Raw genomic sequence first — 72089 nt, forward strand, 5'->3', positions numbered from 1 at the left:
ATGGCCAACAACTTACATTTGAAAATGGGACACTCCACAATCATCAGGTCCAGGGATATAGATTAGCAGTGGCAGCAAGGAAATTACTCCTGTGGGAAGAACCAGAATGGTATGTGGTCCGAGTGTCAGACTGGGGACTTAGCAGATCCAGATTCTAGTCCCCACTCAGCCAGGAAGCTCCCTGGGCCAGTCTCAGCCTGACCTGCCTCAACAAGTTTGTTGTTCTGAGGATAAACATAGGATGGAGGAGAACTCTGTAAGCCCCCTTTGGTTCCTTGCAAAAGGAAAAGAAAGAAAGGATATTAACGCAATGTAATGATAATCTATGCATGCAAGCTATATTTACCTGTGTTATCTCACAGTGGAGCTAATATAGGTATTACCACATGGCATTCTTAATACAATAAACAGATTTTTTCCCCAAGCAACCTATCAAGGGGTTTCACTTGACATTTTGGTTTCAGGTGCATTTTGAACCAGGTTGTTCTAGCAGAACCAAGATCCAGAGTTGAGGCAGGAGTGGGGCAAGAAAGTGTGGGTCTTACTGAGCAGAGGTCTGTGGTAGTAAAATGAACTACACCACTTTAGGTAGTCAGTAGATGTGCATTAAAAAGTCTTTACAAATACGGGGAAAAAACCCCTCATTGTCTGGCAAAAGGCTGAATGAGCACATTTTCACTGGTTGCTTATTTTCTCTTTTCAGGAAATTTATTTGGTGGGAGAACATTCAAAAGTGCAACCTGAAGTGGTACGATACCTTCTGTCACCTGAGACACTTCCACCTTCTTCCACTGCATTTGTAGATCAGGTCTAGTCGTTCTGTCAAGCTAGGTTGAAACCATGAACACAGGAACCTTCCTGGCAAACTGTGGAATGAATCAGAGTTGACAGTTTGCCATTGTTGGCCATCGCCACTAAAATTACAGTATATTGCTTAAAAGAACATGTCTAATTTTTGTTTGCTTCTTCCCCCCACCCCTTTCCCCTTTCTGGAAGAACAGAAACATTTTCCTTCAATGTGTAATGTAAGAATGCAGAAAACAGTCAAAGTATAATTGCTGTAAAGTCATACTTCATCCTTGCAATCAATTAACCCAATTCTCTCCAAATGTCACATGATTATTTGGGATCAGGAGTTTGCACTGGGCTCAGATGCATCAGTTTCACAGGTCCATGAAAGTTGTTGCTATACCAGAGAAAGTTTCATAGCTGACGGAATGCAAAGGTGTAAATCATAAGCAGAGAGAAACCTGGAAGCACTAGACTTAAGGGTCCATAGGCATTTGGGGTTAAGAATTTTCCATGAATGTATCACATTCACCATCCTTCTTAACAATGGCAGCTAAAGAAAGGGGGGAAGTGACATACACAGTGGAGCTAGTGGTTACATTTCATTATCGTCTAGCAGGTTTACATTATGTGAGGACATGTGGAATTCTTCCAAACTAAATTTACATTATATTACCAAGTTTATGTAGACTTGGTAACCCCATCATTAAAATAGTACTTTGTTACTAGTGTCTGGAGTGCCTTTTACAAACCAAAAGACATGCCAGAGACTTTCATAAAAGCAAAGGAATTTTGAATGGGTAAATTAATGTTACCATGAAGGGCTCTCTGAGTTTGTTTATTGAAAGCATTCAAAACATATTTCTATGAACCTAACGTCATTATTGCTTCTTTTCTCCCCCTCCCCACATTGAGCTTCCCCACCTCCTAGCAATTTACCTTCTGTAGACTAAAAGTATGATGTCTGATGTAATGTTTCCCCATAAACCATTTATGCAGAACTTATGCAGAGTGATGGTTATAGTTAACATTTAAAAGAAAATATTCACTTTGGATAGAGCAGCTGAACTGGAAGTGAAGTTCACATGAGGAGTCAACTCAGCTGAAGTTTTTAAATACAATCCTTAGAGTGTAGTTCTAGAGCCTGTCAATGGTATGGCTGAGGGGCCACTGGATGTTTTTATGGTCCCAAAGAAGATAGAAGCCCTCTGGTGGGACAGCCTACCAGAGTTTACCACTCCACCCGAGGACACTTATAGAGAACCTCAAGGCTGCAGATGCCTTGTTGGCAGTGTTCTAGCACTGGTGATGGGGAAATACAGCATTTCAGGAATGTTTTGGGTGTACGTCTGGCACAGTTGAAGATCTGCAACGAGATGTTTTGTTTCCCTAATAACCCCCATAAGGACCCTCCAGTATGCCAGCCCAACATGACTACAATGGAAGAAGAAACACCCCCCCAAAAAAAATCCATACCCTCATCCCATTCTGCCCACAGTGGGGCCTAGAAGCTGTGGAAGTTCCATCACAAAATCTCTCTACCACTGTCAATGTTTGCTTTGTCTATTCCCCCACCCCAAACACACACACGGTTTAGGTTATCTATTATAAGTATATGCAGAATTCATTGAGAAATTGCATTTGTCTTATTGAAATTCGATTCCCCCCTTATTTAGTCATTTATCTGGATGTTTTACCCATGAAGTACCTTCTGAAAAAGTCTGGGCAAAACTGAATGGCAACTTACAAATGTGGATCACTGTGGGCAAGTATGAAGGAGAATGATTCATTTATACAACATTCTGAAGAAAAAAATATCACTCTGATGCAATCTGCACAATTGTAGCTTTGCATTTATTTACTTATTTGTATTTTCAAATTCCTATCCCATCTTCATTTCTTTTCAGAGGTTGCAGGAAAATCAAACTCTTAGAAACAGTGTTTCAATCCTCACAGTAAATACAAGTGAGATTTCCCAGGAGCAAAAGTTTCAAAGTCACCACCATATACTGTCAAATTAGTATATAACATTGATTTTTCACACGGTGGGTTTTTTTTTTTTTCATTGCTTTGAAGCAAAATACTATTGGGTTCTAACAAGATTTTAGGAAGTTTTTCCAAAGAATGTTATATTAAAAAGGACCCAACCTGTGTAACAAATATATAATTGGTTTGCATAAGAGATACATGAGGTTGCTGAGAGCTATCTTCTAACTGAGCAAACTCAGTTGTTGTACAGGTTAATTGCCAATGTCATTACACAGGAAATTTCACTAGATGTGAAGGCAGCATTGGGTCCTATTTCAAAGTGGGAGTGAGTTCAGCCCTAAAATCATTTCTCTTTCACTAACAGCAACATACTTGGCATGTCTGTAAATGATCTGGCTGCTTGAAGTTATATATAAAACCAAGCACACATTTTGCTCAGACTCCATTAAAAAAGGAACAATAAGCTTAGTGTGTCTGTACTAGAAAGCACTTGAGCTATGCTTAATTTTAAACATGTGCAGTTATCACAATTACATCAATAGGAAAATTCAGTGGTGTCGTGAGCCGAGGTTCCTCCTTTGAACAAACACCAGCCACAGTCCGTTTTCCCTGCAGACATTCTTTATTGCTTCCAGTACAAATCACCCAGAATGTATCTCTGAGCATGCATAGAGTGGTTTGTTGAACCCAGTCTAGGGATTACCTCCAGGAACTCTCTTTATAAACTCACTTATGCCCCAACCCTTCAGGAGAAGCTCTCTGAAGGTGAGCATGCCTCTCTTCACCACTGCTCATCTAACTGGGGCTTCTGCTGGTGCCTCGCCACAGGTTTCAGATCAGAGGGGAGGGGCTGGTCCATGTCTGGGAGTTCCTCAGCTCCAGCAGCCTTTCCCATTGGCTGTATGTCCAGACCATTCCCAGGCATTGTCTGGCACAGCAAAGCACCTGCCCTTGAGATAAACACCTCCTCAAGTTGCAACCGAGGACCTTAAGCTAACCCATGCTCTCCAGTCTCTCTCAGACATTCATTGTCTTCTAAATCTGAATGAGCCTCTGGGATGTGGCTAGTATCCCAGGGGAACTCTTGCCCAAGTGTTTGTTGAGGTAGATAAAGCTCCCATTGATAATTCCAGACTTGGGTTGTACTCAAATGCTAGAGGTGGTGCAGTATGTTGCTAGTCTGCGTCCTAATGCACACTGCTACCATTACATTATGATCATAGTAAAGAGTGGTAAAAAGGGAACTGTAAAGGAAATCTTACTATGATGGAAGGAGAGAAGTAATTTATTTTAATAATCAGAATCTGAAGAACTTTCCGATTCAGGGAAGAAAGTTTTACCAACAACAGTAAAAACTGTGCAAAGAGCTTCAGAGCTATGGGGTAGTACAGAAATGAAATAGTAGTAACAGTAATCATAATCGTAATAAATGGTAAATCTGTAAAAATATTTCTCCCCTTCTTTTCTTTGATTTCCTTAGCAGACAGGTATATAAATGTTTGAACAGTTGCAAAAGAAAATGCTGGAGATCTCAACTTTAATATCAGACCCAGAACAAAAATTAGCTGTAATTGTATGCAGAAGAAGTAATCAAAATAGATAAAATTGCCTTTAATATTAACCTAACTTTAGAGTCAAATCTATGCTAAATACCTCAAGCATCCATGAAGCATTTACCCACCCACATGGTAATTTAAATAATACAAATATCCAGGTTGTGTAGTTCTTGTCTTGAGGTGCATTATAGCAAGTCTAGTTCCAAACAGAAGTATAGCAACTAAATGTATATGAGTAAAATGCAGAATTGCTTAAGAAGGCCTTATATTTTATAACCACACCCCCCCTAGTAATGATTCAGCATTCTCTTTCATCATGTACTGTGCTTCTATTATTTGATCCAGCTCGGGACGGGATGCAGAAGCAGAAGCAGGAGTTCTCATGCAGGGTTGCAGCTAAGTGATAAAATCTGTGTGCAAATAATGCTGCACATGCCTTCTGCACCCCCAGCTGGAACCAAGCCAAAATTATGAGTGATAACATACACTAGCGCATGCAGACTATGTCCCACCCATAATGAGAGCCAGGATGTTAGGAAAATGTGGTTGGGGGTGGGTTGCACTCAGGTCCTACTTGCAGGCTTCTGATAGGCAGCTGATTTACTGCTGTATGAAGAGAATGTGAGATTAGATAAGCTTTCAGTCTGTTTAAGTATTGTTTAAGATGTGCTCATTATTGGCAAACACTGTCAGACTGTGCATGGAAGCTCTGACCTCCCAGGTTCATACAGCTAAATGATTAATCGGAGACAGCATTTCTGAAGTAGATTTTGTGAAAATGCATGTGCCAGCCAACTTCAATCCTGGTTCAGCCTTTTTAAAGAGAGAATAATACTTTCAACAGTACCTTCAGGAATTGACTTTTGTTGCTCTTAGAAAAGCAATTACTACCCTCAAAATATTTGGAGGGGAAGTATAAAGGAATCATCTATGCACTGCAGTTGTGTCGTCATGGCACAGAAGTGGAAGATTCAGTCTGCTAGCTGTTATGTTTTCCCCTGTATAAAGAATCCAGAACTAACTTTCTGGAAAATCAGTTGGAAAAAAGAGCTGGGGTGTTTTCAGCTAGGGATATAGGTATTTTGTGAATTGAAGTCCATTGTGTTTTGTGGACTGACAAGGTTTCTTATTCCATTGCCTATTTATTCATTATACTGAATTTTCTGTACAGGAATTTTCTCATTTGCAAATGTGCACTGTGCAAGTGAGCAAATGCACAATCGTGCAGGTACACACATCAGTGGATGTACACTAGTACTTGTGTCAATTCCCCAAAGTTTTAAAAAATCCAGGAGTCCACAGTATCTAGCCCAGTACAAAGTGCATAGGTTGGACTCTCTGTAATCCAATCTTATTGGAATCTGCTGGAGATGTCCCTGACATCACTGCATTATCTGACATTATTTGTGGCTTGTTGGCAGGTTATAGTAATTTCCCTACAAAGCAAATTCCTTTGTACTTGCAACACACAAAATCATCCTTTTAAAAAAGATGACTGTACCGGAACTTTAAACATATCTGTTCTAGAACTTTCATACATGTGCGTCATTGGTTCCTTTTCAGTGGTATTTTGTATTTTGCATTGCATTGTATTTTGTACTCCTCTTTGTGTCACAAAGAAATGCAGTTTGATTCAATTCACAATGGTTTGTTTCCACTCACAATAACAGAAAGACAGCTGTACTGCAAGATCCCCATGGTGGTCATTCCCCTGCTAAGATCCTTACCCCTTTTGCTGGCTGCTGTGTACCTTACAACTAGATCTATTATGCTTACTATCACCATCTTTTCCTTTCCAGTTAGAAAACAGAATAGCATGCGGGAGAGTACTAGACAAGAAGACAGAGACCATATTGCACTTGGCATAAACTACTTTTCTTTAGTACACAGAGATTGTGGTAGGATGCATTAACATTAAGATCTGAGGATCTGTATGCTTAAAAAAATATTCTCTGCAAAGACATTACCTCACAAGAATAAAATGTTGCACTGCATTCATGCTTCAGGGTTGAATTAAAGCTTTCTGGAATGAAAGTGAAATATCAGCAGTTTTGATCTGATACATACAGCACTTTTATTGTCTTAGAGGTGCACTCAATGTATTCTTGAAATCTTTCTGCTGCCAGCAGAAGTCATTGGTGAGACGCATGGATGATTTATCAAGAAATGAATGGGTCCAAAATGCCATATTGCCTTTTTCTCTTGTGACATGTGGCTTTTGGAGTGATTTTGCACTTCTCCCAGTCCTCTCTCTCTCTCTCTTGTTCTGACTGGAACAGAAGTAGAGTTTAAACTGAAGGACAAATTTGAAAGCAAACCTTTTTCATATGATTTTCCGAGTTTCAAAGAGGTTTCCATTTTTAAAAAATCTGTGGGGCATGCATTTGAAAAGCGGGAGTTTTCTCATAAATACTCAAAAGAAGAATTCCTATAAGGTCCTGGCACTTGGGAGCACTGGCACCAGACTTCTCCAAGGATCCCCAAACACACCTGCTGCACCCTACTGATATAGAGAGAGCAGTTGGACTTTCCCGTTTATATCCTTCACGCACGGAGTGAAATACACCAACTTTTAAATTCACCCAGGCCAGAATTTAGGGATTCAAAGGCATAAGCGTATCTGTAGGGCAAAATTCTGTGGTTTGCACCCTCGATAACAATGAGCCTTCCTACTTGCAGATTTAAGTTCATCCTATGGAAAGCAGGAGGAGTTACAGAGGGATCTTGCCCAACCACACGCATGCGTTTTGCCGCATTTTTGCAGGGAAGAGAAAGCAGTCGGAAAGGCTTCAGGACAGCTTGTATCTCAGCATCTTCCATTTCTTCCCCTTCCAGCCCAATGAAACTCCCCCTTTCACCTTCTCTGAGGTTGCTTTCCCGACCTCAGAGTTCAGCTCTTTCCAGGACAGCTGCAAAGGAGAAAGGGAAGGCTCCCCAATTCTGTACTTTATGTTTAGAAAGCTGTGTCTTACCTGGGACTGGAGAATCCAGACTATCCTGTGGCCCCTTAACTGCTGTCTAGAAGGCCTAGGTTTGCTCCATTATCTATAATAGGCCAATATTCAGAGAAAACCGCAACTGATAACTTGTAATAATAATGGCTAACTTTACACTTCTGCTCTAAGTAGTTTATATTCCTCCATCTGCCTGAGGTTCAACTCAACCAACATTCCCCATGACCTCTTACTAATTTGGTATATTCACACAACACCTGCCCAGACATGATTTTTTGAGCAGGATGATCTGTTGTGTCATTCGAATCCGTTCCAGTATGTCAGCATGGTACATTTGGTCTTAGAAACCACAATAAGAAACAATGGTCCGCTGCATGGTCTCTATGCTTCACCATGGTTTGTCTGGTCATCTGAACCCAGTATTGTTGTTCCCAGATTCCTGGCATGCAGCTACCACAGAGTTCCCAGCAAAGAGCAGTTGCTGCAGAAGCTGCTCCAGCCATCCAGCATGGGATTGAATTTCAGGTGCCGTGGCTGATGTGATATGTCCCAACAGTGGGAGCACTGAGAGAGAAGGGAGGAAGCAACACTAGCATAAAAACTCCCTGATTGTCACGCACATCCAGGTAAAAAAAACTATGCACTGTGGAAACTGCTAGTTGTGACAAGTGAGCCTGGCCCCTTACTCTCTACCTTCTAACTGACTATCTCCAGCAGCCACTACCTTCATCCACCATTCCATTCTGACGATCATTCCTCCACTCACTCTTCAGGTACAGGACCTGTCTTCACTTTGCTAGATTTTCTCAATTACTAGTAGGATATAAAATATCTTACGATATGATATATTAGCAGATGAATGCTTGCAAACAGCCAACCAGAAGCACAGTTTGAGCGGTGGCGTATTGTTGTTTCGAAGGATGACCTTCGAACAGAGTTCCATTCAGTTCCAAATGAACTAAAACTTCCACTCCATTGGTTCAATCTATATCCAGACTTGCCTTTGGTGTTTCAGAAAATGGTAAAACCTAACGGAGAAAGAGCAGAGCTTCATGCTACTTGCCTTTGTGTCATTATTTTTTAATTGGGCATGCCCAGCAGCCGTTTTCAGCATATTTCTTGTCTAGATTTGATTCTAATATACCTCAGGTATTTCTAGAGCCACCCTCTTATTGGCTGTTGTAGCCTTTGTACATTTTTAACAGTTTGGATTTGGCTCAGCTTTTTCATTTTTTCATTTTTTTTATTTTTGCTATGGTTCTGCTTAGGAAGGTATGAAACATTTGGAAAGGAAAAAATGGAGTTTGCATAAACTTGAACAGGTTTGCATTGCTGAAATGAAATCAAACAGCACCCTACTTTATTCAGAACAGTTTCCTTCAGCTGTCTGCAGCTGCTATACCCTATATAATTGTGTCTGTGAAGGTTATTCAATCACATTTACTAATCTTGATCATTTCTACACCAAGGCTTGGTTCATATGCTCAAAAATCCCCCATGTAGAGGTACTCTATTGCCACAGAAGAAATTCATGAGACAGAAAGCCCATGCTAATGCTTAATCTCCTGTAATCAGATGAGAGGGTAGCAAATCACAAGTATGGCCTTCCAGGGAGTGTGAGAGGCATGGAAACAAAAACCCACCTCATATGCTATTTTCCCAACAAGGCAGTGGCAGTGGAGTAGCGGCACATGGGCAATACTTAAACAGATCAACTAGAGCTTTAGACTATGCTTTTAACCTCCAACTATCAGAGCGAACAGCTCTTTGTTCCAGGGTAGCTAAAGGCACTAGAATATGTAATACAGTGTAATTAAGACTCACATCATGAGAAGGCAATCTCCCTGGAGAAGACAAACATGCTAGGGAACACTGAAGGCAGAAGAAGAAGGGGAAGACCAAAAATGAGATGGAATGACTCGTAGCCACTTCCCTGAATGTAGAAGAGCTGGGCAGAGCTATCATGAACAGAGGGCATTTTGGAGAGCTTTCGTGTATAGACTCAGCATAATTTGGAGATGATTTGATGGCACATAACAACAGATAATTAAGAAAGCCAAAAAGGGAACATTAGGATACATAATCACATTATTATTTAATCAAAAATACATAATATAAGGCTCTGTGAAGTAAGCATTAACAAGTGGTTAACTACCAAGCTGACTCAGTTCCCTATGCATACATGACGGCTCCCTGGGGCTTCCTGGTGGTGGCTGTTTTCCGGGTTTCTGATCCTACCCTAAATAGCCATTGCAGAGAGCTGGTGGTTGCATTAACACCTTTTAAGAATGGTGTTGCAAATATTGATTAGTGCAGCAGGATTATAGGGACAGACATTCTTTTTAATAGTATGGTACAGGAATGTTTCTATAGTATCATTGAACAACATTCCCAGTGACATTCTTTAAAAGATTTTTAACATGACCAGTAACTGCACAAACCAAAAAACAAGGGGAAAAAAACAGAGCGCACTTTACCATTTTGTCAAATAGTTAGACCCCCTACTACCACACAATGCCATTCTTCTGAATTTTGAAAAGGGTTTCATTCCCACACTGCTTGCCCTCTGAAACCCGCAAACTTTCAGTTGCCCATTTCTGAGGTATGCTGCAGGCACCACAATTTTCCAGCATAGGAAATACTTTCTTAAAGGAAGTGTGTGCAAAACTTTTATACAAATCTCCACATGTGAGACTTGTACACAAGTCATCTGTATAGGACAATCGTGAGTGGTGGTTGGCTTCTTTGCATGGGGATTTAACCCATGCTACTGTAGATTCTGCTTGCAGATTCTTTGCAGGATAAATATCAGATGCTTTGCAGGGTTTTTCCCCTGTAGGACTTTTTCTTTCCTTGCATCTTCCAGCACCCTAGATATGCACTTAAACCCTGGTTTTCCACACTCTAACTAGAACCTTAAGCCTAATGCAAACATACAGGTATAGTGGAATTGTGCAAAGTCATGAGTTTCTCATTCTGGTTCATTCTGCCATTTCCGGATAATGCCACACTTTCCTTGAACTAAAATCAGATGCAGGAATGCTTGAAAAGCACAGGAGAAACCCTGGAGGATAATGTCAGGTTAGGATTGGGATTAGGGTGGACAGGAGAGGACAAGGGTATCTTGAGTGTAGCCTTTGGGCAATCTTTCCATATGGTGAGTGATTAGACTTGTTTGTTAAGGTTAAGGATAAGGATCATTTTAGGGTTAGGGTTAGAAAAACATAAGTCTTCACGCATGTGCAGAGGCCTGGAATTAAGCTCAGTCTACTTGGGCAGATAATATAAGCATTTTTCAAGAACATTCTCCGACATAGCTTTAAATGTAGAATTCTTGGGGAAGTAACCTAACAACTGTATATACATAAAACGTAAACTGTGTATCCATACAACTTAAAACAAGTATCCTTAAATAAATCCTTTCAGTCATTGTTGACAGATAATAATGCCATGAAATAAATGGTGGGATCCAAAGGTGGGATATGCTAAGTGAGGCTTTTTAACTTGAAATAGCAGCTTGCTGTCGTATTATGAACTCTTTCTGGACCATTCCTCAGTTTCAAAAGACATTTGCCATACACCTGGAGCATGCAGAAGTCATTATTTCATTCACTGAGCCAAGCCAAAAACTCCAGTAGCCACATCCTCTAGAAACCTCCTCCCTCTAGTCCTGTCTATCATCCAGAACCAAGTGCCCCTGCTGCAGTCTGAATATATGAAACACAACGCTACGTTTTATTTCACAGGAGTTATATGAGGTGGGGAGAAACACCACATTGGCTGTTTCTGTGAATGTCTGAAATGACTTTCAGATACATCACTTGAAACACAAAATGACAAATATTCTTATTTAAAAATATTCTTATTTAATACATGCCATTGCAAAGAGATTTTGGTTTACAGTACACCCTTTAGAGTAGCTGCAGAGAAACATGGAAAGTGTTGAAAATCACCTTGAACCAATTATGTACAGAGAGGTGGAGGATCCTTATCGTTTCAAGAAGAGATAGATCTTATGTTTAGAGTGAATGGCAGGAAGATGCAAAATCAGTAGGATTTTAGGGTGACCTAAAGATGAAGTCCAGCCACCAAATAATAAAATGTTGCCTTCTTGCTTTTACTAAACTTAATCCTGTCTGCATCATTCAATTGTTCTCAGGAAGTGCAACTGATGAGAAAGATCTCAGTAGAAGGAATGCAAAGAACTCTTCCAACAGACTTCAGAGCCAAAATAATATTTTAAAAATTGTATTATGAATATGGCTTGTAAAACTACTTTAGATACCTTCTTACCATGCCAAAGAATGTCTGCTTGACATCAACTGTTTTATTTTGTCATATTTGAACAATGACTGGAGCATTTAAGCATTTTTGAACAAGTCCTTCTATAGTGGAAAAAAACAAGCTAATTTGAACTGGTTGTATTTCAATTAATCACCCATAGTACCAGCCCAAAAGTCTATGTTGCTGTCTTTCTGTCTGCCTTTCCCTAAACTGCTTCCTGGTGAGAAGGTGCACAGAAATAGAGAGGAAAGGAGAGCAAATTGTATCTGGAGAACCTTCAGCATTTAAATATGAGTTTTCTATCAATGTTACTTCTCCATATGTAACCATAGGGGAACATTTTCCCTAATTTACAGTGCAATCCAATACATGTTTGTTCTGTCAAAAAGGAGCTTTATGGATTAATTCCTTGAAAAAAAGAGGGAAAAAGGACTTTGAAATCAAAACTGTTCAAAGTATTCTTCAGAAATTTAACCAGGCTCATCTCCTCAGGAAGGTCTACTTTTTCTGCTAATTTGTATTCAACTCTGATGAGCAAAATAAAATAAATTCCTATTATTTGTACATTTCCCATGATACTTAATGGAAGACATGAACTTTAAGGTTTCCAAAGCTCACATCATATGTGGGCCCCAAGTCAAAAGAGGTGATCGCCAAATCAACCTTAATCTCACAGGGCCATTTTTCAGATTGGAATATGAAGCAAATCTTGGGGCTGGTGCACACCTCGTATTTGTACCAATGTCCATACAGTTTCCTCATGTAGGCCAGAGTAGGAGCAGGAAAAGAGATTAGTGGAACCAGGTGCAGAGAACTGTTGTGCGTAGTTGCTCACCTCTTGTTTCTGAGTGGTGGGTCAGTCTACTGTTCACAACTTAATGGCAACCACCTACCAAGCATCAGATCTTGAAAGATTCCTCCAGATCAGGCAATGTGGGCAGTACAAGTGTACTCACTGACCACCCTTGTGGAAAGGCACTTGCCCAAGCAAATCCTTGGCCAGATCACCTTTGAGAATTTGAGTCAAACTGCCATGCAATAACAAACCAGCCATCTGTTTATAAATTTCTTGTTTGTAACAGTATAAACAGTTTTCTTTAAAGTCAATATATTATTCAAACTGTCTCTTAGAAAAGCAAAAGAAAAAACATATCCACCCAGTACAAATAGCACATGCTCATGATTGTATAAAAGCCTATTGACATAAAATTGTGAGTCAAACTCCAGTTTTATTGTCATCAACCCTACATGATTAATCTAGCTTTGTAAAATCCATGTTTTCTGCTTCCATACATCATCACTGATAACAGGCAGATAATGGAAACCATATTCTATTTCCCCAGTGGGTTTTTTTCATGTCAACCATAAATACAAAATAGTAAACAGAACAATAACCAAATCAAATTCTATAAATGTAAAGCTTCCTTCAGGGTGACAAGGCAAATGTAGAAAGTTTTGACTACACAATCTATCAAATTGAACATAGCGTAAAATATAATGAAAGACACTGTTTCCAAGCTATTTCTAAAGCATATTCCACCATTACAAGGTAAAGCACCATTATTCTACTAAGATCATTCTCTTATTCCTTGACTTCCCTTTGTATATGTGCGTGGGTTTTTTCATTCTATAATTACATGGCTGCAATTACTCATTAACATTCATCAAGTCTGGAGAACCACATTCATACTTTTGTAGCTCTACAAAGGATGTTCAATAAGCTTTGAAATAACTGTCAGTACACACATTCCGTACATAACCAGTTCTGGCCTTTGTTTTTTATTCCAATGTCCTAAAATTGGAATTCAAGAATTGCATAAATGGATCTATGCGGGGCTTTTTAGCTTAGAGAAAAGAATAGTGTGAGGAGACATGATGAAGGTGAATAACATTATGCATCACGTGCAGAACCTGAATGGTAATAAAACCCAGGTCACTGTAATATCATACTTTGGGATGGTTCAATGAAGTGAATGACAGGGGATTCTAGGCTGATAAAATTCCATAGTTTCACACACTGCTAAACTATGAAATCCTCTTCTACAGGATGGAATGATGAATGCCAGCTTGGGCAGCTTTAAAGGGGGAATAGAACAACCTCATGGAGGATAGGCATTACTAATCATGATTGCTATGTATTGCCTTCAGTAGCAGAGGAAGTCTCTCTCTGAAGACTAGTTGCTGGGGAACAGAAGCGAGAGGGTGCTGTTGCATTCATATCATGCCTGTGGGCTTCCCAGGGGCATCTCCTTGGCCACAATGGTAACAGAATGCTGAACTACATAGTCAGGTCCAGCATTGCTCTCTTTAGACTATTATTTAATAGGTTTTCTATAACTTATTTTGCTCACTGTGTTTCTTATTTATTAAAAACTATATCTAACCCCATTATTGACATAATAAAAGCTAGACATCAATAGCAGTGATTATTCTTTTGTTACTTAGTTGTGCCATCTTGAGAAGATATGCCCTCTTATGCTGCAGGAACAGATTATGAAATTGACCCATTGGGGAAGATGGACAAAATCAACGCTGAATGAGACAGAGATGTGAAATTCATGCAGCACAAATTAGTCCAAGTCCCTGGTCACACTGGAGACACCTTCCATTCCTTCTAAGCTAAATCCTGTCCTGGCATTTTGAACATTAACAGTGGGAAGCCTGTTTGTCAATAAATAAATGCAAGTCTATACTCATTTTAAAAGTGAAGCTTTTCAGAGCTAGACAACCTTTAACATTTGTACATTTGAAAAATGTGTCCAGTGTTTTACACTGAAAAATATGGAAGCATTCTTTTGACCATGTGATAACATTCATAGAGAGCCTAAATGCTCTTGAAGTTTGCTGATTCTCCCATGCCTCTTTTTTTGGTTCATGGTCCTCAGGACCTAACAAGAAGATATATTAGTTTGTAGTTGCATTTTTAACATGCCTAGGTTAAGTTATATTCTGATAGCAAGCAAAGTCAGTTTGATTATATTTATGTACGCTCAGGAAGGTCAGACTTTCCTAGAAACACTTCCCAAAACTTCTGGGATATAGTTCAGAATATAACTGTATTGGTGTCTGTATTGAAAGTCCATTGGTTTCTTGTCTGAAATATCCTATTCAGGAACAAATAACCAGACATGATGTGTATATGCTTTACAGTCAGAAATATTGGTAATCCTTCTACCCCAACTCATGACTGCTTGTTGTCATTGGCTTCGGTCATCAAACCACATAGCCCTATTGACTGGATTAGAAGTACATCGGAGTATGGCTTGAGGATTTATAAGCAGCATAATAACTACACTTTTCCTCAGTGTCTATGTGATGTTGATAATTCATTGCAATCCTTCACAGCCCATGGAAACCTAAATGTGTCCTACATGGAGTGCTTGTTTGTTAGACACTACAACTCATGCTATGCTTTTGCTTTGCCAGGACTCTCTCAGTATGTTTTTGATCAGGCCTAACTTGTGACACATTTATGATTTTTCCCTGAGCTGGTTTATTTTCACCACAATTAATCTTCCCTTTCTTGGAGTTTCTAAGACTCCCACCATTTAGTAAAATTGATGGCATCCTCTACTTCCAAGCTGATATTGATCTCAAGGATTCTTCATTCACTTGCCAGATGTTTTTTACCAAATTGCTACCTAATCAGGTTATGCTTTTTATATCCAGCCAAAACCTTTTATTAAAGGGAGTCATTTCAGCAGGGAATATTGGCAGGTAACCTTGAGATTTCTAGTTTTGTACATAATCTCTGTCAGCTGGAGATGCTGCGTTAGTCAAAATGAGACATTTAGTCTTAGGCACCAAGCCTTCCGCTTGTGAGCCAAGGCACATTTTACAAGCAATTTATTATTCAGTTCACACCAGAGGTTACACATACAGAGTTTATGGAATTAGAGGGCCTATCCTACAATGTCATCTTGAAGGCACAGACATTTATTCCTCTTTTCAGTAGAGATACATGAGGAATTTGACATTTGTGAATTGACCTCATCTGCATCTCCCCTCACCCTCCCAGCCCCACTGCCCACAGAATGTAGTTATCTTTGGAATTTGCACTGCCTCCAAATTAACGGTAGGTTGAGATAAAATATAACAAGGCTGAGTTCTATACCTATTACATGCAAGCAAATCTCATTAAATTCAATGATATTTACTTCTAAGTAGACTCATATAAGATTGAACTATTAGAAATACATATTCTGGAAGGTTTGGGAATGTGTATTTCATAGGAAAATACATTCACAAATACTGAAATGTCAATTTTTATAAAGATTTTTAAAAATGCACATTTGTGTGGAATGGAAGGGAGTTGCACATGCAAAAATCAAATGGACTGATCCATCCATTCTTACAGCAGAAAGTCCTATCAAAATCAGCGTGCCTGTGAAGGAAAACTGTTTATGAGTTGGTGGAAGGATGCCTGACAGTTCTGGCCAGAATAGAATGATGAGTGGAGTTAGTGTCAGTTGGAAAGCATCACTCAGAAGGAGGAGACTGTTAGGTAGTGAGGGGAAAAGTTAGAAAACGGGAAAAGTTAGTTGAATTAGGATGGACAGAGGCAGTGGGCAGTATCCAACCATGACTGGCACATACGACTGCAACTCCTGATTCTGATGTGCAAGTGCCTTCACCCTGCTCGCACAATGGCAATTCAGCAATCTAAAGGACAACATGAAATAAGCAGAGATGCTCATTGCGGGAACCAGGCAGGTCCGTGGAGTTTTCACAAGGGAGCACTTGTGGGCCCAGCACACAGACAGGCTGGAGTGAGCCCAGTGAAGTCCAGTGCAGTGAGAGGGATTAGGAAAGAGACTTTGTTAGTTCACTTACTGACTAGAAACAGAGACAGGATGTGAATCAGAGAGGAGGGAGAAAAGTTATTTAAAGCAGAGGTGTGATATTAGGTTACTATTTATCTTTTTTTTTTACCACCAACCCTACATCTTGGTTTGTGTGTGTGCAGGTATGTTTATTTAAATGTCTGTGTTCTAGTCTGGGTAGATTTGAAGCCTGGCATATTTCACCAGTCGTGCTAGTTCTGAAGTGAACAACTAAGCATGTAAAGGTAAGAGTCCTATAGCTCTCTGAAAATTACTAGATTAGGCAATAGGTATTTTGGGTTGTCTTTGGAGAGGTCTATGCTTGGCAATTCTAGAAGTCAAGACCTTACAGGAAACCTCTAGATACATAAAAATTGTTGTGACATTTCAGTGATGGGATTCAAAGAACAAGGACCCAAACAGTAATGGACCATAAAGAGTCCAGGAAAACTAAACCAATTAAAAACTTCTTCACTGCTCACTAAAAGTAAACAATACAGAACTAATGTAATTCCCATGCAAGGGGAGTTCCACAGATTGGGTGCCACCACAGAAAAGGATTTGCTTCTTGTTCCCATCAATCTTACCTCGCTTGGAGGTGAGACATGGAGCAGTGTCTGTGTCATATGAGATTATAAGAAACAGGCAAGCTTATATTGATAGCATGCTACCAGTGTCAGTGCTAAATGTAGTAAATGTAGTAAAATACCAGTTGGATGATCCAACTCAGGTGAAGTGCTTTAAAGCGCCAATCCTGTTCAGAATTAAGAATGCTTAATCCCATTGATTTCCATTAGCTTAGGCATGTCTAGTTCTGCACAGGGTCAGAATACATGTCCATTCATGTAAGTGAAAAATTTATAGGCTGCAGTTCTACCTTTACATTTTTACTTTTCTATGCATGGATGTAAGATTGCACTGTCAAACACATTAACAGCTACAATGAAACCAGGACAATGTATCGGTTGCTAAACTGAACCGAATTATCCATTTGATTTATTTAAAAATTTGTGCATAGTATCCTTTCATTTAGACAACATGAGTTTCTCAAATAATTCTGAAAAGATTGTTCAAAATATACATGTTTGCTTCTGTTGTGCCGAGTTGGTAGTCTACTCATTTTTTTCCAAGGCTGGGATGTTTTAAAGCTCTGCCATGACTATAATGAGCTTAACAAAAGATTACAAGGCAGTTTTTGTTGAGCCTTGGAGGTTGTATAAGCGGTTAGAGGATTTTCTTTTTGATTTCAACCAGACTTAGAAACCTGAGTCCCTCCAGCTAGTTAATAATATTTATCTCCTACCTTTTTATTCTCATGGCCATTCTGATGCTATATACAAGCAAATTGGTTTTCTGGCCAAATATTTCAATTAAGCATACTTCTTTGTCAGATCTAAGAGCATATTTAAATTAATCAAGCAGCACCTATCCAGGATAAAGAAAACATGACTGGTGTTCTTTATCATAAAAAATGTATGTTGAAAAAGACAGTTGGAAAAGAGGCAAAAGCAAACTGGGTTAGCCTGGGAGCAGTCTTTGCTACACACAAAAAATAGCATGTGACTCTTCAAACACACAGAAGTTGGAACCTGGATTCATTAAACTGAGGCACATCTTTGTCTTGTCATGGTCTGAGCAAAGTAAGCAATGAAATGCTGCTCAACTTTCCAATGCAAACTCTGTCTTAAGAGCAAAAACACTTGCAAGTGTTGAAATTCTCACTGTTTCTTATTGAAAAAGTCCATCCAGTGGGCCAATGACGCCTTCACAGAAGAAGCAACCATATGGCAGGAAATCTGCACAAAAGTGCAAATGCTTTTTGATGTGCATTTAATTTTTTAAAATCAAAGTTAATGATCAACCAAACTTAAGATTAAAAAAATGAAAAACATAGAAGAATCAAAAATGAAATATCTGAGCATCTACAGTGCTACCTAGGAGCAAATAAGGAGCTGCCAGATCTGTGTAGGTGGGATCCTTGGAGTGGGTCAGAACCTGAACTCAGTATTAAAATTGCATAGCCTACTGGAGATCATGGAAGTATAACTGCTCAGTGGGGTAGCTGTATCTTTGAGGTGCAATTTTGTAGTTCTATGAGGTACAGTTTCCCATCTGAGGAACACATGCAGATGGTCAAAAAGGTGCACTTAATCTCTGGATAAAAACACAATGCCATATTCTGGCTATTATTGGAGGGCGTATGTACTTCAATATCTTTATTCTATAGCTAATTGGTAATTTAATAGTTTTGTTTCCATATCTCATTTATTTTCTACAGAATATGAGCACAAGAGAAAAGTCACACTGGAGAATACAAAGGATAACAAAACAAGAGAAAACTGAACTCATTTGGTCCTGCCAGAACACATGGTTATGACACAAAATGTGAATTTTAGGTCAGACACTTTTTCTACAGATCATAATATTGTCTATTCCACTTTGGGACAGAAACAATTTCTAAAAAGCCATTCTAAATGGCAACAAGGGGTTTAAAAAACAAAGGAAACTGGAAGTTTGGTTGATGATATTGTTGGCTGAAGAATAAAGTTTTATGGTTATCCTAAGTTTGTTTTAGGTTTTTCTCTTTCAGTTTGGAATTATAATTGAGTGGTGAGCTAGTCCTGGAAAAGTAAAAGAAAATAATACTAAAATTTCCTCTATGTAGCAACATTGGAATTTAAGTCTGGGGTATTATTCCGTATGTGTTTTTAAACTACAATGATAAATGTTGTTGCTGGGAACAAGCAAACCTGCTCCTCCAATGATGTATAGATCAACACAGCAGTGTCTATTTGGCAAACTGTTAAAGCAAACAAACTTTGATTCTCTGGTGGTTTTTTAAGGATTTCAAGGGAGAACATACATATACCAGAACAAGTTCTTGCATTATTTTTGTTAAGTGCTTAAGTATATGAACGTGCACGTGAAGTTGCCTGTCATAGTTTGAAAACACCCTCCAATTCTACACTTCCTTAGTAAGCTATGGAGCTGACCTATAGGAAATGGCAAACACATGCAATAAATTTCAGTGATTCTATCTTGCTTGTGGGTCATGCTTGCCTGGGAAGGACCGTAGCTCAGTAGTAGAACACTGTCCTGAGCTTACTGCTGGAGCAGAAACTTTTAATCCACCAAAAGTCTGGGAGAAGGCTTATATGCATGTTGTCCCTGTTGGATCAACTTCTTCACTGCCTTCAGTTAGGTCTTTGTCCACTCTTGTTCCCAAATAGACTCTTCCTCCTTTTGTAAACCCTTGGGGAAATGTTCCAACAACTCTGAACATCCCTCACTGCTGGTGCTCTGGAGAGCCATGAGATGAGGGAAGAATGAATGGAATTATGGTAGGTCTTATGATGGATCAAAGGGCTTCTCTTGCACCTTGGGTCAGGCATCTCAGTGGCAGACCAGCTTTCCTCAGATCTTTTATGAGTGTGGGGTTTGCTGAGGAATCCAAATCCTTCTCGTCTTCAGGAAAGGTCTCCCTTGGGCTTTAGTTGGACCATATGCTTTGCACACAAAACTTCCAGATTCAATCCCTGGTTATCTTCAGATAGGTCTGAAAATGAAAACTTGGGCCTGAACTCCTGGAGAGCTACTGAGAATCAGTGCAATACCACTGCAGATAGACAAATGGTCTGTCTCAGTATAAGGCAGCTTCCTATCCAGATTCAGCCTCACATAAGACAAGAAGCAAGGTTATAGACAAGTGAGAGATGCAGCATCTCCATCCTCATTTAGGGTGCAATCCAATTTGGATGCCCATAATGCTTCAAACCTGAAGGACTGTGGGCAACCTATCGTATGCAGGTAGGAGTTTGGAGGCAACCATCGTGTCTCACCTTACAAAACATTCAGACAGCTTGATTACAGCTGTCTTAAAAGTTGCAACTCAGTCTATGATGGAAGAATGCTGAGGTGCTACCAGGATAATTCATATCAAGGCAACACCCATCTCCTCCTTTCCATGCCACCTAGGCCTACTCTCTGTGATTGCCCATGTGACATCAGAGGGACAGCCAATACAATCCCTTCTGCATTGGCTGCAAGTGAGATAAGGCACTATGAGCTCAGAGGCACTGATCTAGTCAGAAAAATTTTCTAGCATAGCTGGATCTCCTATGGCAGACTAGAAGCAACAGGATTGTGCTGCCAGCATTTCAAATATTTAAAGATATAGACATGGTTAAAATATGAAGACATGGCCCTGGAAAACCTAATGGCTGCATACCAAGAAAAAATTGCTTAAACTGCCATACCTGTTATGTGTATTTTGGAAAAGGAATTTTTGAACTTTTTCTATTGAACAGTATAGAAATGGAAAAAAATGAAATTAAAATGAAACATTTCTCTGAAAATAGTCTTTTTGGTAAAAGAAAGCAGTCTTCATTCCCTTCTAAAAGTATAGATCCTTAAGTTCCAATGGTTTCATTCCAGCCCTGCTTTCTTGCATTTTAAAAAAATATACTGAAGGCAAGGACATGCCTTTTACAGTATCTGACCTGATGAAACAGTTAAAACATCCTGAATGAATATTAATTTTTCTGTTCAAACAAAAAAAGCTGACACACAGGCATTCTCATTGCCTGTTTCTTCCACTCAATAATAAGAAACCTTGGTGGTTTCCCCGGGAGTGTGTGTATTGGCTCCCAGATCTGACAGGCATATTTCACAGAACATGTGGACTGTTTGGTCACTTATGAATTAAATGAAAGATGTATTGGCTGCATTTATTTGTTCTCATAAGGTCAGTGGAAGACTGATGCTAGTAGACTGATGCTACTTCAGTTTCGCTGTGTTCCTGGAAAATAAAATCTTTCTTAATGCTGGTTTGTTGCAAAATAAAATAGCAGAATAAAAACCTTTCAGTGGCTAGTGAAAACTGAGTGCAACTTTCTGGTAAGCTGATATAGCTATTAGCGGAAAATGTGCATATGATCTTAAACTTGTCCAATAACGCAATTTTGCCATGTTATTACATAGATATTTCAACAGGCAATTCCATTCTGTTTACAGTTCATGTGGTCACTTGCCTTTTTAACACTTGGGTGTGGAGGGACCAAAACTGCAATTTAAAAATAAATATGTGAAGGGGAAGAATTAAATTACATTTTCATAATGAAATGTGGGCTGGAGGCAATTTTTCCAATCTTCCTTTCCACTATGTTGACATATGTCTTTTTACATATTTGAGGATTTAAGAATGTTAGTTTGTGCTCACTATGTATTTCATCCTTGTCCAGTGTGAATTCCTGGTGGAGATTTTTTTCCAGATCATCCCCTCTTATTTAGAGATACATTGTCTCACAAAGATAGATGTCTTATGTGGATTTTGTCAATAATAGCCAGTGGAGCTGTTTGGTGACATTAACAGCATACATCCGCTCTAAAGTGCTAGTGATGTGCTTAGACAGTGATGAATGAGACAACCTCTGCTGCCATACCACCAAGCATAGATCATACACTTCTGAACATCCTGCAGTGGCAGCCACTGGTTCCACAAGCAAGCCACTTGGCAGTTGATAGTTTTATGTTTAAACATTTTTGTGGTTAAAGGATTAAGAAAATAAGGCCTTAGTATCTCACTTCGTCAGGATTTGAGTTTCTACAATAGATACCTAAGATCACACCCATCTCCATGGATTGGATTTTTGTTTAATTTTTTTATCTGCTTTCCCACCACTATACATGTAGACTCCTTAACTCTGCCCTTTCTATATCTCTTTTTATATCTCCTTTTATCATCCTTCAAGAATCCTTCATTCCAACCACCTTCACCTGCTAATAGTATCTTTTTTTGTCACTGGACATATTTGGAACAGCATATTTAGGAATAGGAGTTTTTTCTGTCTAACCTTGCATAGGACTGCACCGCTAAGCAATCACAGGGATCCCATTTATAAATGTTTATTTAAATTCCATATAAAAGTGAAATATATGTTTCATCCTTCTGATTCTGTTATTGAAGCTCGGACTTGAAATGATGATAATGTTGACTAATTCTGATCAATATTACTCAGTCTGATTTTGCATTCTTTCCTCTTATTGCCTGTGCTACACCTTGCCTCAATATTAGAGCCAAATCATTTCTTCTGAGCTTGTCATTTCTGGAGTAAAACACTTTGTCTGACTGGAAATGTCCCATTCCAGTCCACTTCCATTTGCTCACACCAAGTACTGTGATGTTCTTTCTTTCCATTCCTTGCTTTACAGTTTCCAGTTTGCCTTGATTCATACTTTTCATGCTCCATGTTCCAGTGGTATGTGCTGAGGAGCATCAGACTTTCCTTTTACCTCTGTGAATGTCAGCCACCAGACTTCCTTTCAGTTTTATCTAGCAGCATTATTAGCAACAGCACTATTCATATTGCTCATATTGTTCTGTGCCCTTCCCTAGCATCCCAAAAAATGTCTTCCAACCTTGGCAGTCTCATCTTCTGGCACCACCTCATGTTTCAGTGTGGATTGTTTCACCACAGGGTTCTCACATCCTTCTTCTGTGCAGCAACACACCAGAGTTAGCGTGAGTGTCACTACCATTGTCTGCCACTGTCACCTGCTTCCACTGTTGCTGTCCAATAGCTCCCTTTCAAAAGTTTCTCCGCCCCATCACGATTAATGAGATCCATTCCCTTTTTGCAGTTGAGATTGTTACTCCTGAAGAGGGTGGATACATCGTAGTCTGGCGTCTCAATATTGACCATTCTGCCCTGGGTGACCCTGCTAGGAGACCAGCCTAATAAGACTATTCTCACCTGACAGCATTGCTCTCAGCTTCTTTGTCACTCTCAAATCCGCACACCATGTTAAGGTGTGTATCCAAGAGGGGAAAGAGGTGCGTAGTTTCCATCAAATTTAATAAATTATTTTTTTAGGTGGCACCCTTATTGCCCAATGCTGTCCCACAGGATGGAGATAGGAACCTGCCCCAATGAAAGGGCAGTTATCTGCTTGCATATTCCATTTCATGTACTTTGGTGCTGTCAGGTCAGCTCCAATTTATGGCAAGATTTTTGCCATCTCCAGTGAGTCCTGCCGTCTCATTTGTGTCTGACTCCCTTGTCATGGTCAGATCACTTCCTCGTGAGGTTTGAGCTTGATGCCAGTTTTTCCCTCTGTAAGGGTGTGGACCCTATTGTGTTGCTCTGCCCTCAGACCAGGATGGATCCGGATGGATTTCTGAAGGCTCTGGGGGAGTTTCCCGTTGATAAAGCTGGCGCTCCTGTTGATGCTCTGGTTGAACTGTGGAATGGCGAAATGGCCAGAGCTATTGACACGATCGCTCCTAAGCATCCTCTCCCATCTGGCAGAGTCCATTCATCCCCATGGTATACACCTGAACTATGAGAGATGAAGCAGGTTGGGAGACATCTAGAGTGTAGGTGGAGGAATCATGAGATGAATCTGACCGAACACGCTTATGAGCTCATTATCAAGCCTATGCTGTGGTGGTGAGGGCAGCGAAGAAGAAATTCTTCTCCACTTCCATTGCCTCCTCACAGTGCCGTCCAGCAGAGCTCTTTTGAGTGGTACATGGGCTGATACATCCTGGCCCTAAGAAAGATCCTGTACCACCCTCGACGGCCCACTGTGATGACTTTGCCTAGCATTTTAAGGAGAAAATCGCTCAGATTTGTCATGAACTGGACTCCACAAGTGATTCTGATCCTCTAGGGGAGGTGTCAATGACTCCATTCGGTCAGATATTATTGGATGAATTTCAGCTATTGCAGCCTGATGATATGGACAAGGTGCTTGGACAAGTACGTCCCACCACCTGTTTACTTGACCCTTGCCCGTCATGGCTGCTGACCCAAGCCAAACACGGGATTGGTGCCTGGTTCCTGGAGGTCATTAATGCATCTCTGAGGGACGGCTGGGTGCCTGCTCCTTTAAAGGAGGCAGTAGTCAGGCTGGTCCTAAAGAAGGCATCCCTGTATCCAGAGATGGCTGCCAATTATAGACCGGTGGCCAACGTCCCATTTTTGGGCAAGGTATTGGAACGGGTGGTGGTGGGACAACTCCAAGCACTCTTGGATGAAACTGATTATCTGGATCGTTTTCAGACCTGGGTATGGTACCAAATCTGCCTTGGTCGCCCTGCATGATGACCTGTGCAGGGAGACAGACAGGGGGAGTGCGTCCCTGTTGCTTCTCCTGGACCTCTTAGCGGCTTTCAATATCATCGACCATGGTATCCTTCTGGATAGGCTTGTGGGACTGGGAGTAGGAGACACTGCTTGGCAGTGGTTCCGCTCCTACCTTGACGGCCGATTCCAGAAGGTGGTGTTGGGGAAGTTTGGCTCTGCGGCATGGCAGCTATGCCATGGAGTATCGCAGGGGTCCATTTTGTCCCCCTTGCTATTCAATATCTACATGAAACTGCTAGGAGAGGTCATCAGGAGGTTTGGGCTGCAGAATCATCAGTATGCTGATGACACCCAGCTCTACCTCTCTTTTTCAACTGATCCAGGAGAGGCAGTGGTTGTACTGAACCGGTGCCTGGCTCAGGTAATGGGCTGGATGAGGGCCAATAAACTGAAGCTCAATCCAGACAAGACGGAGGTCCTGTTGGTGGGTAGTTCAAGCTCCTGGATAGGTGACTTGGACCTTGCCCTGAATGGGGTTGCACTCCCTCTAAAGGACAGGGTCCACAGCTTGGGAGTGCTGCTTGACCCGGAGGTGTCCCTGGAAGCTCAGGTGACTGCAGTGGTGAGGAGCGCTTTCCTTCAGCTTCAGTTAATCCATCAGCTGCGTCCCTACCTGGAGGACGATTGCCTAGTGACAGTGACACATGCATTGGTTACTTCCCGGTTGTATTTCTGTAATGCGCTCTACATGGGGCTGCCCTTGAAGACAGTCCAGATACTTCAGATGGTGCAAAATAGAGCAGTCAGGTTGTTGACAGGGACTGGGCATCCCATCGAAGTCTGGGCTCAATTCAAGGTGCTGGTTATTACCTATAAAGCCCTTAACAGCTTGGGACCTGGATACCTAAAGGAACGCCTTCTTCTGTATTTGCCCTCCCACCCCCTGATATCGGCAGTAGAGGCCCTTCTCCGGGAACCCTCCATGAAAGATATTAGGAGGCAAAGTACCCGGAGGAGGAGTTTCTCTGAGGCAGCGCCCCACCTATGGAATGTGCTCCCCAAAGAAGTCCACCTGGCACCATCATTATTTGTTTTTCAGCGCCAAGCTAAGAACTTTTGATTCCAACGATATTTTAATAACGTTTAATATTGGCTATACATGTTTTAATCTGCAGCCAGGGTGGATCTGGAAGTTATTTGTATTATGTTTTATATTATTATTCTTATTTATTTATGTAAGCCGTCCTGAGGTCCCTTTTTGCACAAGGATGGCATATAAATATTCTAAATAAATAAATAATAAATACTTCCTACTGAGAAAATTATAGAATAAAACTATGCCAAATTGCACGCCTATCTTATGCATCTTTGAAATTCAGAAAGCCATACTTTTTACAGTGATTCAATAGTTTAAAAAAAGTTGAAATATTTAACTTTTAAAATATTTAAAATGTGGAAGTGGAGTGGTTTTTTAGATACAGAAAAATTGAGAAACATTCTTCAGTAGTGCCTTGAACTGTATACACTGTCTCCTTTTTTTAACGTTAATTCAAACTACCTTTACCCACTCATACCATTAAAATATGCTTTGGCTTGTGTATCTTTCACAATGCAAATCTAACAACTGATGCCACATTTGTTAGGAAAGGAAATGGGCACTTTGTGGACATAAAGGCTACACTGTCACCTAGCATGGCATTTGTCGTGTTGAATGTCATAAATTAGAGGTAATAAATCCTTATAAATGGCATTTTCATGTGGAATTAGGACCATACATGCCAAGTGATCATATGGTTCCTCATTTTATCTTTATTCAGAGTAGTAATCCAGCAACATGATTGCTTCCTCTTAAGAAGCAGCTGTAATCAAATAATTTATTGATTTTATTCAGGAGGTGTCTTGTTTCTGTTCTCTCTGTACTGGAGGGACAGATTTTTTTAAGGGAATTAGAGTTAGTGATGCTCTGTGACCAGATTCATTAATATAACTGTTTCATTTGCAAAGAAAAGGAAAAAATGTAGATTTAACTCCTCCTGTCTATGGAATAGCTCACACCAAATATTGATAGTTTTTCTCTGAGTGGGAGGACATGAACCAATGCAAGTTACCTTGGGGAGCCAGGATCACACCAGCACAAGGAAGATCTTTGATGCTCCAGCACAGTTCCAGCACCAAAGTGATATCCTTTATAGCCCTTCTTGTTTAGTAGTAGACAATGGCCACCCTCGGTTGGGCTTCTTTGGAGGCAGCTAATACATCTCTGCCAGGAAGTTACCACAAATCACAGTTCTAGTCACCACATGGAGGAGCTTCATGGAAACCCAGATGTTCCTAGTTCAATACCTGATGGCTTGTGTCACCGCTACAATTTTATATGTAGAATCTGAAGATCTCATTTGGGCAATATTAATGCATTTCTTTATTACATTTATATCCCGCCTTTCTTCCATCATGGAACTTAAGGTGGTTACACGTGCTTCCCAGATGGTCTGCCGTCCAAGCACTGACTAGAGCCAGAACTACTTAGCTCCAGCATAGTGCCTGCCTCATATACCTTCAGATACACTGTGGAACAAACCTCAAGAACTGCCAGCTCTCAGGATCACTTGAGATCAGGGATGAAGAACCTCAAGGATCCAAATCTGGCACTTCTGGTTCCCAGCTGGTTCTCCAGAGTTCCAAAGATAGACCAGTTGCACAAGTGTCATGGGCAGTAGTGGACTTCTAGTAGCACTATCTGAATTTGAAGAATGACATGGTTAGATCTGTCCCTAATACCTCAGATGCTATTCCAGAAAGGTACTCAAGGATAAAAAGCCGGTGGACATTTATTTACTTATTTATTTATTTGGAATATTTCTAGCCCGTCCAATCACTTTTGCTTCTGGACAGCTCACAGGCCATTGTGACTGGATAGTGTTGTCTGTATTATATTATTTGCTTTCAGAAATACCTCCTTTTCTAATGCAAGTGGTTTATATTGTTATGAGGATTTAAAAGGAGAGAGCATAAAAGAAAATATAGAAGATGAAGTGCTGATCTGAAAAGGAGTATGTGTAGAAGGAAAAAGATAAATTAGCAGGGGAAAGCATATAACAAAAATATTTTAATGTGTTTTTAATGGAGTTTATGAAAGAAGTATGGATGTAATAGGGAAGGAAATTCCAGACATAAGGAACTACAATAGAAACTATATCAGCATGGGAAAGAAAGGTGAAGACAAGATTTTAAAAGAAGATAAATGCCAGGACAACAAAGAGAGTTGGGAAGGAATGTAGAAATTGAAAGATGGAAGAGAAGTTGAAAGTGGCAAGTGGCTTATAGTAAATTTGTTTAAAAGCAAAATAATTCTAATAAGACATACTATGAACATGTAACAAAAGACTTTTAATTTGTGTTATTCACCTTAAAATTTAATATTTTACTATACTAGGATTCATTTGCTTTACCTCAAATTATTCTCATGTAATTTTGCAGATATTTTCACAGAATTATAATGCAAAATATTTTTGCTACTGAGTTTCCATTAAGCTTTCACCATTTTATTATGGAATTTGTGTAATGCATTTTCAGACTTCTAAGACATTCGTATTATATGCAGACCTATAGATTAGTGGCCAAAACCATAAGCCTTGTGAGACCACTAAGCAATCTTAACCAAGCACTAGAAAATTTACTGTGGGGAGTATAGGGAGTAACCTGGTACTGGCAGGGAGAGTGACTGGATGACCTAATAACTTTTTCTTACTACTTTCTATGAGACTATGAATAAGGCCCAACCCTTTTAATCCATTTCTACACACATAAACAGGAGACCATTCAACTGCTTCTCCGCTGGCTTTGGTAAATGTCAAGGTAATCCTGTATAGCAATAGCAAGCTAATTCTCCAAGCAAAGATCCTTTGCAGTTCAAACAGCACCATCTACTTCAAAGAATGAAGAAATTTAAAAATATATTTTTGATCCTAAATGTGGGCAAAAGGACAACAAAAATAAACCAGTGGGTTCTAAGCTTGCTCAGTTGCTGTGGAATACTGCATGAGTATATATACTTGGCAGCACACTGACTGGCCATGCAAAAGCTCGGACGAGTTGCGGTTAATGAGTTGAGGTTCGTGATGTCATCACCTGGCGTCGCCACTCCTTTCTGAGCATGCACATTGCCCCTAACCCTAAAATAACATTGAAAGGGGAGATTTTGAAAAAGCCTTCCTTGAGTAGCTTTTTTGGCACAGCTCAACATTTCTACCCACTCTAAACACATTCCACCCACCAAAATCATGCCAGGACACCTTGTTTTTCTAACCCTAACCCTACCCTGGTGCACACCCCTAACCCTAATATAGGGCAAAAGTTCCATTGAAAAGAGGGCAATTTTGAAAAACCCTTCCTTGAATAGCTTTTTCTGCACACCTCAACATTCCTGCCCATTCTAAACACATTCCAACCATCAAAATCACACCAGGACACCTCATTTTCCTAACCCTAACCCAGTGCCCAACCTGCTTCCCAAAACCCACTTATTTATCACAAAGTGCCAGCACTACAATAAAACCTGAAAACTGAGGTTTTGGTTTAGAAAAAACACCTCACAGCCAGTCCAAGCAAATATATATATCCAAGTATATATATATATATATTTTTTCATGGCAGCACACTGACTAGCCATGTGAAAGCTCAGATGAGTTGCAGCTAATGAGTTGTGGCTCATGACATCATCGCCTGGTACCGCCACTCCTTTCCAAGCATGCTCACGGCCCCTATGTGTGCTGTTATCTGATGCTCAGCTGGTGGAGCGATGCTGGGGTGACTTGGCTTGCATGCTGACAGAGAGGGCTCTGCGTGCCTGCTGTGGCACATGTGCCATAGGTTCGCCACCACTGGTCTATGGTCTCAAAAGCCACTGAGAAGTCCAGGAGAATCAACTGGGTCACACTTCTGTCTTTCTCCCATCATACATCATCCCACAGGACAAGCAAGGCAGTTTCCATTCCAAAACCAGGTCTGAGGTCTGATGGAATGGATCAAGATATTGCATCGCATTCAAGAGTGCTTAGAGCTGTTCAATCATCACCTGCTCAAGCACCTTGCACAGGAAGGGGATCCTGGAATAGTGACTAACATCCTCTGAGTCCAGGTTAGGCTTTTTCAAGAGTGGCTTGATTACCACCTCTTTTAAAGAGCCTGGCACCACTCCCTCTCTCAAGGATACATTTACAGCCTCCCGACCCAAGTGGGCATTCCATCCTTAATGTTTGTAGTTAGCTATAATGGGCAAGGGGCAAGCACACAAGTATTGGGCTGGACTCGACCAAGCACCTTGCACACATCCTTGGATTTCAATAACTGAAGACAGTGCTGTGGATGCCTCAGGTGGTAGAAATGCATTACTTTCAATGTCCAATTCATGTCAAACCCAAGCAATTTTATAGTCAAAATATTGTGCAAATGTATCACAGCAAGATACCAAGAGTTCCACAATTTCTTTTTCTGACCCAGCATATAATAAGCCTCAAACCACTTGGGAAAGCTCTGCTGGACAACACTCGAGAAGACATAATGCTGGTGGAAAAGAACTGACTCTTTGCCACCCTCACTGCCTCAGAGTAGGCTCGATAAGGAGCTCTAACCCATGTCTGATCGGACTCAGCATGAGTTTTCCTCCACCTGCACTGTAAATGAAATATACAGACAGTAAGCTGGCTTCAGCCCAAAACACAGAACATTAAGAGGCTAGGTCCATTTCCTCTCCGATGACCTTCCACTGACAAGCAAAAGCCACATTACTTCTTCATCTCAATACCCTTTCTGATCCCACAGATTACTTTTTAAAGCAGAAATGGTTTTGGTTGTTGTATTTGTAAGTAGGCCTGTTGGATTGGGTCCTAGGTTATTATTCTTTATTCTGTACTTGTTATGTTTTATTGTATTTAATGCACTATTTTATTGGTTTAGTTTTAATTATGCCTATAGGATCTCTTGTGTGCCAGTTTCTGGTAGAATAGCAGGGTATAGATCAAATAAATAAATAATAGACAAGAATAAAACAGAGAAGCTAAGCAGAGCAGATTAAATCAAATGGGAACATGGGAGAGGATAAGGAAAATGAAAACAAATTCATGATAATCGCAGCACATTTTGAAATGGAGCAGGAAAGGGCTGATGAAATAAATGGGTTGTCTATGGAAAGCTCACAAAACCACAAGCATTTAACATCTCTGTCCAACTTGGAATTGTCTACCCTTATTATGATGAGTTTTCCTTAATAGTGTGCATTACCTTCACACCCCATGCATCAGCTAACCCACTTCCTGAAGGAAAGTAGCTCCTTCAGCCCAACACCATTTTGATCCCAAGGATTCATTGCATTTTCATCTCAACTTGTTATGCTGTTTTATTTGGAAGATTCCCGAATAAGCCATCTTAGTCTTGTCCCATCTGAGACTTGGTATTGATTCCTTGTGACCGCAAAGAGTAACCAAATGTCTTACACAAGCAGGTCTTGGTGGATCAGCTGTTTCACCAAATGGACAGAGGAGAGATTAAACTGAATAATGAATTCAGAATACAAAATTTCCACAGCGATCCAATGATTATTATTTCTGTGTTTCTAAGTGGAAGCAGTGAGACAGAAATCTCCCTAAAGATCGCAGGATGTGCAGCTGAAATGTATGAACTGTACAAAAACATAGTACAGGAGGATCTTCTTGACAGGCAGAGCACTGTTATGGATTGATTAAGCCTTTGAATAAAAAATGGGAAACTGGGAAAGAAGCATTAGTTTGCAAGATGAATTTCCAAATTATGGGTTTTCTCCAATGCAGGCCCACCACTGATGGAAGGTGCTTTGATACAGCTCATGTTTCCAGTGATGGAATGGGTAGCACATTTTTTCCCTTGATTTCTTTCATCCCTGCACTCCCCTCCCCCTGCTACCACATTGCTCTGAAGGGCTGCCCAGCCCTCTGGAGCAAATTTGTGTGAGGCTGCATTAGGGGACAAGTGATCTATGAAAATTGCCTCGCATCCCATTTTGCTGACAGAAGCATCAGATAAACCCTTACAGAGTATCCCCTGATTTCCTTCCAGGTCCCATAACCACTGTGCTTTCACCCAGAGATAAGGGAATATTTGCGTATTCTCATAGTGAACACATGGTACTTAAATTTAAGTAAAATGGCCTTTTACAGATAAAGATAGGCCTGCATACATCTAGGAGGTTTGTTTGTTTGTTTGTTATCTCACCAGTCAACCAAGAAGATGCTAGGACCTTTGAAATATTGCTAAAAACAATAAAACAAAAACATTAAAATTAGAACAACAGGATTTAAATGGTGCCAGCCAACAGACCCACTTACAAACCAAAGGCCTGTTGTGACCAAATGTATGTCTGCATACTGACAGAATGACAGTGGAGGAGGATCTATCCTTGCTTCCCTTACCAGACGGTTTTGGGAAGGCCCTCTCTTGCATTACAAGCAAGCAGAGCTCTGAAAGCAGCAGTTCTGAAAGAAGGGCTTCTCCTAAGTTTTTAAAACCCAGGTATGCTCATATGTGAGCAGACAGTCTTCTGAATAGTCTGGTCCCATGCTATGTGTCTACCATGCTTATATTAAGGAAGTCATCCTGGTTAGAAGTTTACAGACTCACAAACTGATCCTCTATCTGTCCTACCATTAATTAATAAATATGTATACAAAATCAAATTATAATAGATGGTTTATAATAGAATGTGAATTTCACAACCAAAGATTGACCATTTAGTCAACTTTTTGATACCAAATCTTTTCCTATTTTTATACCATTATTGTCTTCACAACAATCCTGTGAGAAAAAGCATATTATTAGGAATATATAAAGATTTCTTTCTGTTTATAAATCTTGCAAACATGTCCTGTTTCCAGTCCTGAATGCGAATCTGAACAGGATTGCTGTCTCCATCCCTCCCATCCTCCTGAGAAATGTTTGCAAATTCCTGAATTTATGAAAACAGAAAAATCCTTTTTTTTAACCATGCAAACTAATGTCTGGAAACTCCTTCCCAAGTGGATTTCATTGGGATCACAACACAGTAAAACAGGGTACCACCCACAATTGCGGCAGAAAGAGCAGTGTGGCCCACAATATGTTAATTACAGTTTGATTTCAGTTGTTTACAATTTGAGTATGGGAAAAACCCAGACTTATATGTAGGTAAATCTAATGGACTTGAACTAATTTTACTTTGAATCAACTTGTTCCTTTCAGTGTTAGCTTTCTGCTATTTTCCACTCTGTGTCCTAACTATGATTTTTCACCTATGGCTGAATAACAGCATGGGCAGTAAAACCTTTGCTGGAATTTAAGTTTGGTCCTCCTGCTTGTGCAGCTTCAGAGTTGCCTTCCTTATCAGAATTATGTATTCTTTGTTATAGGCATGCAAAGGCATGGACTTTGCGATGCTTTCAGAACTTGTTCTTGTGTTCCTAAAGGCTCTGTGTGCCTCTGTGAATATCATCCATTATTGTGAATATTATGCATTATTAATACTGACCTGGTGTGTATTACTGAAAGGGTGGGAAAAGAGGGCGGGGTTCTTCTTTCACAGTAATCCCCTCCAGGGTATTCGGTGCTGCACCAGTATCACCCAGAAGGCCGGGGAGGGGGGTTGGCAACAATTTTTAAAGATTCAATCTCTCTGGCTGGGCTTCCTGTCCCCTTGGGTAAAGATCTAGAGTGTTTTATTTATTTATTTATTTATTTATTTATGTATTTATTTATTTATTTATTAAAACATTTTTAAAACAAGTTAAAATCCATATAAAATAATCTTAATTAAAACACACATTATAAAATAAGCCGCCCTGGCCAGATAAAATTCAATTGTATTTAGCATTTAAAATGTTGCTTAAATAAAAAGGTCTTAGCCTGGCGCCGAAAAACAAATAACGACGGCGCCAGGCGGACCTCTCTGGGGAGCGCATTCCATAACTTAGGCGCCACCGCTGTTTGTAATGTGTGTCGGGCTCCTGATATAGACGGGGGATTCTGTTAACGTACCATCCAGTTTATCGGTCTCCCTGCCTCAGCTGACGGACTTGGTCTCAGATCTGGTTTTGAAGTCTCCCAGGATGTTAGTCCTTGAGGACTTTGATTTCCTTCCCAAGGCTCCTTATCTGGAGCAGCTGAAGACTTCATGGCCACCATGACAACCACTGGGCTGTCTCAGCGTGTCATCGGCCTAACACATAAGAAAGGTCACACTCTGGACCTTATTTTCTTGACGGGGCAGGTGGATGGTGGTTCCGTACTGGTGGGGCTATCATCCACCCCATTGTCATGGTCAAATTTAGGTTCTTGCCCTCTTTCCCCTCTGCAAGGGTGCAGGGTCAATTAGAATGATCCACCCCAGAGTCTGAAGGTTTCCAAAGGGCTCTGGGGGATTACCCAGCTGATATGGTGAGTGCTTGGGCAATCAACACAATGATGCCCAGGCTCCCTCTCCCCTCCCACCGAGCCCATGCAGCACACTGGTATAGTAATGAACTGAGGGCAATGAAGCAGGAAGGGAGGCAGCTACAGGTGGAGGAAGTCTCATGATGAGCTGATTGAACACATTTACGAGCTCACTATCAAGCCTATTCTGTGGCAATAAAGAGGGCAAAGCGTGAATTCTTTGCCTCCTCTATTGCTTCCTCACAGTGCCATCCAGCTGAGTTATTTCAGGTGGTCCTGGGCCTTCTCCACGCTGGTTCCACTCCTACTTGGCTAACCAGGTCCAGAAGGTGGTGCTGGGGGACAGTTGCTGTACCCTATGGCCAGTTTGCCAGACGAGACCCCAGAGCCCTCAATGGCTTGCTGTAATAAATTTGCTCAGCACTTTGAAGGGAAAATCACCTGGATCCATCAGGAGCATGACTATACTGTTTATACGCATCAATCTTTGGAAGTGTCCAGTGTGCTGCCTTATGTTACACCATTGGATGAGTTTCAGTTGTTACCACCCAAGGATGTGGACAAGATGCTCGGTTCCGTGCAACTAGCCACATGCCCACTTGACCCATGCCCAACTTGGTTGGCTGGAAGGTCTGTGGATAAGGCTCGACCCTGGGTCCAGGAGGCTGTCAATGTCTCATTGAGAGAGGGAGTGGTCCCTGTCCCATTGAAGGAAGCAGTGGTTAGGCCACTCCTAAAAAGTCCAGGCCTGGATCCAGGGGTACTGGATAACTACTGTCCCATAGCCAACCTTCCATTTTTGGGCAAGGTGTTAGAACAGGTGGTGGCTTAGGAACTTCTGGCGCTCTTGGAGGATACAGATTATCTGGATCCATTTCAATTGGGTTTTAGGCCTGGGTACAGGACAGAGTTGGTCTTGGTTGCCCGATACAATGACCTGTGCAGGGAAAGGGATAGGGGGAGTATGACCCTGTTGGTTCTCCTTGACCTCTCAGCAGCTTTCGACACCATCAGTCATGGTGTCTTTCTGTACAGGCTGGCTGGGTTAGGAGTGGGACGCACCACTTTGTGGTGGTTCCACTCCTACTTGGCTGACCAGGTCCAGAAGGTGGTACTGGGGGACAGTTGCTGTACCCTGTGGCAGTTGCATCATGGTGTTTTGCAGGCTTCTGCACTGTCCCTGATGCTGTTTAATATCTACATGAAACCAATGGGATAGGTCATCCAGAGGTTTGGGCTGAGGAGTCAGCAATATGCTGATGGTACTTAGCTCTATCTCTCTTTCTCATCTAATCCAGGTGACACTGTTACTGTCCTGAGCCAGGGCCTGAGCTCAATAATGAGGGTCAATAAACTGAGGCTTAATCCTGGTAAGAAGTTTAGTGGGGGGGGGGGGGCTCTGATATCAGTGGGGGGGCCTCTGATAGGTTAGGAGGATATTACCCTGTCCTGGATGGGATCATACCCACCTAAAGGAGAGGGTCCACAGTATGGGGGTGCTCCTGGACCCGAGTCTATCCCTGGAATATCAGGTGGACTCAGTGTCTAGGAGTGTCTTTTTCCAGCTGTAGTGGATTTTACAGCTCCATCCCTACCTAGACAGTGGGAACCTGAAGATAGTTGCCCATGCTCTGGTAACTTCTAAAATAGATTATTGTAATATGCTCTATGCGGGGCTGCCCTTGAAGACGGTCTGGCAATTGCAACTGGTGCAGGATCGAGCTGCTCGGTTGGTAAGTGGTACTGCCAGAGCGGCCCATATAACAACAGTGCTGAAAGAACTTCACTGGCTTCCAGTTGTGGTATGGGCCCAATTCAAGGTGCTTGTATTGACATATAAACAGCTTGGGGGCCAGCTATCTAAAGGACCATTTGCACCCATATATAGAACCCACCCCCAGCTCAGGAGGCCCTTCTACAAGAATCACCCCTCAGGGAGATGAGAGGGGTGGCAACCAGATGAAAGGCCTTTTCCACTGCTGCTTCCCATCCTTGGAACTCCCTCCCTAGAGAAATTCACCTGGCGCCATCTTTATTTTCCTTTCAGCACCAGGCGAAGAAATACCGTTTTAGGTTTTTTTTTTTAACACTTAGCCTTAATGCTGTGGCCCTTTTCATATACATTTTAATAGATGTTTTAATATGTTGTGCTTTAAACAGTTTTAATGTGTTTTACTTTGTTAATATGTTTTCTGTATTGTTGGCCACCCTGGAAGGCCTCGGTAGTTATAGGCAGCCTATAAATGCACATATAAATAAATAAATATTTCAATTATTATCATATCCACCTTTATTATGACTGCATGGGTTCTCCTCTCATTGTCTCGATTGTCTGGGGAATGGGAATGGTTGTTCAAACAGGAGAATATGGGTCCAAAGGAGCACTTTTCTGCGTCTGTGTTTCTCTATCCCGTTTGCATGTTTTCTGTCTTAGTTCTCTCTTTCTCTGGTGTGGACTGCTAACTGCCAGGGATTCAGAGACTGTTCTGCCTCTTCTGTTCTCCCAGTTCTGCCCCTGTTGACCTGGTCTCTACCCCACCAACTTCTACTAATCATGTAGACTGGACTAATAATTACATGCAATAGGTTAACAATACTTAGAGAATTCCAGGAGATTCCAGAAAGTTTTGTTCAAAGTTCTTGGTTTTTTTTCTTTAAGCTGCAAGATTGACTGTTAGGAGGGAAAGGGGGAGCAAGGGGGAGGGAAGGGGGTAAACAAGTTTATCTGATTCCTGCAACGTGTTTTCCTTTTCAAAATCATCCTCTCAACTTGTTTTTGCCTTATGGGAGGAAAGGTACAGGTACCTGTAACGTTTGCCCCATGGGGCAAAACCCAGCTTCCATGGGACAGTTTTGGTAAAGGAAGAAACCTGCAGGGAAAGAGGTAAAGGCCCTGTTTCTTCCCTTCTCCACCCCACCCCAGCACATGAACTTCTCTGTTCAGATTTGCAACTTCCCACAGCTGCTTTAAGTTAAGAATATCTACAAAAGAAAACTGTGACTCTTTCAAGGGAGGGAGGAATCATGACCAAGAGACTGTCAGATACTGTTGACTCTGCATACATAACTACCCAGAAAGAATCTTTCGAAATCTGGAGCTCATAAAGAAAACATTAGCTTAGCTACCAAATGCTAAAACCACTGAAATTGGCAACAACATGCCCCCCCCCCCCCGCCGAACCAAGGGTAGCATTTAACCCCAGCCATTCAGAATATATGGCTGTGCTCATAAGTATAATGCTTATACTAAGCACAACATTAACATGTCTCAAAAAGCAAGTGTCTCAAAAAACCAATGCCAGGAGTTTTATCAGGGATGGGGACAAATGTCACTACAGTTCAGTTCTGATAAGAATGCATCACAAAATTATCCACCTTGAGAACACAATGAGCTTGAGAAGGGGGGGAGGGGAGAGAGAGAAACCAGAACAGGTAGGCTTGCCCATCAAGGCTTTGAGAGTTTAGCTGAGAAAGGTCAGGGTTTGGATTCCTGTGTATCCAGCCATATTAGTGATGGGCTAGAGTTCCCACCTCTTTGTCAATCACAGCCTCCTCATCTTTAGCAAGATTGTTGCAGATGAGGTCAGCACTGCAAGGGGGGGTCCTCTCCTCTTTATTTATTATTATTTTATTTAAAACTTTTCAATGCCATCCACCACTCAAGGCATTTTGGGATGGCTCACAATAGATGGATGACAGTTTTATTTAAATGAATTTTAATCTGAATTTAGCACAATGCACAAAGTTCAGGGAGGGAAAAATAACTGAAATAGGAAGCAGATTGAGAAAGCAAAAAGTTTCCCATCTCTATGTTTATCTCCTGGTGCCTGGATGCATGAACTTTGGAAACTTGACTCTGATTCTTGGTAGTTCAAGCTGTTGGTACATCAGTCCTCTTGTTAGGCATGGGCACAGCGTTTAAACTCTGAGTTCTTCAGAATATGCCACAGTCATGCAACTATTTTGCAGCTATTTCATTCATTAACAGCAGTGCAACTTTTTGAGTTAATACAGGAGTTTAGAGATAATGTTAGTAGACAGGATAGGCAATGTGCTGTCCACATTCCACCTGAAGTTGCACTGAATGATCGTCAGCATCCCTTCTCGTGACTTGCACTAAATTTGACTTTCTGGTGTTTTTTAGCAATTTCCACCAAAATGCATTAGAAAACAATCAGGGCTTGTAGGGGAGATGGTTTGTTTGTTGTGGGACCGGGTGTTTTATTGTTGTCTTTGGTTTTTTGCTGCTGACAAATTTGGTGGCCTGGTGATAGTACACTACAACCTGTGGTGGGGAGGTTGGAAATAAAAAAAGGGCCTGAACACCCCCCTGAAGTCGCCAGTCATGCATTAGATGGCACAATTGGTAAAATATGTATATGAGCACTAATCCAATGAGGAGCATTGATTTCATTCACTCCCATGTAACATGTCCACTCACATTTTCAAAAGCCCACAATAATCCCCAAACTAAATTATCAGCTCTGTGAGTTGATGCCAGATTCACTGTTCATTTGTCTTGTTCTGATAATATATATTTAATACATATCTATGAACGTAGGGTATAATACTATGGTCCCCCAGGAGAATGACCCTGGGAGGTTATAGATTATTTGGAGTTTCAGTTCCAAGATCACGTGATGGGCCATACTTTTCTCCAATCCAGAATCAGCAACCTTCTTAATCCCTTCTGTGAACAACCATCTCAGTCCTGGTCTTGATTTCCAGTACACTGCAGAAGGCTTAAACAAACAGAAAAACCTCAACCACAGGGAAACTTGTTATTCTTTTACATCAAATAATGTTCGCTTTTCTCCAAGTGAAAACTATGTTCTACATCTGTGATTTAGTCAAACAAAATATCTGAATTAGAAATCTGTATTATGAAATATTGAAATGGTTAGGTAAAGAAAATATAGGAGAAGGAGTGAGGAGAGGATGAGATGACTACAGGAAGCTAACTATGCAATGGGGGCAACCCAAGTAATCCTGCAACAAGGCAAGCCTACACATAATGTCCTATCTAGAAGAGCCCCTTATACTAGAATGCCTGAAAGAAGAGGCACAATTGTACAGAATATTACACACTCATGATGCATGTTCCATGTGTAGACAGCACTGCATACATATAAAGTTGCATTCAGAGTCTGAGAGCAATCCTATGAAGGTTTAGACTTAAAAGTGGCCTATAGCTCCCAACATTTCCCAGCCAGGATTATGCCTTTAGTTCCACTTTGAATAGACCCACATATTTTAATAGGTCTACTCTAAGGGTAACCAAGGGTGCATATTGCTATGCATGTTTAGCTGGGAAAAAAGTAAGTACCACAGCCTATTGGATTTCTCAACCATGCAATTGGAACAGGACTTCTTTGTCTGTAAACATGTGTAGACAGAGTCATTTATTATGCCTTTGTGCTTCTGTTCACAGGAAAATTTGTGGAACCTTTTCACAAGAAGCCTCTGTCATGTTTTCTAGCCCTTTTTTTTTGTTTTGAGAAAGTCTTTCATTAAATTTTAAATAATGACAAACCAGAACAAAAAACGACCACAAAACTACTGTAATGCTGCACTGTACATTAAAGTAAATTACAAATACTGTAATACTGCTATAAAAGCAGGAGGGCCTTTTCTGCAGTTGTTTCCCATAACTGGAATGCTCTTCCCAAGGAGATTCGCCTGGTGCCTTCCTTATATTCTTTTCGGCACCTGGCAAAGACCTTCCTTTTTCAAAAATATTTCAATAGTTAATAGCCATTTCTCCTTTGTTCTGTATTTTTGTCTGTATTTTATTGATACTGTATTTTTAATATGTAATTGGTTTTTATTGTGTTTTATCTTGCGATTGTGAGCCACCCAGAGGTGCTGTGGCCCAATTGGGCAGCATACAAATGTTTTAAATAAATAAATATTTCCCAGCACCTCCTTGTGCGTGCTTAATAGAATACAAAAGCAGAGAAATATAAGTACCAGGGCAAAAATGACTGTGTAAAGGGTACATTTTCCCTCCCTCAATGAAAATAGAAAAAGGCCCACTAAAGCAGTGGGTTAAAGCCACAAACGTCTTCAGTAAGTTTGTTCTCAGTATAGCTAAATTCCATAGATATTAAAAATAGATTAAGACTTCTCATGTTATATGTGCTAATCATAGACAGCAGTTTTTGTAAAGCAGAAACTTATAATGTGCAAATGAACCAGACTCTTACTAAAAGTTCTAATTTACAGTAACAATTTATGTAAAGTATGCCTTCCTTTCCTTAATATTCAGAGGACTTTTTTAATAAACAAGCAAGCACTTAGGATAATGCTTCCAAGGAGGGAAGGAGGGAGGGAGGGAGGCTGGCTGGCTACCATGTGGCAGCCAAATTCTAGTAAGTCTACCCCATCTGCCAAAAGAGGATCTTGTTTTCATATTTCCCTTGTGGAAAGTGGTCATGTATAATGTTGCTTAAGTATTCCTTAATGTTTGCAAGTGGGAGAGCATACCTTGGTATATAGGCATGAATTGGATGATCTTCAGATTCCAAATTCTGAGATCGCATGAAAAACTACCCCCACCCAAAAGAGCTGGAGGGGACACTAAATGTATTGTTTTTGTAGCACGTGCCAGCCAAAACTTACTGTGGAGCCATGAAAACAGAAAATCATGCTTTGCAATTACACCTTCCCAGATGATGAGACAAAGGGTTATGGCAAGCAGAGCAAGTAAGATTTCCCGATAGCATAAACTTGACTCATTGGCCAAGGATGAGCAAAAGCTGCTTTGCAAGTCTTCCAAATAAAGCTCTTTGCTTTCTAAAACAGCATGACATGTAATAGCATTTTTCCCTACTCCAATGTTTCCTATAAGAAATTTTCATTGTTAAGTAATAATTGATCCCAGCATTCCATCTCCTGAGCAAGCCAAATTCTTGAAGCCTTCTCTGCTCAAAATTAATTGCAGACGAAGCAGAGCTGAAGTCCAGTTGTCCGGGATATTTTATTGCAAAAACATGGTGTAACAGTTTTGTAGTCCTGCTTTTTGACTGGCTGGCCAAGTAGATGGAAATCTATCATCATGTTTATCTGTTCCTGAAACTTAGTTATGAAGCACTGCAATATCTGTATCAGCATTATCACAGTAATCCCCAAGGGACCAATCCTTATTCTAGGGAAGGCAATATCTATGTTGGAACCTTCTATGGAGTGAGGATGGGAGAAAGGAAAGTCTGATTTAAAAAATAAAGTCAGAGGTGTTTCTTTCCTGATTTCCTTTTAATGAACTGTTTAACTGAGCTGCTGTTTTAGAAAAAGTAACTTTGAATTAAAGGGAGTTGCTGAGGAGAGCTTTTCTCTCTTTCGCTCTCATCTCTCTCTCTGTGTGTTTTCCTGCAGCTCGAGACAACATTGCAAGTGTTTATGCATGCTCAGAATTATCTGAGCACATGCTTTGCAGTAACTGTCAGGAAGCGTCTTACGGGTATTTGGGAAAGCAATGGAAATGAAGGTACCAAAAGCAACAACTAGGAAAAACAGCCAGAGGAAGCAAGCAAGGAAGGGACAATTCCCCTGAATATTATATCATGCAGAAGAAGGGGTCCTGCCCAGTGCTGAGAGCTATGATCTTGTTCCAGAAAAGCACTTAAGAACATAATCAACTTTAATCATATGCCTAGTCCCATTTGGTACAATTTTCAAAAGCCATATGGCTCTGATCTTAAAAGCATTCTTACAGCTTCCTTTCAATGGGGCCTGAACTGGAGCACTTTGAGGACTGGTTTGTTTGTGATTTAGGAGTCCATGTGTGATTAATTGTTGGCAGAATTAAGAACTATGATGGAACTCAGCCCTGTGGATGGGAATAGGGTACCCATGTCCTTTGCTTGTGTTTGGAAGGAATGTGTCAAGCAATGGGGAGCGGTAAGCCTGGTACAGACAGAGGGCAGGATCAGGGTCATAAACCACAAAACACCCCTGTGGGTAGCTGTCTAATGGATAGACCCAGATTTCCTTTAGCTTCAATGGAGAGACTATCTGTGCCAACTAGTTAGTAAGCCATAATAAGAGCTACTTGCACCTGCAATTTAGAAAATGCCCATGTAGCCCTGGCCACACTTTGACAGCTTCCATTCCCTTTCCGTTTGTCAGTGGAAAAAATGAGTGCCTAGAAGTGCAACCAAACAATAGACACATAAGTCAAATTAAAGTGTGGCATTTCATTCTGTTTAGTTCTTTCAGCCTTGCCTTCTCTGGTCTTCAGTGCTCCCGTCTCCCTGCCAAACAAGGGCATAACATTTATCTTTCTCTTTCCCTTGCCCAGAACCTTTGCTCTCCTTTCCTTTCAATTGCATTCTTTCTCTTCCCCTTTCATGTCACCACTTTATCTTCTCTACCATGTTTCTGCTCAGCCACTGCTTATCTATTTCCTATTTCACATTTTATTCTGTTTCCTTCTCTTCATATTTTTCCTTCAGGTTCTTCTGTTCTTTAGCTCTTTCCCTCCTCTACTATTTCCAGCTCTCTGCCGCTTTCCCCACCTTTTCTGAGAATAGTTCATGGATCCCTAACCCTTGTGTAAGATTTCTGCTCCAGCTTCTCATATTTCATGTTACCATTTCTGCATGGTTTGTCAATATTGTATTGACAAATCTCCCTTGGTAGTTAATATGTTGCTAAATATTACAGACATTGCATCTGTTCAAGAGCTATGAGAAAAAGTTATTAGTATCATTCCTGGGTCCAGGTATTGTTATGTTTTTGAATGCCTTTAAGTTTTTTGTCATCGGGAGTAAAATGCCTTCTCTCTAGAAGAAAAAAATTAGCAAAGAAATTGTCTCCCACACAAGGAAGACCTTTTTCATTGCTTCTTCCTTAAGCAATTAGCTTCCTACTAGGTATTTCCCATCCTCCATATAGCTTCAGTAGTTTCCATTATCAGATGTTTAAATATTGTGACACATTATTTACCTTATCTGAGAGTTTTGAGACTTTTCTGTAACTTTCCCTGTTGCTAGTAAAGTCAGAAATTATTCTCATAACCTATAGCTTAAAGAGACCTGTAGATCATGGAGACAGTGTTTTCAATTAATTTTTTATGGAAAGAATGACACAGTAACCACATTGCTTATTCAGTCGCATACAATCCTAGCTGTAAATGCCTACTGCAAAACAGCATGTGACACCAAACTCCAGATGTGGAATTTAACTACCACAGAAACTAGTTCAAATAAGTGCAGCATCAACATCTTTAAAATTCCAGAGCTGTATCCAGGATGCTGATTGCTTCTGACATGTGATATGAAGACACCAAATCCATTTCAGAAAATATTCATTGTTCCATTTACATCCCTGGGGATGAAGACAGATATTTTGTTCAGCTTTTTTTGCCTATGTCAGAAAATGTGCAAAACTGTACACTGTTCAGCTTGCAGGATTGGATATGCCACTGTAATCTGACCAAAAAAAAAGAAGTCCTGTCAGCTCCAGGTTTTGGAGGATCCTTGGGCAAGAAACCTTCAATAGTGAATCTACCTATTAAGTGAATCTGCCTTCTCATTACCAATGGCAGAAGCTGCTAGTGCTCCTCATCCTATTTCTCATCAATGGCACCACTTCGTCTCTTGACAGCCCATTAACCTACTGCTCCATCATCTTACCACCATTCATGTCCACGCCCATGTAAGAGGCAGGTCAATGTGCAGATTGCAATGGTAGACAGGAATAACTCAGAGGAACTGGGGATCTGCTGGGCTGTGGATCTTCAGAAAGTTCTCAACTATGCTTACCCTTCACACCATCCCTGAAATTGTTTATTTCGATAGTGTTATCCACCAACCAAACTAGAAATCAGTTAGTAGAAATGGAATTCAGGCTCATGCTGGGGTGATGCTCACTCTCCTAGTTTAATATGCAGAGATACATATCCAGATATGTAGTAGACTGTTCATTATTCAACACCTCCCATCTGTAATGTGTGTGTTTGAACACTTTGTGGGAGAATCAGCTTCAGCAGCTTGCCTAAAGCTGCCAGCATACCTGCAGTGCTGAATTAAATTTCAGTTGTCCCAATGGGCAAATTCACTTCTGCTTCTATTGATGGTTAATCCCATTTTTCTACAATGTTGATTTGACTTTCTGCCTGTCACTCTGGGCTCTGTGCTGTAATTCTGGCTCTGTCCTTCAGAATGTGCTTTTGGTTCAAGATCAGTCTAAAATAATTATACTTAAAATAATTATAATATTACTTAAAAGTAAGTAAATATGAAGGAAAAGCTGCTGTTCTGAAAACACAAGAACCGCATGTTGCATGAGCAACAGGATTTTCCTGTGGCAGCATCAAAATGCAGGAGCAGCCTACTGAAACAAAGGCAACTTAATTGCATGTATTCCCAAGAATGCTCACCTTCAATTGGGCAGCCAAGGTCTATGTCGTTCTGTAGATGTTTACAGCTATGGCTTTTTAATCTAGAACCTACTTATGAAGTACCTCAAAGGCTGTCACAAAAAAGGTCAAGATCTCTTCTTGCTGATGCGAGAGTGTAGGAAATGGAAGAATCAGTTCAAGTTGCAGAAACCCAGATTAAGGCTGGACATCAGGAGAAACTTGCTCACTGTCAGAGCAATACAACAGTGGAACCAGCTGCCTAGAGAAATTGTGGGCTCTCCCACACTAGAGACATTCCAAAAGAAACTGGACAGCCATCTGAGTGGGATGGTGTAAATTGGGGTCCTGCAACAGCAGGGGGTTGGCCTTCATGGCCCTTTCCAACTCTACTATTCTATAATTCTACAATACTATAGTTGGAAATTGAAATGTTGCTTTAATTAATATTAAGCTGAGCAATTTTGGCTAGCCTTTTAATGTATGTATATTGACTTGCCACCCTGAATATTCTTATACAGGAGTTGAGTGAAGATATTGGTGGGAAAAAATTAAAAAGAAAACAAATAACTGACAATTCTACAGTTGAAGATGATTCTGGTTGAATTATCATTAAAATGCCATTTCTTAGACAAATTATTACTACCTGAACTGTTTTATTTAACGGACAGAACAATATCCAATGCTGCTGAGCTTGCAGGAATGACCACTAGTGCAAAATGTTAGTACCACAAACTAGCTGAAGGTACCACTTCAGGGGGTCAGTGGAGCTTGTGGAAGGGAATTCCATAGACCAGTCCCATTCCAGAAGTGGTAGTTTGGGTTAGATTAATCAGCTGAACTGTGTACTAATTTCCCATTGTGCCAATGGTTATTCCCTTCTGTGTAGCATGATTAGAATTGATTGATTGCCGGTGTTGGACTCTGCTCAGTAATGATCCTCTTATTGTCCCACCTCTCTTTTTATTGTTAGAAAGATTCCTGTGGAGCAAATCAGGAATCAAAAGGAGGAAGGGGAGATTCTGAAACCATAGACTTTCATTTTTAAAAATTTCAATTTTAATATGCTACAGCTCTGGAGCGTGACTGGGTCATGTGTAACTTATTTGATTTGTTCTGCATATCATTTATTTAAATTCTTCTTAAATGAAAACTTGGACAGAGGCTTTTGGCAAAACAAACACATGAAGATATGGGATACTAAGGAATCAAAACCTTTTCTTTTTCTCCCTGCTAGTGTGCATTACTATAAACATTGATGTTAAGATTTGCACCACACTATGTATTTTGGAAGCAGGGCCAATAGAGACTTTAGAGTTTGCATCGAGACAGTCTGTCGCAGCTGTCCCTGAGAATGTTCTCATGCATACTGCCCCAATGCACATGCGTACACCACTCTAAACAAGCAGAGACTTCTAAGAGCCAAATGCATTACCGTTGCACTGAGAAACAATGCCAAGATAGTTTCTGTGCACAGCAAATGCATTGTTTGAGTCTATTTCAAAGGAAGGAAGCACATTGGAGGAGAGCATTTGGAGGGAGGCATCTCCTCTATGAAGCATGTGAAGCATATTTTACCATGTTGCAAGTTCCAGAAAAATACAGAAAAGCTGATAGAGTTTTCTGCAAGGCAACGATGGCCAACTCATATGGCAAAGCTTCCTAAATCAAAGCCCAGCTTAAAGAAGATTCAGGAATTCAGTCTTGGTAAGTTCTGCCATGAAGTTTCCTGACCTGATCTGAAAGAAAATTGCCAATTAGAGCTGAGTTATCACTAGATTTCATACTTCCAGAATCTTCCAGAAGTTCTTAGCTCAAAAACAAAAGGTCTTGGTATACTCTTAAAATGTATATTGCAGTAGAAATATATTATTTATTTATATATTGTATATTAAAGTATTTCATCAATTGTTTCATCCCACAAGAACCCACAAGGCAATGTTTTGAAACTGGTTATACACATCAAAATCACTAATTAAATGAGAATACTTTTAAAAATTGGAGTGAAGTTGAAAAGGCCTTCCAAAACTAGGCAGAACAAACAGCCCATCTAAAGCTTGGCACAGATCAAGCCAACCTAGACTGCCACCACCATCTCTTCTATACAGCCTGAAGTGCCTAATCTGGGAAGCTAAACAGGATCCGGCCTGGTTGAAACCTGGATGGGTGACTCCAATGTTGTGAACCACCCAGACAGCTTTGGCTATGGGTGGTAATAGAAATGTAATAGAAAAATAATAGAAATCTCTCCAGGAAAGGAATTCTACAACAGGGACACTGCTGAAGAAAGGGGAATTGTCAACCATAGTTTTGCTTCTCAATTATTGGGAAGGATTGTGATTGGGGAATAATTGGTGTTAGTGGGAGGGAGTTCAGGATAATCTGGTGAAATATGGAAGTGTTAAATCTTAGACATGGAAAAGACAAGGAAAGCAGCATTTTGTTGTTCCTGCCACTTGTTGTATACACTTTGTCCATTGTTTTAAAACAAATCCTTCTAGAAATCGACCAAGTAAAAATAAAATCCTTCAATGACTTCCAACACTCACACTGCTATAATGATGTTTCTTGAGCACTTTGTTTGGAGTTCAATGACATTGTTACCATTGTATGATTACCCTTAAAGCACAGCACACAGTATAGTCATTAACCTTGCCTCGTATAGATTTACATATTAAAAAAAATCAAATAAGTCCAGCTTTAACACATAGAAAACCATATATTAAACATTGAAATGTAAAATTTAGTGCCTATAATAAACAATAATGATAAAGAATGCAACTCCTAATCATCCTTCATTAACTAATATTTTATGTCTGATCACACACAAACCATAATTTAAAGGATGCCATGTTAAGAACTTGGGTCATTTTTTTCCAAAATGTTATTTTACTATTTTCCTATCTCTCATCCATACAAATTCTTTCCTTTCCATGCTGTGAAGGTAGGTAACTCCAATTCTTGCCAGAGCTTAGTATTAAGAGCTCAGCTGTGATCAGTAGATTTCATGCAGCTCACTAATATATGAATCTTATTTGTATTTGTGATTCTGCATTTCCAACATGCATCAAATCCCATGTTTGGATATATCCTATACTATTTTCTTATGGTAAGTTACCACCCATAATCTATGATGGGTTCACTCACATTAACGGCATAAGACCTTGCCATTGCTTGGATGCAAATGCATTCCTTGTTATCACTTGATATCTCATAACCTGATCATGGATGCCAACCCATTTTAAGTCATTCCCTATTCTTTTTGTATTATCCAGCAATACATCAACAATAAATGGTAGGAACCCTTTAGAGGTTTTCTCTGAAGTTTTTAATCTGCTCTGTTCATTTCTTAATCTATTACTCCTCAAATGTTTATACCATATAACTGGTCTGTTGTACCACCTGTCACTTAAAAGCCTATTATGGTTCAATGTTACTACCATCTTTGCTGCCATTATACAAGTATCATTCCTTACAGCATACTGAAACCTGATAACATTTGCATCCTTCCAAACCACAGCCTCTCCCTGTAGCTTAAAATCTTCTGAACAGATATATGAAGTCAGTGGAGAAATATAGGAGGATAGTATGCATTTCCATTTATCCCAGCTGGGTATAACTGCTTTAATAAACATGGTCCCCATTTCTGATGTTTTTGTAGACTGTGGCATACTAGGAAAGAACTTTTAAAATAATATCTATGCTGGCTTGTAATTATATTGGTTCTATTATCCTCTTGCAACCATGCATGGATTTTTTAAATTAAAACAACCTCATTATATATTTTAATGTTTGGGACTTACAAGCCTCCTTCCTTAAACTTTATGTGTAGAGTGCTCACAACTATTCATGGTTTAAGTTCATTACAAATAAAAGCTTTTAGCTTTTCCCTCCATTCTTTCATTTTTTTCTTTTTTATTCAGAATGGGAGTTTTCTCCATTATAAAAGCTAGAATATCTATTTAATAGTTGCTATTCTCCCCATCCATGAAAATGCACATTTAGACCATGCTTTAAAATCATTGTGCATATTCTTAAACCATTGTGTATACTGTTCTGAGAGCTCTTCTGCTAAATGATCATTATATGCAAACTTGAAGCAAATGAATAAGTTCTGATAAGTTATCAGTTCCCATTTTTATATCCACTGATATGCATATTCCTAAATATTTCAGTGGCTCCCATTGCCAATTAATTTAGAATTGTTTAGTTATTTGTTGTTGTTAGGTTTCAGCTAAATTTAGTCAGATACTCAATTAGTTCATTTAATTTTATACCCCAAAATTTCTGTATGTTTCCCCAGTTCATCAAAAATAGGTGGAAATGATTGCTCATGATTTTGGAAAGTCAATAATATATCATCTGCATATACTGCAACCACATTTAGTTTTCTTCTCCAACTTTGCACCTATAGTACTCTAACTTGATCTCAAGTTAATCATGAAAGTTTCTATACTTATTAAAAATAAAAAAGTTGCTAGAGGGCAGCCTTGCCTAGTTTTCCCTACCTAGGACTATATAATGGGTTTGGCGGTTCTTATATGTGATTATAGCCCTAGGTTATAGCCTGGATAGAATATCTGAATTTGTTATCAAAATGAAACACAAGTAAGGCTTGAAATAAATATCTAGTTTCCATGCTGCCATAAGTTACTCCTGCTTCAAGAAAAAGAAAAAAGGCAGAATAATAGAATGGTAGAGGTGGAAGAGGCCAAAAAGGCTATCTGGTCCAAGCCCCTGCTCAGCACAGGACTCCAAGTTGTTAGCATTTCTAACAGATGGCTGCATCTTGAATGCCTCCAGTGTGGGAGAGCCCATGACCTCACTAAATAAATTGGTTCCATTGCCATATTGCTCTAATACTCTGCAAGTTTTTCCTGATGTTCATCCAGAATCTGGCTTCCCATGACTTGAACGCATTATTCCATGTCCTGCTTGAGAAGAGATCCTGGCCCTCCTCTGTGTGACAGCCTTTCAAGTATTTGAAAAGTGCTATTGTTTCTCCCCTCAATCTTCTTTTCTCAAAGCCAAACTTGCCCTTTTTACCTTTTTGAAGATAGGAACATCATGAACTCCCCTCCAATTATCTGGCAATTCACTCATTCTCCATGATTTCTAAAAGCTAATAGCGATTCTGCAAGTTTTTCTGATATTTCCTTCATTATCGTAGGATACAGTTCACCAGGCCCTGAAAATTTGGATACATTCAAATTAATGAGGTGTGTCTTGGCCCATATTCCTAGTAACAATCCTGCCCCTTCAGCTTGTACTTGACCTTTGCCTTTTCCTTTTTAGGGAAAATTAGGGAAGTGAGTCAAAGGAGGAATTGAGCACTTCTGCCTTTTCTTTGCCATCTGTTATCATTTTGCCATCAAGAAATGATTACTTGAACCATCTTTTCTTTGCTCTGACTTTTACTATGCAAGGTAGGGATGTATCCATGCTTCACAGAAACCATCCCTCTTGAGTTCAAGGACTTCCTCTCAAGTTTGGCCCTGTCTTGGAAAACAGGCCAAGTTTAGAGGAATGCTTGTGGAATGAAGTTTGCACAACCAGAAAGACACTTCCATGTCACATTTGGCAGCACAAAGTGCTAGGACACTGTTTGCACAGCATTTGCACAGAGCACTATTCCTGACCAGCGCTGCACAAACGTGCGGCATACTTGCCAGGAACTTGGACTCACAGCTGCATCGAAGCAGACTGGAGTCTGGAGAGCTGAGCCAGGGAATCCATTGGATTCCTTTCCCAGACAGATTCCTCATGAACCCTAATGCAAGTACCTGAAAAAGCTGTTGCTTTTGTCATACCCTCAGCTGATTCTTGGGTTTAGCCTTCCTGACACCATCACTGTCCTTCCATGCTATCAGCTTCTACTCTTCCTTCCACTTTCTATAGACGTTCTTTTTGGTTTCAGAACATCTTTGAACTTTTTGTGAAGTCACATTGGCTTTTGTAGCCTTCTACCTTTTTTTCTTGATGGAAAAAAGAACCCTGGTAATCCTCTTCTGTTACAGCTTTCCAGGGAAAAAATAACCTGTCAATAACCATTAGGGATGGAATCCATGTGGGGATGGTGGGTTAATTTTGCCATAAATGTCTATATTATAGAATTCAACATAGATATGAAGAATGTATCATCCTGACTTAATAAAGAAATGGGACTATAAGATGAAGCTAGGGTTGTATCTTTCCTCTTCTTAGGAATGCCTATTTCTTCATACCATGAATCTGACTTCACAACTTTTTCTAAACATTCATTAAATAAATTTCCCAATTTAGGAAAATGCTGCAGTACCTCTTGAACATGCTGTATTTCCTCTTCAGCCTTCAACAAATATATATCTAAAGACCATCTCCTTATTCCCTTCTGCTGTTTACACCACACCATATCAGTCCAGACTAGTGTATGATCTGAAATCACAATAATACCTGTTTCTAGCCTATATATACAGTCTATCCATGGATAGGTGTGCTGTGGTACAGAAAAGAAAGTAAATCCATTTTCTTGCAGATAATGAAATCTCCATATATTTACTAATTTAAATCATTGTATATCCTGGATATAGCTCTAACTGGCTGTTTCCTGATGTTCTATGGTCGCATTTTTATCTCTTCAGAAATGTATTCCCCACACAATTAAAGTCTCCTGCAGGGATACCTTTCCCCACTATCATTTTTGCTTATTTTGTGCCTAAATATTGTCAATGGTTAATATTCATTATGCATATGAATTTTCACACCAAATAGTCCTTCTTTATCAGACAGTGACTTCTGTATAATTATTGGTACTACATGTTCAATTAGCATTACTACTGCCTTTGATTTAGTTAATTCTGTTCTCCCTAAGTTCCTAGTACTAATATAATGTGCAGTTTGCAAATGCATTTCTGTAAAGATATTATGTGTATTTTATACTCATTTGTTCTTTCACCTTCCACCTATTAACTGAATCATTTAACCCTTTAACTTTCCAAAATAATAAAATTATTTATCGGTGGGTATTAATATATTTGTCTATCATTACAAATTCAATATACATCATTGTCTTATATCTGATTAACTTAATGGTCTATTGCCTTTCAGGAGATCAGTGAGAGCCCTCTTCTTACTAGAGGGACAGAGAATTAATATATGGTAATGGACAGTTTCTATTTTTAAGGCTAATAGGTGGGTCAAAGGACATGTTAAAACATGTGACCTCTGAGTTCTTCCCTTCTCAAGATTCTTGGATCCTCATGTACTAACTTATTTTCAATTTGTTACACAGCCTCCAGGAAGATTATGGTTTCTTCCTTTGTTTTAATCACAAGCCCATTTATGTCTAATTCAAAATGTAATTCTAACCAGTATACCCCATTTATAACTCATGCCTTGCTTGCTTAGCCAATCTGTTAAGAATTTAATTTCTCTTCTTTTCAAAATAGATGTAGAACTCAGATTTGTCAGAAATTTAATCACCTCAACCTCCACTTGGAAATCTGGATTGTCTCTTATTGCTTCCATTATTATCTCCCCTGTTCTACCATTCTGAAACATCAGTAAGAGATCCCTATCTAATTTATATTCTTTGGCAAACATTGAATTTATTCTTAAGAATTTATCTTTACTAATATCATCTGATCTGTTACTATTATTAAGGCAAAAAAGATCACTAACATATGAAAATAAAATCCCTTTTTCTTCTTTCTCATGTAGAACCCCTAACCCTAACCCCAACCCTCAACACTATTAAGCCTTGGTTGTTATTGATTTCCTCTACTATTGCTTGTGGGGTTTTTTGCTTGTTCTGCAATTATTGCCTTTTGTACTTTAAAATCCAACTGGACCTCTTCTACTGTTAGTAGTCATCATTCTTGTTCTGATTAGTTTTATCTAACCAGTCTCCCAAAAGAGAAAAAATAGTTTTACCATTTTTCTCAGTTTAGTTTTGAGTTCTTCTCTTGGCATGTGTATCTTATTAATTACTCTAGATTCTACAGCATGCACTTCTCTATCAAATGTGTTAAATTCAACAGGTTTTTTACATTCCATCCAACAAAATAAGTGTTCCATCTGCTAATTGTTTCTCTCTTGTTGATCTCCCTTCTATCTTTAATTTCAAAAAAACTAAATGAGATTAAAAACACAAAAGGCCTCTTCTGTTCATTAGAATGAGCCCAAATGATGCTACATACCCCTTTCATTTAAGCCACAGGATCTGCAAGCATTTCCATATAAAGCTGGATTATACTAAAATAAAGCATAATTCTATTTAAAAAGGAAAAGGGGAAAACTCCTAATCATCTTCTTTCAATTTTATACCCTTAATTCACAGCTGTGTTTAATACACTTCTTCCCACGGAGGCTCCCTTTGACAAGCCATGAACTTGTGTGCCACTAGCCTTCCTTTTTCAATAGAAAGCTATATTCTGTCCTTGACTGGGTCCAGGTATCCAATGTTAGTTGCTTACAGGTGCATCAGCTTTCTGTTCCTCTCTGTAGTAACTCCCAACAAACACTCCAGCCACTACCTCTTCTTTCCAGTAATACTGGATGGAGTCCAGCCTGCACTCTTCGCATCTGGATCCAAATATATGATGTTAATTGTTTGCAGATGCATCTGCTTTAGTCCTTCTCTCTGTGTCTCCAGACAAATACTCTAGTGTCTAACTCTTCTCTCTCTCTCTCTCTTGCTCTTTCCAATGGGTGTTTGGGGAAGTCTGACCTCATTTTTCCCAACTGAATCCGGGTATCCAGTGTTGGTTGTTTGCAGGTGCCGCTGCTTTTGCTTTTTTCCCCAGTGTCTCTAACCAAACTTGGATTGTTTTTCTATTAGCACCTATCTACTGCAATCCAGGTGAACAGTCACAGGAAGGTCCGCCTGAAGTGAAAAGACCACTCTGAGATGTTTCCTTGTAAGCTCACCCTCATCTCTTGGCTGAAAAGTCAAGGGTCAGGAAAGAGCACTAGTGCAAGAGCTGGCATCTGACCAATAAAATGCATGGTCAGAGTCAGCAGCTTAGTGCTTAGAGGGAAATGTTTGGGGAGCATGACTTCAAAGGCAGAAGCAGGCACAAGACCCAGCAAAGACACCAAGCCCACGTCAGGCACTGTGCTGAAGAAGGTGAGGACAAAGCCAGTGCAAACTTGGTAGTGCAGGACTGGGTTTCCGTATATTTATTAGTAATTCCTCACTTAAATTTTCCTTATCTTGCTAAATATGTTAGTTGTCTCTGATTAACCAACCAATAAATTATCATCATCATCAAGATTCTTTCATAATTTGTCAGTTATCTCAAACTACTACCTCTTCTTAACCTTTCCATTAATCCAAATGATTTGTATATCTATATTAATTCTATTGTAACCCCAAATTTTAAAACTAGCTCTATCATTATTAAATGTTGAAGCAGAGCTAAGAGAGACTAGATGAACATAATGTACCTCTATCATTTTTATTCAGCTATCCATATCTATTGTAGTCCTCTAGAGTATTTCCCACCCCACCTTTGGTAGTTCTTAATTTAGAGGCCTGAGACTCTAAGACTTAAGATAGGTTTGGACAGGGGGGAAAGAAAAAGAATTCCACCTGGTGGCAGCTTAAAAGGTTACAGGAAGAGAAAACCAAAAAAAGCATGTGAATGAACTATTTTGCCTTGTTTTTCCTTCTACCAATCTAATGGCGCATTTCTGGTTCATGATGATCCCATAGATTTGTTGTAAGTATTCTGGATTTAAACCAGTGCAGGTAGGAAAGAGAAACTGAGCTATAATCAGGAAGCTTTTCAAATTATTTCCTAGATGAATTCCACATTGTCATAAATGTGATAGATTGTGGAGAACAAGCAAACCAAAATGGTAGTCTACCATCATTTAATAACAGCTGGTCATGCTATCTCATGCATTTTAGTGCCCTCATCACAATCAGGAAATACCAGTCACAGCAGCTATAAAAAAGACACTGTGCAATAGTTCTGTCTCAGACAGATAGCACATTCTTGAACTAAAATAAAAATGCAGACTTGACAGTTAGTGACAATCTATTCTGCATCAAGGAAAACAATCATGGACATATATTTTGTGTTGATCTGATGGACCTCAAGTAACTAGATAGCAAGCACTCAACCTTGCAGCATTCTACTGCAGCAGAGTACATATATCTTAGGTGAATGCCAGAAAATTGGGAAAGAAAATATGTATGAAATACTTCTAAAAAGGAGGAAAAAGCCCAGTATCTGGGATCAGAGACAAAAGTCAATTTCAAACCCCAGACACTGAGGACAGTATTTTAGGTCAATAAAAATGACCTAAACTTCAGTATTTTCCATGTGTACTTTTCGACTCAGTTTCCTCCCTGCAGTGCTCTGGAAACGGCTAGCACAGAACACAAATAAACATCAACCTCCTCTGAAGTGATTGCCATGAAAACCTCCACATGGCTGGGATATTTTCTCTGCCAATCACGAAGCAGCAGGAATCTCCTTTGGTTGACAATCCAGTTTGTTTCCAAATTGCTCAGCATGCTGCTTTTTGAGCCACTTGTTCTTGAAACATGAACCAGAAACTAGTGCATGCAATTAATTTTAAAAAGATGTGCCAATTGGTTGAGAAGCAATTGATTGTGGTTCCTTGGTGTTATTGACACCATGTGTGATGTGCTAAGTGAAACCTCTAGGCTTGCAGAAACAAGATATTTTCACTTACTACAGTATTGCACAACCCACTGGGTGGCCATATGTATAGCTACGTTCCCTCATATTCAGCAGGGCTGCACCAAGTGTCTTCTCTAGGAATTGACCTTAGAGACTGGGGGTGCGGAAATTTCAAGAAGGTTATGGGGAGACCTTTTGTCCTTGGTAAATGTATATTCAGCCTTTATGTCTCCATAGTAAGACATGAAGTAATCAGATTTAAGCTTTAATTTACTGGCAGTTACACCCTTCTCAGTTTCTTGTTATTTAGGACAACACTGTTAATCAACTCTGAATGCTGTCCATCTCAATCACTTATTATGCATCTGGTAGTTCCAATCTTTTAAACTTGTTTACTTGCCAGGAAGGTAGCCACATCTATTAGAATATAAAATTATATCCAGTAATGAAAAAGAATGCTGCTTGGAAATGGCCAGAGATGGATTTCTGCTGGCACCAAGACTGCTTAAAATGACAATATTTCCTATAATAAGTTGATCTCAGGGGAGGAGTTATTGAGAGAATTACAGGGAACAGGTGGAGGGAAGGATTCCTTGCAAAATATGCTGCAGGTTCAATTAGTGAGTCAAAATTAACTTTTAAAGTTGCAATTCTATACACACTTGAGAATTCCCATGGAACTCAGTGAGCTTAGTTCTGAGTAGGCATATATAAGATTGCTGTCAGTTCAGGTAGTGCAATCCTAGGTATATCTAGATATGACAGATCAGTGCTTGGCAATATCTATCTCAGACATTAGGGAAGAGGCTGATCTGGAGTAGGGGGGATTACTCCTGTGGTCCATTACAGGCTCCCTAAAGTAAACACCTTAGAGAAAGTATATTTTAGGTAATCCATGCTTTGTAATCAAAATGGAAAAAATACCAAAACGTTTGAAGGTTTTGCCCAACAGTTCTTTGTTGAATGGTCACTGTTACTAGGATAATTGTTGCTGCTTCTTTCCTTTGGCAGAAGTTTTGCTGCCACTTCAAGCATCAGCTTGGGAATGTGCCAGGGTCCTCCTTCAAAATGACTTAGTGACACTATGTAACAATGTAGTGTTATTCCCATTGGACCGTTCTGAAAGAGGACTGCTAATTGTAGCTCTGGACTGCTAATTGCTACTTTGTTGCTGTTTTTGCAAACAGTATGCAAACAGTCTTAACAAAAAGGAATCTGAAGAAATCTCCTGCCTCTGGTCATCTGGTTAATTACACAAAGGATTAGAAGACTCCTACCCCAAAAACATGGATGAAAATTCCCTCCCCCAAATAGCTCCATAGGTAGGGTTGATCCAGCTAAAATGGATTCCTATGCTCTTAAATCACCTAAATGCCAGATCTGGAATGCCAGATCATTACTGGTGGTATGTGAGTTCCCTGCTTTGTAAGTCTGGTTTGTATGAATATTGGACATACAACTTTTTAGATTTAACACAGCTTGGGACTGCAATACCTGTTGGAGCACCTCTCCCAACCATAATCTACTCAGGCAGATGCTCAACCTCTCAGGTCTTCCTCTGAGTGCCAGCTCTGAGGGAAGCTGAGAGGGTGGTGACAAGGGGATGGGCTTTCTCTGTGGCCCCCCTCCTTTATGCAACAACTTGCCAATTGCAGCCCACCTAGCACCAAATTCACCATCCATTCTGTACCAGGTTAAGACAACCCTTTATATCAATGCCAATGCTTTTAAGACTTACTTGGGCACCCAGAAGCTTGAAGGGATTACTCAGCCCAGGTGTTTTTACAAAGTCATTCTTGCTGTTTGTTTTCAGCTGTTTTACACTTTCTAATGTTTTTCCACTTTCATGATATTTTATTGTATTTTATTATCCTGTTTTATAGATTGTTGTAAACTGCCCAGAAAGCTTTGGCTATGAAGTGATAGAGAAATAAAATTAACGATAATAATAATATTTCCCCAGCACTATATATATCAGTAGTACAGGGAAAATTATATTTCCCAGTATTTCTGAGGGCTGCTGAGAATCGAGAGAGAGCTTCCAGAGAGTGTCAGAGCATCAGTGTAGGTTTGGAGATCAGTGAATGTGGGGAAATTGAAGGCAAATCTCATAACTTCCCCCACATGAATGCTGGAGAAGAATTCTTGGAGCCATAATACTCACCTTGCATCTGAGAGAAGCATTAGAAGTCCCTGAGATTCAACATTCTGAGCCAAGAAATATGAAACTCAGCGATACCACAGCTGTCCATAAAGAATGAATTATATACTACAGGAGGGGTTAAGCAAGAGACATTTAGTGCAATCTGGCAAGCTTGCACTAAACTAAATGTTGATTTTTCTTGGAGTTTTATCCATGCAGAAAAGTCCTTTTTGTGTCTCCTTTTCTCTGCTTCAGCATTTTTGGTGCATTAAAAAGCTTGTTATCCTTCTCAAAAGCATTGTTGTTTCACTGGATTCTCTTAATGGGGTGGGGAATATTTACTAGCAGGGATAAATTTTCCTGTATCTAGTTGTGCTGTGAATTATAATTGTAATTATTCTCATGCTAATATGATTACCAAAAATAATGCCAGAAAAACTCTTTCATGCAAAGTGTTAGTCTTTGTTTATGAACATGTGTAATATCCTACATTTTCTTTAGTATCAATATTTTAAATGGTTTATTGAGTTTTGTTCTGGAACTTAACAATGTGTAGTCTAGTCTGGAGAGAAATGCATAGTTGCAGTGGGCCATGGAATGGTATGCATGTGGGAACAGTAGAACTTCATTCAACTCAGGTGGTATATGGCAATCAGTTTCACATCAATTGCTTTCCTATTGTGAGGTCACAATGTGCAAAAAATCATGCAAATGCAGTTTGCTTTTCTATACTGCAATTGCTGTTAGAACAAGTGGCACACTTTGTTATTGCTGATGGGTATGTCCAAACTACAGAGGCTGTGGACACAAACTAGTTATCTAGAATAGTCATACCCAGCATTTTCTCATACAGTTCGAGATGGCATATAAAGTAGTAAAATATACCAACGTGAAATACATATTTAAAGTATCATTGTATATTTCCCAGCTTTTTAGGCCAGGATACTTCTGCTGGCTGTCCTGGATACTAAGAGAAGTCCAGAAGCTAAACCTGTGAACTTTTTAGAGCTCATACTGTGCTTAAAATCCACCATCATTTTAGAGGTAGTCCTACTGAGTATAGGAAGTAGTTGCCATTTATAAAAAGCCAGATCATCTACAAAAGTAATGTTGTGCCCTAAATCTACACAGATGTTTCTTATCCAAAATGGAATTGCAGAGTGGAAATGTTGATTCTCCTCTACAGGATTAATTGATTTGGCATCACTTGCTGGCCTTTTATTAAAACCACTTTACTTAGACTACACTTAGACTTTCTGGTTTATCTAGTGGATAACCAATGACTCTCCTGGAGTTTTGGACTATAACTCCCATCATATCTCACTATATCTCACTATTGCCTAAGCATATCTCACTATTGCCTGAACTAAAAAACATTGCAAGCCCAAACATTTGAAGGGCCACAAGTGCCCACCTTTGACCTAGCTCTTTCTCATCCAATTCCTTTTTCTCCCTTTTTGTTTTGTTTTGTTTTGTTGCAGTTATTATTAATTGCATATGAAATTTTTAGGTGTTTCAGTGCAAGCCAATGATATTACAGGGGGCTGGAACCAAAAACCATTATGAAGGCTAGCAGGTGGGACAATGCACAGAACAAAACATTTTCAGGTGGGAGAAAATGTACAGGACTGCCATGCAAAGGGGCTGATCTTCTGCTTTTTCAAAGTTGCCCCATTCCGAGATATATATGTAACCTCTGAGCATGTGATCAAGGCCCTCAATTTTATGAAGGCTTAATGGCATTGTACAGGGTCAGAAGCAATGATCGGTTGATAGCTGCCCATTTAAAACTTGTTCCAATTTGCACTGTGAAAGGATACAATCTAATTAAGTCATTATATCATTTATTATACATTTACTTATGATCCCTGTTAAGAAACAACATCTAATTTATTTCCTCCAGTCATTTTGTCAACATGCCATTTTACTGGGAGAAATCCTAGAGCCCCTCAAATAAGCCTTTCAGTATTTTTTAAAGGAGCATTTATTCCCATCTGCCAATATTCAAGAACATGCACCTTCTTTTCAAACAGGAATTCTAAGATTTATAAAATATTCTGACCTTTTCCTGAACAATTGCCTTGGCTTTATATGAGCTCATATTTATAACTTAGCAAAAGCAGGTGTATTTCAAATTCTGATAATTTTGCTTCAGCTGGTAAATTTTAAGTGTGATCTATAAAATTATGGATTCATTTTGAATTTTCAGGATAATTGGAATCTGTCTGTCCCAAATGTTTTAACACCCTTCAACAATCTTCTTATACTTGACTTTTCTTAGGGTGCCTTTAAACTTATCTGATTGTATTTAATAACATACAGAAAATCTCTGCCAGAATAGTTGGAACTGAATATAATATGACACTCTGTACTTCTTGTCATATTAAACTTAGATTTTAGCATTTTTATTTAAAGGCAATGAATTTCCCCCCTGAGAATATGGCATGAACTCTCGCAATGCTGGGGTTTCCGTTTTCATCTGTGTGATTATACTTCCATCTGATCCATTCCTGTTGAAGGCTAGCTTGAGCAAGCCATTCATTTTAAAAATTAATAACTGATTTATATTACATCACCTTGTGAAATGCTGCTGATCCTTAGTCAGATAAGCCAAACTCATATGCTGAGTTGCATGCTCTTGGCTCTTCAACAAAGTTAAGCTTGCGTAACTGGCCACAGGACCAAAATTCTAAATAGAGAATATGAAGTCCTGTATTCGGTATTCCTTTCCCATATATCCAACAATACCTTGGTAGGGAAATATGAAGAATTCATTGGTCAAATGTGAACCTCCCAAACCCAAACACAAATCATAATGTGGTTGGACAGTGATATTGGTATGTATTCCAAATTTTGTAATCCATTCTAAAATAAGAACATACATATAACAATTATTAGGGAAACGTGTGTACATAAAAATGGGAAATTGCTTACAAAAGAAATGTATATATTTGTAAAACTCCATACAAATATATATGTATTAGAAGAAATATACATGAAATTACATGTGGTCTTTAAACAATTCACAAACTAATGAAGAAACAGGATGGAACAAACTTAAGGTTGGAAAATAGAGAAACTTAGTGGAATCACACTAGGCAGATCTTATTGGAAAGGCAAGTGTGCATCAGTCCAACATTATTGTAAGATTATTTTCATGAAATGCTCCTTTGAGGAAAAACTCCTCTTTTTCAGTGCTAGTAGTTTCTTCATCCTAATGTAGTATGTTACTACTTGTAGGGAGTATTTTCTTATTTATAGACTGTTTCTAAAGAGCAACTAGGACTTTAGCATAACAGAGGGGGAGCCAGGTGGATCAGTAAGCCACCTGATGCTAAGCTCAGACACAAGGTCTGGCGTCAGGCCTGACTAAATCCTCGCGACCAGGATGCTTTTGAGCTAGGAACCCCTGCCCTGGGACTCCCTTCCAGCTGAATGCTTTCAAAGGACTGGTCCTCTGTTCAGCAGATATTACACAGGACAAGAGCTCACTGAAAAGTGATGGGCAACCAAGAGGAGTACCCTTTTAAGTCTCTTTGAATCTACAGGAACAGCAAGGACTTGGGAAAATAGTCTTGCCCAAGGACTTCAGCTGAGCTCCAGGCATCATTGAAGCAAGTCATTTGCTTTCAGCAAGAGAGGCAAACCCGTGGGCTCCAACAACTGTCAGCCACAGCCATAATGCCAAATGGCTCTACATAGTAGTTACTGACAAACATGAGTGGGTTGTTGCTATTTCATTTATATTCTACTTATGGATCTCTCAGAGGGAGCTGGATTAGAGAGACACATAGTTGGATCCAGCATGGCTCTTATAGTCTTATGATAGGAGATCTGGTCCAACATTTGAGTGGCCAAAGGTTCCCTACCCATGAGATATATCCGTCTGGATTGTTTTTAATCTTTTCCTCATAAGGCACAGCTGTTACTTCTATGATGATTCTACTATGACTTGCAGATATGCCAGCTTCTTCCTAGATGCATTGCTCCTAAATCCTTATGAAGATAATTTGTTTCTTTCTTTTGCAAATACAGAACGATAAGTCTTCATTCTGAAAAGATTTGGAGATGAACATGTATGTAAGGATACATGGAAGCTTGCAAGCGATGTGGAATTCCACATTGTAATAGTATCATTTTGATCATCAGTTATGCTGTGGCTAAAATAATATTCAAGCAATACTTCATACACAGAAAAAATAAGTATGGTTCCATCCTAAAGGGTTTTAAACTCTGAAACAGATGCAGTTTGCCTGTTGCTGATCGTCAGAGTAGACTGAATAGTCTAAGTAGACTGAGAGATGATAAAAGAGCTGGCGAAGTTCTCGTGGGGAGAAAGTGCTGACTAGCTAATCCAAATGTTGCCCTCCAGAATTGAGTAAATGAGAAAGTTTATATGGGAAGTATCTTTCTTTCATTTCTACCAGCTTGCCAGAATCCTGAATTGGTGGATTTTGAGGAAATCTCGGGAGTCACGACCTCTCCAGTTCTTCAAACACTAACATGAACATAAAAATACACATGCAAACACTAATAGTTTAACCATGGAGTGCCTGACCATGGCTTTCTTGAGGAAACATTCCTTCTTAAATGCAAGTATCAGAGACAAATACATCACTGCAATGAAAATTGATGTTAGACAGAGCAAGCACTTAAAGGCCACCCTGTGCCACAAGCTGTGTCAGTGTTCCTGTATAAAAGCTGGAGCTTTTGGTCTGACTCCACCAGCATTTTGTTTCAAAATTATACTTTATACTGCTGCTGATATGGAAATGAGACTAATGGGATGTGCCAAGTCCTTTTGCCTTGCCAAACAATGTGAATGAAAGAGGATCAAGGAGCATCATCTCTCCAGCATGGTTAACCTAGATAACATCTTCCAGACATTTGCATGAAATTAAAAGGGAGTTAACCTAAACAGAGAGGAGCTGAATCATCTCCAACTTGCAGATATTCTTTGTGAAATGTCATGTGTGACCTACGAAGTCAGTGAAGCACTTAACCATAAAAACACAAAGTGCAGAGAGCCAGTCTGACACACAATGAAAGATACATTCAAATAATGCAAAGAAGATGCACAGAAAGTGTTTGCAGAACAAACACACAAAAATAAGTAAAGTATGCCAACAAGCACAAATATTCTGTTGGTGTTGCATTGATTATAAATATAATAAAGGCAATGCCTTGGTTGATTATTTAATGATCACAAGGCAGTAAAGATCTTAGTTTCTGCCAAAATTATTTACTTAAGGTGTAATACTCTATACCACTTTCATGTTTCTTTATAACACCTAGAGTGTTTTATAGTGTGAGAGGATATTATGTTGATTATCTGTCCTATTCATATAAACAATAAAATCATGCCAGATTGCATAAAATGAATGCATTTTCTTTTGACTGCTTGCCACCTTCAGTTTATGAAATTTCTTTCATTAAAGCCACTTGCCATACCATATTGTACCAATAATCCTGCTCCTGAAAATGAAAGCCCTTGGAACTGTGGACCTGATGGTGACAAGTGAATGAGTAATTAACTGCTTACTCTTAATAACTTCTCCCAAGTTATTGGGAGATATAATAACCCTCCAGTCAGTAAGCTTGGAATATTCTGATTTGTCATTTAACCGATATGTGATAACACCATTCTCCCAATAAGCTGGCCTTCCATACAGACCCACCACAAATGTAAACCTTCTAATGGTTTTTCTTTATGGGAGGATGCAATGGCCAGCCCAGATGGATTGTTAGCTCAGGACTTGAGAAGATGCCACTGACTGTTCAAACATTCATCAGAGATACGGCCAGAGACAGAACTGGAAGAACCTGACCATAAGACACATTACACTAAGATACCATGATTAACATACTGACCCTAGGAGACAGTTTTGCAAAACCGGAGTGGTATAGTTTCTGATGCAATGAAGTAGGACTAAAAATAAACTCCTAATCTCCACTAAGTTTTTGAGCTTATTGGGTGACCTCAAGCAAGTCATAAACTATTGAACTCACTGGGTGATAAATTTGGGAACAGTCATAGAAGATGAAGCTAGAGATGAGAGGGGAAGATAGATTTTTACCTAACAATCATGTAGCCACCATTTTTACCTAACAATCATGTAGCAATATATCCAAATAGCCCAATACCATATTTAATATCCTTTGCCTACCAGCCCATGCCATCCATGGGCATGTCCAACTTGGAAAAAGACGGCTCCCTCAAGCAGTCCCCTTGACCATCCATCCCCTTTGAGGAATTAATGTTAGAAGAACTACTCAAAAGGGACTAATTCAGTTCATGCTGACTGACTAGGGCAATGCTTTTTCTCATGGCTGACCAGTATAAACTGAAATGGCAAGGCAAGTGTGGTACTAGCATACACCAATTGTGGAGAACAATTTGGGGAAGTTCGGTATATACTCCTCAAAAGGATTACACTACTGGAAAAAAGTCAATTACTCCAGTATCCTATGTTGTGATAAGGCAGCAATTCAACAGCCATCCCATAGGAACTGTCATTGACACTTGACTTGGACCATCTCCCTGGCTTCAAAATAACTTGAATGTACTGACTATAGTTACAGTCTGTAGGAGTTTATTGCTTCGACTTTGGCTGATCTGGAGAGTTGGAAGGTCGCTAAAAAAAATCTGGAAACAGAAAAGTATTTTTTTACTATTATTGTTATTGAAAGTTTTGGCAACAGCATTGGCATGTGCTCGACAACACATAACAGAGGAAAAATATCCAGTCACAAAATGTAGTTCCAGCTCATCTACACGAACAGAATTTGCCGTGATTTCTGGAACACTTGTGGTTAACCTCATGGCACAAATACATTCTTCTCCAAGTCCATCCTTCATTATGTTGCCCTTTCATGAAACCTATGCACCAAGTCAACATATGGCCAGCTACTAATCAGCAAGATGACAAGGCATCCTTGAATTGCTGTGCTTTTGGCTAAAATGAAAGCTCAGTTATTCTCCTCCCATAATTTTCAGGTTTGAATGTTCTGTCCTGCCATGAGATAAGAATAACAATTCTTTTCTAATTCAAACAGCCTGTATATACATGCATTAATAATATTAGACATCATGCAAATAACTCACAGTGCAAATAATCCACAAATCCCAGCAATAGCAATTTGCAACATGGATATCTGTATCTCACTTTGGAATTTGTAAAAACAAACAAAAAGCCTATTTTCTTAAAAACGAAGCAGTGCATCTAGGAAAATGAAACACTGAACAGATGTAAAGCCACTGGAATGTATTTAGTCTACCAGGACTCAATGAAATATAAAGTAATAATCCAAAGTGTGTACAAACATACACATCCAGAGGAGTCTAATGGGCGCTGTTGCTGGTCTTTCTCAGGGTGTATCTATGCTGGGAATTGGAGCTGAGTGGAAATGGAGGGAATTTGCTCAGATTGCTAGACACCCACCCTGAAATTAGGTTCCCCAGGTGTAGAATGACCTTCAGAATGTTATTCTCTTTTCAACTTCTCCCACTTTTTATTTACTGTAGAACATAAGGTGTTTAAAATGCATAGTTTTATGGAAATGCACTCTATATCCTTCTCTTTTGATCTTAAAAGAAACATGACAAAAGAAATGCTGCAATTATCCATATTTTGGCCCTTATTATAATATGGCATCATTAAAGCAACCCTGGATCCCTTCAGGAATTAATTGCCTACTGGGTGATCAACGATACCGGTAAGAAGTTGGAGGATTGAGATCATCTGGGACTCCACTTATAGAAGTGGGGGTGGTTGTTTGTTTTTTGGTTTGGGTGCTGTATATTATACTAACCCTGGTTCCTTTTTCATCCCAACCTGACAGACTCTCAAAACCTTCTCCTCCTCTTTTTGCATCCACTCATACATTTCATCTCCTCTGCCTTTCTTGTTCTTCTTATATGCATTGTTGGTTGCATTTTGCTTTTTCCTGTGTATTTTTTTCCATGTACATTTCCTTTCAAGTCTGACTCTTTAAATCCAACCAGCAAGCCAATTAGTGAGCACCTCAGGAGCATGGAGATGGAAGGCCAGCCCCAAAGGGTTTTCAATGCCTGGCCATCAGTGATGGATAATGCAAAGTGACATAAAAGTTGAGAAATGTTACCTAGACCTCTAAGATTCCACCTGTCCCTACCACATTTTAAATAGTTTTTACTGTTATAGCAGTGGTAGGACAGTACAACTTCCAAGAAGCTCTAAGCCCACTTTGTCCTCAGTGCCTCCATTTGAGCAACTAGTCCTTCCTCATAGTACATTACTATCATCCAGGTAGCTCTGGAGGTTACAAGCACTAACACCATTTGGAGGCAATCGTGGCAAATAGTATTTAAAATGTAACCATCCATTTTCTTTCATTATTTATATTAGGAGCACCACAGATTCAATTAAGTAGAAGCCATAAAGTAAAATTGGAAACAAAGTCAACATATAAAACACATATGTATACATGACAAAATAAAATATTAAAATTAAAAAGTCTGGATCCAATATCAGGTGCCATCGAGGACATTTGGAACAGCTTGGATCAGGTCCTGCATTGTTTCTGCCCCAGACATCTGCAAGGAAACACTTATGTGTAACTGGCTGTTTATGCATAAGTGCTCTGGGCATTAGGGATACCAAATAGGAATCTTGATTGCATGGAGTTAGGCTTGAGCAGCTGCCCATGCTTAGGAACCCCTTTGCAAGCATGCATGGAAAAGAATAGATGCTGGTGATAAGAGAGTTCAGGAGTTGCATCACGCTGTGGCTGGACAGTAGCCACTCTTCATGCATATTAAATGCATGAGTGGAATTCCCCAAATGAGTCCATCATTTTGCCAGTGTGAACACAGGGTGAGGCTTGTATTACCCCAATTCTTATCCTAAGAATTACAGGCTGAGCCCCACCAGCACAATCACTCTTGCAATGCTGCGTTTGCTGACTCTGCAATAACCAGTTCGCCATCATTATAAAACCCAAGAGGGTGACTAGCCAAAATATTATAGAAAAGAAATATCGTTATTGAGCAACAACTTATCAATAACAATGCCACTGAATTTTCTCATTAGTTCACTGGTTGAAATTCATCTGTAATAATGTTTGCCTTCTAAATTAGCTATGAGCTGTTATGTTTGAAACTGTGAGCTTCTGAGTTTGCACAGCCAATATTGGTTGGATTTACCCTATTCTTGCTTATGGTAAACTGAGATGATGTCATATCTCTATCTTACTCTTTCTAGTCTGGATGTGTTTGATTGTTGTTCACATAGTACTTTGGTTTTGTTCATTAAGTAAATGCATACTTTACTTATTACTGCTGTTAGATGGAATGTTTATGTGAGAGGCTACATAAAAACCTAGGGGATACATAACAGCAATGCATCACTTCATGATGCACTGGGTGTTTCCACCCTGCAGCTCCCAAGACACACCTCAATATTACTTATGTGCAAAAGTTCATTTGCATGAAATGCAGCTTCATGTAAAGGAGAATTTGCATCCAAGACTACATGGGTTAGTCAGTTATTGTCAAAGAAAACAACAAAATTCACCTGGTATACATTTGTCCCTCACTAATTATCAGCACCTCAAAATATACTAGAGCAAATATACATGTGAAATGGTTTCCTATAATTCCTGTATTTACATAATTGGCTAAGATGTATCCATTCCACAAATGGAAATTTAACTTGAAGAACTTACCTTTTCATGCTTCATTCTGTAATTTTCATGCATGAAAGCTGAATGAAAGCATAAAAATGCAGAGAAATAAGAGAGCATTTTGGGATTATTATCTGTTCTGTGAAATATAAGGATAAATGCAGTGTATTTTTTAGTTTTGTTGATACAGAAACTATTATGAATGAAAGTTACCATTCTAATAGAATATATTGTTATTTATATGTTTTCCCTGAACATTGCATCCATCACATCATAAATTCTGCCAACAAGATAAAATGTCTTTCAGAAATGTTTTTATTTCCTTTAACTGGCATCTTAACTGCTTTTGCTCATTAATACATTGCAGTGTAGGCAATAGGATACATTTCTTATAAGTACAACTTCATTTTTGTTGATATCAGCTGTTATATACTGTTTCATACATTCATTAGTGATTCCAGGCATTGTTTAGAAAAATGAATTATGTTCGTAAAGCAGACATATGCAAGGCATAGCATAATGAAAATTAAAGACAGTTATTTATTATTGGACAGTATGCATTAATTGTATTCCTCTCTTATTCATCAACATTACAGGATGCAACATAAAGGATGGGACCTCTCCAATATTCCATATCTCCATGATTTCCTGCAAAAGTTAAATCCACTAAATATTGAATCCAACTAATTTATGTTTGCCTTCCCTGGTATGAAGTTTTCAGAATCCGACACCCTAACAAAATTTTCAGGAGAAAATTGGTCCAGACAGGAAAAAAGAAAATCTGAAGAAGTTATTTTTAATTCAACTTAGATAATGCTATAGAAAATTAATTCTGTAGCAATATTCTATGTCTCTTAAAACTGACTACCCATTTGAACAATTCAAAAACTTTCAGAAGAACCAAAAGCATCATCACCTCATCTTCCAGATTTGGATCATGCTGTTCCTAAAATAAATATCATCGAAGGAGCAAAAGAAATAATAATAATTGGCCTTTTTCTCCTCTTAATCATACCCAACTCTCATGTTCCATTATTACGATACTGCAGCTGATTTTATTTGTTACTTAAATCTTCAGAGGAATATGTGTGTTTTATAATTCTTCTGTAGCATGACACATAACTACCATTGTTAATAACCAGAACCCCAAAATATATTACCCAGGAAATACAACAGAATTAGGAGGGATTAATAAAAATAACTTCTGAAGAAAAGTATTGACACAAGTCCAAATTTCCTATAATTTCCAATGATCATCATGATTGTTGATCACAACCATTAATTTTGTGACTTTGCCTGAGCAAGGTTGTTCATGATGAGCTAAAAAAAGGGAAATACTGTTTGTTGTTTTTATCGGGAAACTTTATTTTCAAGGGGCAATGAATTACATATGCCTTAAACTCCCTTGCAAAAGAAAGCCTGTCTCAGATTTATGTAAATGGTCTATATGAGAAAAATCCAGGGGGTGGTGGTGGGAAATCACTGTTACAAATTCAAAGCCTTGGTTCTTATATCTATCAGGGACACTCCTCTGCTTACCTGGTGGAAAAGCAGAATCATCAACCAAAGTGCAAACACCATCTAGTGGAAATTGGATACTATACAGCAGTTTACTACAGTCTCCTTCCAATTTTTATTATATGAAATTCCACAAATGCTTGGTTTTTGCTTTGAGACCAAGGGTTGGATTCAGATTTAGGCATGTGAAATGGGGCTGTCAGAAGTGGACAATGTAACACCCACCTCATAGCCATCCTCCACCACACTGAAAATTCTTCACAAAGTGTACGGGAACCTTGTTAAATGGGCCATGCTGTGATGGGGTTGAAGCGAGAACCTGGATTCAATCAAAGTTTTGGATTTATTGAGAAATGTGTAAGAAAATGAAGTCTTGCAAGTAAACACTAGAAGAAGAGGAAAAGGAAGAAGACAACATACAGGGGAAAAAAATGGAAACATGTAGAAATCAAAAATGGATATGCTCTTCAAGTGAAGTTTTAATATTGTTTCCCCTTCCCCTTCCCCTTCCCCTTCCCCTTCCCCTTCCCCTTCCCCTTCTCCTTCTCCTTCTCCTTCGGGCCGTTATTCTCAAGGTTTCATTCTAAAATACATTTGAAATGCCAAATCTCTGAACTACATAGAAATAAGTACAAAGGTGTCTTTTCCTCCACACCCCCCAAATGAGGAAACAAGACGCTGTAGCTGGATTGAATTTTGGACAACAACATTATTATTTAGTTGTCTGAGCTACAGCATTCTTAGCGATGCAATAATTCATTGTGAGCATACCAGTGAACAAGGTGAGAGCTAGGCAATAGCATCTCTTTCTGAGCCTGTTCCTGCCCCAACATCAAATACCAAAACAGTGTCTTTCTCAACCATTCACCTGAAAACTGTGCCAGAGAGGTCTTATCAGTCTTATCAGCCCTTGAGCCTCTGCCTTACATTTCAAAAATTAACCACTGAATCTGCTGCACTGGTGCTGCTTTAAGACAGTATAACCATTTCCCACCCAATCTATAATGTGAAGAATAAAATCCTTTCCAACAAATCCTTAATCCACTCAAAGAAAAAGAAAAAGAGGAAAAAACATTTTTCCATTTGTGGAATTGTTGGCATGTAGTTCCCTTATTGGCATCATTCTCAGAACATATTTACATGGAAATGCACCTCAGTAATCATAGGAGGCATTGTCCAATGATGGGAAAAATATGAGGCTTTTTTAGAAATGAAACACTAAGTTTAACTTAAAATGATGCCAACCCAATATAAGATATATTTTATGGTGCCATCTATAGCTGCTACATTCACCTACAATGAAAATTGCCTATGGATTAATGGGAAAACAAGTATATTATACTATACATATTTTAAAATTTATGTACTTTGACAAAGTAAATACATCCCTCATTTTCCTGTTCTGCTTTCAATTGTAACTGAAGTCACAATTGCTTTACTTTTTTCATACAAGTAATAATTTCAGTAAAAACAATAGAATGCTTAAAGCAATTTTTCAGGCCAGTAGCTGGCATGTCATCAAACCCTAACATGCCAGATGACAATTTGTTCTAAAATCCTGGGCATGTTTCAGCTATGTTCTTCAGCAAAATTCCTTTATTCCATATTTCATTTCTACATTTGTGGGCACACCTAAACCCAGGAACAAACAACACCATATGAAGAATGGTTCTTACAACTGTTTAATCAGAAATTGCTGTTCAAGTTTTGTATTGTGTGGTTTGCTCCCCTGTTTTATTATATGAGTGGGGGTAGAAAGTAATTTAACCCCTTGAAGGCTGCAATCCTGCAAATGCATGCAGTTAGGAGGATTTACAAGGTCAGGAACCACATATTAAAAATTAAAAGTGCAATCCAAAAAACTGACAAATTGAATCCCACTGTAAGGGTGCTTGCTTTCATACACAGGATTGTAGCATACGTGAGGAATTTATAAATAATTTAGATTTAGATCCTATGAGACCCTGTTAACTCCTCTGCCTTTCTTAACTTTTTCAGATCTCACCTATTAAAAGCACAAAAGCCAACCAACCCCTTATTAAAAACTAATGTGATCCAGTCATTATTCTTGAAGTAGGATGCTCTTGAGCTAGGAACCCTCACACTAGGACTCCCTTCCAGCCGAATGCTTTCAAAGTACCGGTGCTCTGATCAGCAGGTATTACACAGGACAAGAGCTCACTGAAAAGTGATGGGCAACCAAGAGGAGTACCCTTGAAGTAGAAAGGATGCTTAAGAAGGATTTGTTATGCTAGCACTGAAATAGGGGGAAATAAAGACAGGTATAGCATGAGCATCTGACTAAATGCTGATGGGCTACCCCCTTCTAAATGTCTGCCTTAGCCTTATCAAAGAAACCTGTTTTTTCAGGCTCCTAGGCCATCTTCTAGGCCAATTAAGAATTATACTTAAATATAACTGGTTGATTATAACATAAATCCATTTCAAACTTAAGAATATCCTACAGCTCCAGAGCATGACATCCCATTACAAAATCTCCACACAGCCATTGTAAAGCTGGTCTACATACAGCTTTATAACCCTTCTCCGGTCAACCACGGTCCTAATCTCCTTCAAAGAGGGCTCCCAGAGAAGGGCCTCTGCACCAGATCTAGAGGGGCAGGCAGGCACATATAGAAGGAGACACTCCTTCAGGTAACCAGGTTCTAAGCCATTTAGGGCTTCATAGGTCATCACCAGCACCTTAAATTGGACCGAGACTTCAGTGTAGGTGGTAAAGGACTGGCATTATATGTTCATACCTGCTGGTTCCTGTTAACAACCTGGCAGCTCTATTCTGAACCAATTAAAGTATCCAGACCTTCTTCAAGGTCAGCCCCATGGAGAAACTGTCACATTCCTACTTTTAGACAAAGGATTTTGAGAGTTTAGCTTCAAATCCCTATGTATGAGTGAAGCATTGGATTAGGATTGCTATCTCTTTTTGCTACAGATGGACATGTGCCAACATGGAAGTCCAGTGCATCAGTTCAGCTGGATGCAGTTCATGCCTGCTTCTGATCCAGTGAGTCAGGAAGTTTTCTGCAGTCTTCTCTCTCTAGGATAGACTAAAAATATTTGCACAAATCATGATAATTTGCACATTCTGTGTAAATTAGTCCATAAACAATTTGCAAATTGGCACCAAACAGCATTTGCACACATACTTTTCAGGTGCCTAGTTGCACAAACTGACCAACTTTATGCTGATTTCCTCAGCATTTTTAAAATATACAAATATGGCCCATCTTAGAGAGGGAAGTCTGGGAGATGATTCAACTCGCACAGTATTGAGTCGATGTTAGCACAGAACTGGCAACCAGAATCCAGGGCATTGAAAAAACAAAACAGATTTGCCCATTCCTATACTTGGATAGTTATAAAAACAATCTGATACAGGTTCAGAATAGTTGGCAGTGGGACATGAAGGCAAGTGGCATCTTTTGCTGTTTCCTGCCTCTTCTTCCTTTCCTGCTGTTTACCACTCTGAACATGGAGGATCTGTACAGCCATCTAAGCTGTTGGTGAATTCCAATTCATAACAGTGAATTCCATAAATTAATAGTACTTTCTGTGATGAGATACATGGGTTTGTTTGCCAAATAATTTATTTGGCATTTATGAGGTTTATATTCCATCCAAAAAATTACACTTTTTCCCTTTGAATGCTGAGATATTTTCTATTTTAATTATAGGTCTGAATGCGTTTTCAACAGAAGGTTTCCTTTTCAACTGAAAAATAATTAGACAGGCCAAAAGAAAGCTTTTACTCAGATTTAGCTGGGAAGTCACCATGGCTGTTTTCACTTACAGTACTTAGGCTATACTGGAAACTACTATGACAACACTGTTTC

Source organism: Varanus komodoensis, unplaced genomic scaffold (genome assembly GCF_004798865.1).
Source record: "Varanus komodoensis strain SLA01 unplaced genomic scaffold, ASM479886v1 scaffold2, whole genome shotgun sequence".
NCBI classification, from domain to species: Eukaryota; Metazoa; Chordata; class Lepidosauria; order Squamata; family Varanidae; genus Varanus; species Varanus komodoensis.